This window comes from Ruditapes philippinarum, unplaced genomic scaffold, assembly GCF_026571515.1.
Source record: "Ruditapes philippinarum isolate M1 unplaced genomic scaffold, ASM2657151v2 ctg4923_1_1_1_1, whole genome shotgun sequence".
Classification (NCBI taxonomy): Eukaryota; Metazoa; Mollusca; class Bivalvia; order Venerida; family Veneridae; genus Ruditapes; species Ruditapes philippinarum.
Window position 1 is genome coordinate 5,603 of NW_026856337.1, and position 72,089 is coordinate 77,691.

At 32.3% G+C, this 72,089-nt stretch overlaps 2 protein-coding genes across 2 annotated transcripts in view; both read left to right on the forward strand.

Annotated features, from left to right (window-relative positions):
• Positions 1-9,668: 9,668 nt before the first annotated feature.
• On the forward strand, positions 9,669-43,901 carry LOC132746243 (sodium- and chloride-dependent creatine transporter 1-like). The gene is made up of 15 exons (XM_060735327.1): positions 9,669-10,159; positions 24,439-24,658; positions 28,116-28,274; positions 31,815-31,959; positions 32,947-32,955; positions 33,468-33,480; positions 34,269-34,430; positions 35,220-35,458; positions 36,718-36,842; positions 37,174-37,286; positions 37,657-37,794; positions 38,081-38,183; positions 41,760-41,860; positions 42,467-42,637; positions 42,781-43,901. Exons 2-15 carry the CDS (start codon positions 24,445-24,447, stop codon positions 42,937-42,939), a joined length of 1,851 nt encoding a protein of 616 aa, XP_060591310.1. The 5' UTR covers positions 9,669-10,159; positions 24,439-24,444; the 3' UTR covers positions 42,940-43,901.
• Positions 43,902-56,848: 12,947 nt separating this feature from the next.
• LOC132746240 (sodium- and chloride-dependent GABA transporter 1-like) overlaps positions 56,849-72,089 on the forward strand; it is a 20,574-nt gene continuing 5,333 nt past the window's right edge. The window contains exons 1-8 of the mRNA XM_060735322.1: positions 56,849-57,200; positions 59,590-59,721; positions 60,400-60,544; positions 64,787-64,966; positions 65,536-65,668; positions 66,758-66,996; positions 69,956-70,080; positions 70,485-70,597. Coding sequence (XP_060591305.1) covers positions 57,011-57,200; positions 59,590-59,721; positions 60,400-60,544; positions 64,787-64,966; positions 65,536-65,668; positions 66,758-66,996; positions 69,956-70,080; positions 70,485-70,597 — 1,257 coding nt within the window. The 5' untranslated portion in view covers positions 56,849-57,010. The remainder of the gene's footprint in view (positions 57,201-59,589; positions 59,722-60,399; positions 60,545-64,786; positions 64,967-65,535; positions 65,669-66,757; positions 66,997-69,955; positions 70,081-70,484; positions 70,598-72,089) is intronic.

Genomic DNA, 72,089 nt, shown 5'->3' on the forward strand with positions numbered 1-72,089 from the left:
CAGTGCACAAGAATGATAACTCTACCTTTCATAATTTTTGATTTATTGCCCTTTGCTTATTTTTTTTCATACCTAATTTTTCACCTGAGTGGAGCATAACTCAAAAGTGTTTGAGATAATCAACATGAAATGTCATAGGTGGATAGATCTTATTGAGGAGGAATGTTGTGCGCAAGAATGATAACTCTTCCCTTTACATTTTGAGTTATTGCCCTTTGTTTTTTTCATGCTATTTTGTCCAGAGCTTATCTTCAAAAGTATTTGAGGTATCAATTTGAAATCTTCAAAGGTGGATGGATATCTCATTGAGGAGGAGTGCAGTGCTTAAGATGATAACTCTACCCTGCGTTATTTTTGAGTTATTGCCCTTTGTTATTTTTCAAAATTAATTTTTTGTCCAGATCATATCTCAAAAAGCCTTTGAGATATCAAAGTGAAACTTCATAGGTGCATAGATCTCACTCAGGAGTGTGCACTGCACAAGAATGATAACTCTATCTTTTATAATTTTTGAGTTATTGCCCTTTGTTATTTTTCATTACTTAATTTTTCAATTCAATTTTTTTCTCAAAAAATATTGAGGTATCAACTTGAAACTTCATAGGTGGATAGAATTTTACTGAGGAGGGGATGCAGCACACAAGAATGATAACCTACCCTGCATTATTTTTCAATTTTGCCCTTTGTTATTTTCAGCCATCAGTATTCACATAGGTTTCAAATCTGTAATCACTATAGCCATCAGTTTTCATTACCAAAAGACCTCTTAAAATGGAATTATTCTGCTCTACTACATATACATTCTTCCAATGAGCAAACACATTCGGCGGGGGATGGCCATGTTGACATGGCTCTTGTTATTTAAGTTGTAATAAAAAGCTGTACTGTGCATTTGTTGACTATAGGAAGGCATTTGATTCTGTTAATCGACTTCATTTATGGCACAAACGTTTGTCACATAATATTGATGGTAAGTGTCTTGGTATAATCCACAATATGTACAGTAAGGCTAAATCTTGTGTTAAAGTAAACTGTGAGTTGACTAGTTTCTTTAGTAGTTTTACCGGTGTACGTCAAGGTGAAAATCTTTCACCAAGTCAGAATTTGTATCTTATAAATATACAGGACTTGTAAATATCTCTAACGCAACTCGTGAATGTCTTAGTGACGATGTCATTGATGTTTATATTAAATTGTTTCTTTTGTTATATGCTGATGATACAGTGCTTTTAGCAGAAAACAAAACTGATTTGCAAGATGCCTTAAATGCTATGAGTGAGTACTGTAATATATGGAATCTTGTTGTAAATGAAGCTAAGACTAAAGTAGTGGTTTTTAGTAAGTCAAAACCTAAGGATGACTTTGATTTCATGTACAATGGTAAAAAGCTTGATTTGGTAGACAATTCACTTACCTTGGAGTACTTTTTAATTATAATGGTAAATTTTTGAAAATCAAAGAAAATTCTTGTTGATAATGCTAGAAGAGCAATGTTTTTCTGTGATCCAAAAGTCACGTAAATTATGTTTACCAATTTCTTTGCAACTACATTTATTTAACTCTATGGTTATACCTATCCTTCTTTATGGAAGTGAAGTTTGGGGATTCGAACAAGTTCAAATTCTAGAGAAATTTCAGTTGTATTTTTGTAAATCTATTTTAAATTTAAAAGCTTCTACACCTAATTGTATGGTTTATGGTGAGTTAGGCATATTCCCATTAGCCTTACAAGTGAAAGCAAGAGTTTTGTGTTTATGGAGTAAAATTATAAATGCTAAGGAAAATAAGATATGTAAACTTCTCTATAAAACAATGTTGTCTTTGTCCTCTAGGAATATTGTTAATTCTAAATGGATAAATTTTGTGAAAGAAACACTTAGTAATCTTGGCATGTCAGAATATTTTTATTTACAGAAGGTAGATAATATTAATCACTTTAAAAATATTGTGAAGCTTAGACTACAAGATCAATTTTTACAAGATTGGCATAGTACTATTGATACATCCTCAAAGTGTTTAGTGTATCGTACATATAAAAATACTCATTGTTTTGAAAAATATCTAGATGTACATGTACTTCCTTTTGACATAGGCAAATATTTATGTAAATTTAGAACAATGAATCACCTATTACCAATCGAAAAAGGCAGACATTTGGCAATTGATCATAATAATAGGGTCTGTTCCTTATGTCCGTATCAAGCTATTTTGGTGATGAATTTCACTACTTATTTGAATGTTCGTACTTTAATGACATAAGACGTAAATCTCTTCTTCCCAGGTTTTACATTCATCCCAATCTTTTTAAACTTGACACATTAATGAATAGTTGTGATAAAAATATTCTACTAAAATTATCTTTATTTTGTAAAAACATTATGTTAAAATTTAGATTACTAATACTTCTCATTCTCCGTTCCCATTTGTTACAATATAAAATACATGTTGTATTGAATTCAGTACTTGAAATGAACAATATGATCTCCTTTTTGTTTATTTAGCTAGTCATAGTTGTATTTTTATATTGTGATTTTAGTGATTTTTTACTGTTATTTTTCTGTTTGTTTGTTGTTATAACCAGTTGCATATTATATGCCTTGGTTTAATTAAAAATGAACTGAAAGGATGACGTAATTTTGCAGTTATGAATGAAGTTGTAATTTCATACGCTATTGTAAGAAAACAGTTTCGACTGAAGTGACATAAACTTTTATAGAAAATTGTTTTATTAATTAAAGAGGTTTATTTAAAGTGGAAGATGGCAGAATGTGCAAGACGTGGAATGTGCAAGAAAAAATATCTGACATATTGTTTTTTTCGGGTCAGATCGGAAAATCGTCACTCGGGAACTCGCCCGACAAACCTTGTTACCGCCCAATGGGCGGTCCCCTCGGGACGCATATTCCGATCCGAACATATGACAAATGTTATAAATCATATGAGGACATTTTATCACACACACGTGCCGCTTTTGCGACTCCGTAAAAACGGTATTGCACGGCCGTGCATATATATTGACGTGACGTCATTTGCGTTATGCAAATAAAGTGTAAAGATGTGCTAAATGACCGCTTTCTACCATAGGCGCGTCAGTGAAAAATAATATTCTTTTTTCACTTTAAACAGTATTCATTTTGGGAATGTGATAGATAGAATATCATATTCGCGTAGGTGAACTCGTTGAATAAAATTATAGTATGCTCGCCAGAGACTCGAACAGTATCATTTTATTCAACTCGTTCCATGAATGCAGTATTAAACTTACATTCATTTTATATTCTCTATATAATATTGAAATTCTGATGATAAATATTATGCGGATTAATAATATCTATCATATGTTACAGTTCAGATCTGAATATCCGTCCCTAGGGTACCCCGCCCATCGGGCGGTAACGAGGCTTGCCGACATAAATTTTTCTAGAATATTCTGTCGAATTCTTTCATATTTAAAGCCACTGACCGCCAGATGATAAAATGAAAAACAATGAAATAAAATTTCTAGTAAACAGTTAATACTGATCAAGTTAGGTTTATTGTATAAATCCATCATTACTGACACATTGATTCAATAAAAAATGTTGACAAAAGCGTTAATATATTGGGGTTTTCTTTTCCATAATCTACTACGTTACTAACGCAGTAGACAATATAAATAGAAGAAAATAATTCATGTCACGTGTCACAACAGTGGTCCGGAAAAATCCCTATTTCCGGTATGCCTGGATATCAATTTTCGTCTTTAGTAGGCCCCTAATCACATTTCAAGCTAAAGGTTAAATCGATAAATTGGGCATAATATGTATAAAATAATTAATCAATTATAATTTTAGTGCAATGAGTTAATACAAATATAAAAACAAAAGCAGTTATTTCGTATTCCTATATGTTTGACGGAATCCCGGATTCCGTTCGTTCCGGATAGAAAAAAAACCCGGATGAAAGATTTCCGTGGTATAATATTAAGAGAATATTTTTTCGTTTGAGTTAGATAAAGATAGATATAATAGATTCTTATGATAAGTATACTAGAAAACAAAAAAAACTTGTTGTGTTGTACACAAAGATGGGAGTGACATACCATGAAGTAATCAGGTGTATGATCCTTTAACATATTTTCACGTTATCATTTTATGAAATGTTTTTATAAGAAATAAGAAAATTTTATCATCAAAATACACACCGGCCAGTAAGTCTAATATCTGATTTAATGGTGAGGTTGAAATAAGTCTCTTATATGCAGTTATACCACAATTTGATATAATTGCCTTCCACATACGTACACGGATTTGTTCGTAACATGAACAGGACATTAATAAATGTAGTGTCGAATTTTCAACAACACAATTACACTTTTTGCATGCCTCAATCTTATTGAATGGCTAAAATTGTCAGAGCAGAGAAGCAGTATAGTCTTGCCGCCGGGAAGTTTTTACTGTATATCCAAAATTTACACTGACCACCAATGTTGAAAATTTTTGAGATGTGTTCCAATGACATTTTTTGACACAAGTTTTCATACCGCAGATTAATTTCCCGTTGAAATAAATTACACTGTAAAATACTCTTCCATGCTCCTTTGCTTGGAAATCGTGATGTTTCTAAGAAGATATTCATATAACATGTTAAATTATATTTAGCTTAAAGTTTATATATATCTGGTAAAACCCCTACACACTGCCTTACTATACAATTTACATACCGAACTAACCGATGGACAAAAATTTGTTTTGCTAAATAATGATTTGGAAGTCTACAGAGTTGTCCAAGAAATCGCAACTTGTTATAGTCTATTGTTGTAATTATACAGTTTACTCCTAATGCAAACAAAGCAATATCATTATTTTCAAACAATGGTAACTTTGCACAAATTTGATGCAAAAACGGTGGGCTCTCTCTAAAGTTAGTGTGTTTGAGTGTGTCATATAGTTCCACAATTCACATCCATACAAAGCCTTAGGTAGTACGACTGAGTTATATATCATTAAATAGGTTGAAGGATTGAGATCATTGCCAGAGTATACACCACTATTTGCTATACTCAAAAGTATTCCTCGCAATTTACAGCTTGCATTGTAAATATGATCGTTGGTCAGTGAGTACTTGTTTAAAGTTATTCCAAGATTCACATATTCGATACCCTCGCATATTGTTTTTGTACGTATTGTCCACTTCCTGTGACAAATTTCTTTCTCGTATTCAATCTTTGGCTCATTGTTGACAACCACAGAATATTTAGAAGGAAACTTTTCATCTGGCATGGGGATGACAGATGAGTCGCGTGCTGTACAATGGCACGCTAAGGATGACGTAATTTTACAGTTATGAATGAAGTTGTAATTAATAAATGAAGTTTGAGTGAAATAAGGAATATATTTTCACGAAACATGATGAAATGCCTAATATTTTCACGAGCCGGGACGGCGAGTGAAAATATGTGGCATTTTATCATGTTTCGTGAAAATATAAACAATAATTCACAAAAAAAAAAACGAAAAAAATAACCTTTTTATTTAATTTCATTATAAAAAAATGGTTACGAACCCCCTTGCAGATTTTTCAAAGAAAATGGCGAAAGAAATCCCTTCGAATAAATATGAGTTTTGACTCCGCCCACTTTCATATTTATATATTTCATATTTATTTTTTTAAAATATGAAATATATTTGACTGATATAGCACCATATTTCATGTGTAAAATTAAATAAAAGAAGGTATTTCCCGTTGGTTTAAAAGCGAACTGTTTGTATGTTAAAATATGAACATTTTGAAGTGTCATTTCGATTTCTTTCAACTACTAGTATTTAATGTTTTTGAGGGGGGAGGGGGATTTTGAGGTATAAGCAAGATGGCATTTTTCTATCTTCTGGAGGTCAACGGTTTACACATGGAAGGAGAAGAGACTGTGACGTCACGCAGTTAAAATCAGTATCGGCGGAATTGTGTTCCCGCAAGTTATCATATGTCTCGAGATTTTGCTACGCCTCGGGTAACAGTATTTTTCTCGGGATGATATATTTACTGTTACCCAAAAACCCATGTGTTATGTAATAAAAAGAGCACCGAAACACGAGGCTATCTGATTTATAAATCAGATTGCCGAGTGTTTTGGTGTTCTTTCTCTTTTGTATCATAGTCAAACATAACAGCACGTTCCATGTTATCATAATATGAAACCCCAGAAAAAAATATCCAATAAACGAGCATTTGAATATGATATTTCTGCTCCCTTTCCCTTTCTCTGCCGACACAATAAGTAAACCCCAGCAAAAATGAACCAATCAACGGGCATTATCTGGAGTGCGGGTAACTGATACCTGCACTCCAGTTACCGCACTGTGCATGTATATGTATACGATTTAACTCTGACACTTTTTCAACAGAAAGGTCCCCAAACTATGATACAATTATATACTGGTACACACACATTTGTTTAACCTTCTATATTTTTCTTTACCTTCATACTGGTATGAAGTGACATAATGCTTATTACTTTCGCTTTCAAAAAAGCTGAATTGCTTTTATATTAAAAGATTGACTATTATAAATGCCTGTCATTAACAAATAATTGATAATGAAAGATGTAAAAGAAAATGCCAAATATAAAAAACTGTTCCACTCTTTTTAGGTAATTAAGTAATTTTCCGAAGGATATTTATAAAAATAATTCCATGAGTCACGTTAGTTATTGGATATACTTTGTAGGTACATGTGAAAGAACATATGAAATTAAAAACAATTATGGAAAACTGTACAGTTATTGTGACCTTGACCTCAAATTTTTAACCATTTACACTTGGATAGGTTTCATTTCCTTTATGAAATACTCACAACAAATTACTATTTTCAACGTTAAAATGTGTGTTTTCTTAAAATTATCAAAGGCGATCATCAACTGTCGCCAACTTTCTTTAGTTAAAATCCAACACGTTAAGGCCATTTAAAGATAGACAAAAATGATTAAGATAAATGCTCTTTTTTAACATAATAATTATGTTATATATTAGATCTTATATTATACATCTATATAGATGACTGCCTAACCAGTTGTACCATATCAAAACTGTTCATATTTTATGAACCACAAGACTATTACATGAAATATTAATTGAAAAGTTAGAAAGTGAAAAGTTAAATGTATCGGATGTTTTTGGGCCAGATAAAATAACTAACATATAATTTGTTTATATTTTTGTAAATTTATTATAATAAAACTTTCATAAATTAATCAACAACAAATAATAAAATAATTGTATTTGCATCGCAAGCAAACATATCAATTGGAAGGTTTTGTGATAAATGAACAAACACATATTTGATCTTAATAACTCAATAAAGTGTGTACAGGACAATAATATACGGGCAAATATTCTCCTTATAAAACATTCTCGACGTTCCATTGGCTCTAAGAGCGAAGTAATACCAAATCAACACTCAAATAACTTGGACCTAAATATGAATATACAGAAAACTATATGTTCTAGTAAAAGGATTGTTGTGGTTCAATTTATCGTCATGTAGGGCTGAAAATAACGAATATTACGTTTAATTTCATAGCGTTATACACGACATTATTAATCAAAGACTCTATATTATTCTCTGTATTAATAAATTGATCTAGAATCACGATCGAATTCGGGTACTTTTTAAATTTCCTAGATACCTAATCATCTGGATAAAATAAGAAATTGTAAGTATGTTGAATACTTGAATGCTGAATGTTTTTAAGGTAAAAAAAACTACCAGGTTTTCAAAAAAAAACAAAAAAAAACATGTACAAACCGTTTACCTAGTCTCGCATTGTAGAAAATTAAAAGATTGAAATATTTCCTTTGAGTAGGCGTCAATTTTTCCGCGCACTCGAACTTACAGAATTGGTATATTAATTAAACAGAACGGGCCTCATTATCGAAACAAGCATGCGGAGTAAAATTTCCTTAGTAATCGGCACCTCAAACGGGGTTCATACGAGTGCCTGAAAGGGCGGATGGACGCTCATTAGGCTTAGAATATATGCATACACCTTCTCAATCAAGTAAGTATAAACGATTGTATTTAACCCTTGACCAATCAGATATTGCTCACATGATCGAAAATGAAAACCGAAAACAGCTTGCTAGTAGAGGTCTTTATATTGATTAACTTATCAGATTAAGGCCAAACAATATCAACAAACATGTGTGTATTGATGTTTAATATGTTTATACCTAGTGCTATAAATTAAAAATTCAACGAACTGAAAAGAACATATTTTGCATAATACATTGTTGTATAACGGTTCACTAAACTTCTATATGTGATGCCGTTGTATTGATTTCTCTGCAAATTATTTGTATAAAACATTGAACTATTTCTCATAACAAGAATCAGATAAAAATTGCTAATTATATGCAAGTTTTAATACATTCTTAAAGGTTCATTATTCCTCAAAAATGCTTTATTTTTAGTTCTCAATAGCGTTGTAATTTTTATATACTTTCATAGTATGCAAAAAGTTACTTATTGGCCATCTGTTTCATTTGTTGCTTTTAGGCAAGGATAGTGAATTAGTATTTTGTATGGAAGTCAAAATACTACTTAAATTTTGCTACCTTTATAACAAATTATCGCAATTTTCCTCAGGTAAAAAGTATCTAACATTCTTTAAAATCGTTAATTATAGATAAACATTATAACATTCATGCTTGCCCTTTCGAAAGAGGTAAAGATTTTTTTTTCTGAGGTAGCAATGTGTCTTCAGTTGACGCTTTTCAATTTTGTATAAACTTGTTTACGTATTTGTTGCTCGAAATTTCCATGACTTCAATTTAGATAAAGAATCAACTAAATTCAACTAAAATCTATTTAACATTTCAATTACATTAGCTTTCGAATTAACATAAACTTTCTAAGTAAAGATCTCATAAAGATGTCAAAATTACGTAGGTTGTTTTCTATGATTACAAAAAAAACGTAAACAGAAAACAGTTGAATATTTGTTACATTATTAGTTATAAAGATTGTTGACAGGTTATATGGCCCTATATAAACGGCTATTTGTAAATATAACCCGAGCCGCTAGGCGAGGGTTATATTACAAACAGCCGTTTATATACGGTCATATAAGCTTTCAGCAATCTTTATAACGAATTCATTATACAGCACGCATCATTTTTTTTAGGGAAAAAAGTAAAATTTATTTATGAATCGACAACAGCCGGGTATATAAAACTATATAAGCGTCACGATTATCCAATGAAAAGCGACGTTACAATCGTGCAGTATTATAATAAGTCAGGTAACCTATATTTGAATATCGTTATATCAGTAAATTTATGTTAATTTCGCTATCATACAAAATGCCGGCTTTAAAATAGCACAGCAATCAAATTTTATAAAGATGAAACCAAACAGATTTTAAAAATGCAACAAATAAGTTCAGGAATGGCAGTATTGCGTTATTAATTTCTAAATGCAACAAAATGTTCAGATTTCGGGTTGGAAAGATGTTGAAAACGAGCGAAACACCCGTCAACACCGCTACACAAGTACGACTACAGATATAACCTTCTAACTTGAAATACTTGTTAACTATCAAAAGTTGTTAACTCTGTCAAGATGTATTGTAGAATTATGCTTTACATTTGATATTCATGTCAATAAGTAACGTAGTTTTAGCATACCAATTTCTTATTTGTATCGAGTTTAGTGGAATGAAAGTATGTAATACTTATCGTGTGAATAACCTAGGTTACCTATCTATAGATATTAGCCTGGGTTCCAGTCTGTCGATTTTTTATGTGCTTCTGTTCGGCAAATCGACTTTGATAATAGGAAAACCAGAGATGTTGTGTTAACTCTGACGATTGAATATGAAACAGCGCGTATGTTATGAATAAGCAAAAAAATATCAACGCCTGAATCCCAGGTTATATAGATATCTAAATGACCTATGTTGAAGAAGCAGATCGTTTGTGTGATAAATTGACAAGTTATTAATAGAGAAAATCGATAAGATATTTTGATATTTCGATGATAAAAGTTCAACTTTATTTCAAGTGCCATGATACATACAAACGTATTTATACTGGCGGATAAAGGAAACAGAATCTTATAGTAAATATCGTAAAATCTCAATCAAGTTATGGTTATAAAGTTTGGATATAGTTAGTTAGTTAAGGTTTGTATCATTATAATTTTTTCCATATTTATAGTAAATAATACCCGGCAAATCCATAAAATTTTATTAATTTTGTTTCATATTATTGATTTTGATTGTTGCATTAACTTTTCTATCTGTTCTACTATTTGTAATGTTTTAGTATTATTTTTTTCTGGATGTTCAAGGTATGTAACCACAGATATAAGTAGAAAAGCTCAACATTTATTTATTTATTCATCTAGTCGCCGCGCATTTTGAGTTTTATAGCTTTTTTTTATTTACCTAATAAATAACGTGTCAATGAGCCAGTCTATATTCTAGTATTCCCTTTTTACATTCTATTATTACAATACACTTCGGTCTGCACACTTTAGGCTGTTTAATTCACGCAACACTAATACAAAGTATTATTTATTTCGAAATTCGGCCATTTCATGTTTTATAAATTGAATCCGATCGTCAGAGAACATAAATTCACATAAAATCCAATTTTGGGATTATCAATTCTTTTTCGGAAAAAGAATATCGTGAAACAAATCGGAACATCCTCGGCTATTATTCATAATAACCTCGGAAACAATATGGAGTGAAAGGAGTTCTACCACGTGGTTTCATATGTAAACAGAAACAGAGAGTGTAATCGTCGACAATATAAAACAAATGTATATATTTGACATCTAAAATCAGAACAATTATGATTGAAAATATGTTTGACAATCGTTTTTGATTTAAATATGCCCACTGATGTACAATTATAAACAAATCCGACTTAATTTGCATTTAGTACATTTGGTTTATACAATTTTAGTAATTAGTATCGAAGTAATGTAGTGCTTACTTTTATATCCTTGAATTTGCTTATTTTAGGTGGACATTTACTTGATACATTGGTAAAATACTTGTAAACAACTCACAGCATTAAATTACTATTTGTTTACATATTTATTTTCTAAGCGTAGGTTAGACCGAAATAATAAGCCGGGTCTTTTTTCCACACATTATCCCGCCCTATTGGTTAAACTTTTAACAACATGTGAACAAACATTTGAAGTTAAAAACAATTATGGAAAACTGTACAGGCATTGTGACCTTGACCTCCAATTTTTTACCATTTACACTTGAATAGGTATCATTTCCTTCATGAAATGCTCACAACAAATTACTATTTTCAACGTTAGAATTTGTGTTTTGTTAAAATTATCAAAATCGATCATCAACTGTCGCCACCTCTATTTAGTTAAAAACCAACACGTTTAGGTCATTTAAAGATAGACAAAAAAGATTTAGATGAATGCTCTTTTTTAACATATATCTTATATACACATCTATACAGGCGACTGCCTAACCAGTTGTACCATATCCAAACTGTTTATATTTTATAAACCACAATACTATTACATGAAATATTAATAGAAAAGGTTAGAAAGTGTAAATGTCTTGGATGTTTTTGCAACATCATACTTTGCCGAGAAAATATTTATATCCAGGTAAAATAACTAACATATAATTTGTTTGGATATTTGTAAATTCATTATTGTAAAACTTTCATAAATTAATCCACAACAAATAATAAAATAATTGTATTTGCATTGTATTTGCATCGCTAGCAAACATATCAATTGGAAGTTTTTTGATAAATAAACAAAAATACATTTGATCTTAATAACTCAATAAAGTCTGTACAGGACCCAGAAATGATCAATAATATACGGGCAAATATTCTCCTTATAAAACATGGCTCTAAGAGCGAAGTAATGCCAAATCAACACTCAAATAACTTGGACCTAAATATGAATATACAGAAAACTATATGTTCTAGTAAAAGGATTGTTGTGGTTCAATTTATTGTCATGTAGGGCTGAAAATAACGAATCTTACGTTTAATTTCATAGAGTTATACACAACATTATTAATCAAAGACTCTATATTATTCGAGTATTAATAAATTGATGTAGAAACACGATCGAATTCGGGTACTTTTAAAATTTCCTAAATACCTAATCATCTGGATAAAAATAGAAATTGAAAGTATGTTGAATACTTGAATGCTCAATGATTTTGTGTTAAAAAAACCTGTCAGGTTTTCAAAAAACGTGTACAAACCGTTTGCCTAGTCCTGTCCGGTTAATTATACAAGCATTGTAGAAAATTAAAAGATTGAAATATTTCCTTTGAGTAGGCGTCAATTTTTCCGCGCACTCGAACTTACAGAATTGGTATATTAATTAAACAGAACGGGCCTCATTATCGAAACAAGCATGTACAGTAAAAGTTACCTCAAACGGGGTTCGTACTCTCAGTGCCTGAAAGGGCGGATGGACGCTCATTAAGCTTAGCATATATACATACACCTTCTCAATCAAGCAAGTAAAGAATAAACAAATGATTGTATTTAACCCTTGACCAATCAGATGTTGCTCACATGATCGAAAATGAAAACCGAAAACAGCTTGCTAGTAGAGGTCTTAATATTGATTAACTTATCAGAACAAGGCGAAACAATATCAACAAACATGTATGTATTGAATATTGATGTTTAATATGTTTATACATAGTGCAATAAAGTAGAAATTCAACAAACTGGCAAGAGAAAATTTTGCATAATTCATTGTTGTATAACGGTTCACTAAACTTTTATATGTGATGCCGTTGTATTGATTTCTGTGCACATCATTTGTATAAAACATTGAAATATTTCTCATAACAAGAGCCTGATAAAAATTGCTAATTATATTCAAGGGGTTAATACATTCCTAAAGGTCCATTATTCCTCCGAAATGCTTTTATTTTTAGTTCTCAAAAGCGTTGTTATTTTCATGTACTTTCATAGTATGCAAAAAGTTACTTATTGGTCAATTACCTGAACAATCCTTTTCATCTGCTGCTTTTTGGCAGTTATAGTGAATGAGTATTTTAAATAGAATCAAAATATTACTTTGGTTACATTTTGCTACCTTTATGACAAATAATTTCACATTTATCGCAACTTTCCTAAAAAACAAGTATCTAACATTCTTTAAAATCGTTAACTATAGATAAACATTATAACATTCATGCTTGCCCTTTCGAAAGAGGTTAAGATTTATTTATTTCTGAGGTATCATGTGTCTTCAGTTGACGCTTTTCACCTTTGTATAAACTTGTTACGTATTTGTTGCTCGAAATCTCCATGACTTCAATTTAGATAAAGAATCAACCAAATTCAACTAAATCTATTTAACAAAGATTTTGAATTGCATTAGCTTACGAATTAACCCTTTCGCTGCCAGAGGGTTATTGTTTTATTGTTCACCTATTTGCCAGAGGGTTTTCTAAGAAATTACTATATTATTAATAAATATAATGATTATTATTTGTTATTAGTATTATAATAATTATATATGTTTCCAAATATGTTAGTATAATAATAATTATTGTCGATGGTATAATTTTCTTTACATTTATTATTATTTTTATTATTATTATTATTATTAATTTATTATTATTACTATTATTATTATAGATACGGCTAAAGCCGTCCATATGGCAAATACGCGAATATAACAGGGACGGCTTAAGCCGTCCCTTTCTAAGTAAAGATCTCATAAAGATGTCAAAATTACGTAGGTTTTTTTTTCAATGATTACAAAAAAACGTAAGAAGAAAACAGTTGAATATTTGTTACATTAAGTCAGGTAACCTATATTTGAAAATCGTCATATCAGTAAATTTATGTTAATTTCGCTATCATACAAAATGCCGGTTTTTAAATAGCACAGCAATCAAATTTTATAAAGATGAAACCAAACAGATTTTTTAAAAATGCAACAAATAAGTTCAGGAATGGCAGTATTGCGTTGTTAATTTCTAAATGCAACAAAATGTTCAGATTTCGGGTTGGAAAGATGTTGAAAACGAGCGAAACACCCGTCAACACCGCTACACAAGTACGACTACAGATATAACCTTCTAACTTGAAATACTTGTTAACTATCAAAAGTTGTTAACTCTGTCAAGAAGTATTGTAGAATTATGCTTTACATTTGATATTCATGTCAATAAGTAACGTAGTTTTAGCATACCAATTTCTTATTTGTATCGTAACTTTGAATCGAGTTTGGTGGAATGAAAAAGTATGAAATATTTATCTTGTGAATAACCGAGTTCCGTATCCATAGATATCTACTTGATTTCAGTTAATGAATGATAAATGACCAATGTTGAAGAAGCGGGTCATTTGTGTGATAAATTGTCAATTTATAAATAAATCAGATGTATAACGAGAACATTGATAAGATATTTTGATATGTCGATGATAAAAGTTCAACTTAACAGTTCAAATGCCATGGTACATACAAACGTATTTATACTGGGGGATGAAGGAAACAGAATCTTATAGTAAATATTGTAAAATCTCAATCAAGTTATGGTTATAGAGTTTGGATATAGTTAGTTAGTTAAGGATTGTATCATTATAAATGTTTCCATATTTATAGTAAGTAATACCCGGCAAATCCATAATATTTTATTAAATTTGTTTCATATTATTGATTTTGATTGTTGCATGAACTTTTCTATCTGTTCTACTATTTGTTATGTTTTATTATTATTTTTTTCTGAATGTTCACGGATTGAAACTACAGATATAAGTAGAACAGCTCAACATTTATTTATCTTCCAGCTGCCTCGTGCATGTGGCACGATGCGGTCAGTAGACATGCATTCGCCTATTCAGCAATAAAGAAAAAAATAGTCTTGCTTTTGTTTATCTATTTTTTGTTTAAGTAAAATTACTCTTTTTTAGGTTCTCCAATAAAAATAATTTTCCTGATGTACAACAAGTGCCATATTTGAATATCATATTTATTTTTTGTTTTATATTATTTTTATTTACCTAATAAATAACGTGTCAATGAGCCAGTCTATATTCTAGTATTTCCTTTTTACAACACATTCTATTATTACAATACTCTTCGATCTGCACACTTCAGGCTGTATAATTCACGCAACACTAATACATAGAGGATATTTGTTTGTTTGTGTGTAAGATGAAATTTTATTTCATCGAGTGGGCTTTAAAAACAGTATTCTCACGAGTGGCGTAGCCACGAGTGAGAATACTGTTTTTAAAGTTCACGAGATGAAATAAAATTACATCTTACACAACAAACAAACAAATTTTCTTTTTATTTTAAGCTTAAAAACAAGTTAAAACGAAATTTCCATAATTTTAACGTTAAGATTAAAATCTGTTTCCCCCATTGAGAGCCCCATTTAGTCGGAATTTCTCATCAAAAACAAGAAGTCTTGAGCTGAAAAATAAGTCCGCCAACCAACGTTAAATGACGGGGATATTTATTCATTTTATTAAAAAATATGAATGATCGCTTGTTTTAATAATAAAAACAAACAATTCTTGTAGGAGAAAAAGTTCAGCCATCCATCCATATTTCTGTTACTTACTGCGAATTTATATTAGACCTGGCTTTGTAAAATGTAAGCGCAGCCATTTTTAAAAGTTGTGTATTTCATGGGAGGAAAATAATTGTGTAAGATTCAGAGGGATATAATTTGGATTTGTTAGTCATACACCTTTTTAAAAGAACGAAAACTTATTTGAGGATTGTAACAGACAAAAAATAAGTGTTGACAGATGTGAAAACATTCAAAAAAGGAGCTAGAAAAATGGAAAACTTGGAAGCTTGCTCAGGAACGCTGGGTTGTTTTACTTATTCTTCGAGTGATGGCTGTCATTGCTTTTCAATTTTTCATTAAGCATACGGCAGTTATTGCTCGTAGGATACTTTAATATGCCCAAATGTCATAAAGAGCAGTTTTGTATGGGGAAGGAATGTATTTTACAGACTGTGAAAATGAAACAAAAAAATTTAGAGACGAAATTTTTGGAATTTGAATGAATAGAAATTAGTTTTCTTCTTTTTATTACTTTTGATATTTAAGTTATTTATCAATTTCAGCTTTGCTTTTTCTTTAAACAGCCTGACATTGTCAGAATTGTCAGCAAAAATAAAATTGAGGTACCAAATGGGGAAAATCTTGAAAAAGTAGTTTCGTCATTGAAAAGTGTGAAATTATATTTTGATAATTTTCACTGTGAAATTATCAAATATAATTTTCACTGATAAATCAGTAATCCACTGAAAAGAATAAAATAAAAAGTATTATTTCTTTCGAAATTCGACCATTTCATGTTTTATATTGAATCCACCCGTCAGAGAACATAAATTCACATATAATCCAATTTTGGGATTATTAATTCCTTTTCGGGAAAAGGATATCATAAAACCAATCGCAACATCCACGGCTATTATTCATAATAACCTCGGAAACAATATTGAGTGAAAGGATTTCTACCACGTGGTTTCATTTGTATACAGAAACAGAGAGTGTAATCGTCGAAAATATAGATTTGACATCTAAAGGAAAATATAGTCTCGGAACAATTATGATTGAACTTATGTTTGACAATCGTTTTTAATTTAAATATGCCCACTGATGTACAGTTATAAACAAATCCGACTTGGTATTTTGTACATTTGGTATATACAACCTTAATAATTAGTATTGAAGTAATGTAGTGCTTACTTTTATATCTTTGAATTTGCTTATTTTAGGTGGACTTTTACTTGATACATTGGTAAAATACTTGTAAACAACTCACAGCATTAAATTACTGTTTGTTTACATATTTATTTTCTAAGCGTAAGTTAGACCGAAATATCGTTACCGTTCTATGTAGTCATACTATTCTGTTCGAGGTCCTTATCTGAAGACTGACTGAAAGGCGGGAACGTACCGTAAGTTGATATTGACTCGGCGTCCATTTCTATATTTGTTTTATTTTATGGATAGGTTGCGTATAAAGGCAATTATTTTGACTGTAATTTATCAAAAAATGTACTTTATACTTGGATCAGTAACAATGTTATGATTAATTCATCAAACGATCGTTAACCTAGAAAGAGTTCTATTTCGGGAAGACGTAAGATCGCAAAGCATCGGATTTGGATCAATAGCTATCGGCATGGGATTCCGAATGTCAATTTAGCTACAAATACATTGTATAGTAGTGCAGAGAACCAAAATAAGCTCCGATGAAGAGCAGGCATATTTATTACGCATAATTTTGCTGAACTTCCGGCAAAAGTTTTCAAACCATCACTTGAAGATACATGCGTTACCGTAATGCTCGCTTTGCGGGCCTCCTCTTCGAGCTCGCTATAATAAAAGGAAAATTACGTTGTAGCAGTTTTTGAGGCCATGTACAATCATAATAATAGGTATGAAAATCATGTACTGATTACAGTTATATTTATATATTAACTTAATTTAGTAGGACTTTTACACGAAACTGAGTTAACAATTAACAACTCCCAGCATTCACAATTTGTAAACTTGTTTAGTTTCTTTGCGTATTTTAGTTCTTACTTTTGCGTTTCAAGGTCCTCATCCTAATATTGACGGAGAGGGCACAAAAGTTGCGATTGAAAAACAACGTCAGGGATCATTTCTTAAGTCAGCTCAAATTCTAATATTGAATATACATGTACTCAGCAAAAATAGAAACCTGACAGTGTATATTTTATTATTAATGACGGATATGTAAAATCGAATGTTGGGCATGAAAAAGAGATGGATGCACAACATTGATATGCATTTTGTTGTTTATTTATTATGTTTAAGTTTGTAAAATTACGCTTGTTCTAATGAAATGGTCAAATTCAATGTATCAGTTTTGTGACTATAACGTTTTGACTACGTGCAGATAGGTTTAAATCATTTCATTGACAATTTTAGAATGCATGCAATTTTTTCATTTAATTCAATATCGGTTGTGGCCAGCTCTGGCTCTAAGTAGTGCGTCAACGCGTCGACGCATGGAATTGACGAAACGTTGAACAAGGTTATTTGGAAGATTGTTCTATTCCGCTATCAAGGCATTTATCAGTTGGAGGATATTCTGTTGGGCGTAATGTCGTCGGACATTTCTGTCAAGCACATCCAAGATATGATTCATATCTGGAGACATTGCTGGCCATTGCATGGTATCGACATTGGCTGCAGCTAAACGAGTGCGAGTTATCCTCGCCGTGTGAGGACGGGTGTTGTCTTGTTGAAACACAACGGGACCGTTTCTTTGCATAAACGGAATAGTCTCGTCATTCAAGACTTCGTTGATGTATCTCTAAGCGTTAAAATTCCATGTATAACAATAAGCCGGGTCTTTTGTCCACACATTATCCCGCCCCATACCATGACACTTCCACCACCGAAACGATCATGCTGTCTAACACAGACAGGTCAAACATTTCGCCCTTTCGACAGTAAATTCTTACACAGCCGTCGGTATGACTGAGATTGTAACAAGACTCGTCTGAAAACAGGGCAGTATTCCAGTCACGTCGCCACCAGTGAAGGTGCGCACGTGCCCACCTAATACGGGCCTGACGATGGCGAATAGTGAGAATACCGCCTGTATATAGGCGTCGCGCTCTAATCGGGCGTTGTAGTGCGCGCAACGGATTGCGAATGGGTTGGGCAGTTACGTTAAACGCGGGCGCGGTGAAGGTCGCCGGTCTGAACCTGTCACTTAAGTGAGTTAAATCAATTGCACGGTCGTCCCTTTAGGTAGTTGCCCTTGGCCTACTTGGCCTTGGTCGATCGTGCACGTCACTTGTAAGTCTATAGCGTCTTACAAGTTCATGAACTGTGTTGCAACTGCAGTTAAATATTCTACTCAGGTCAACAACAGATGCCCAGCCCAGCAGCATTCCTATTGCTTGATTTCTCTCTGTATCATCTTTAGGTGTGAATGACCCTAAATTGTTACTGAACACATGTATAGTGCCTTACATAACTGTCTATCTGACATCGTGAAGTATGCGCGGGATTCACGTGCAAAAACTAAAATTTTACGCTTAGCTGCATTCTACTGACAAACAAAAACATGTATAGTGTATCTATAGTACATGAATACTCACTACACATGTTTTGATTAAAATCACTAATTAGAAAATATTTATAAGAAATAAAGTGTCAGGTTTCTATTTTTGTTGAGTACAGATGGCAATATAGATAGATTTGTTGCGTCTTACATAGATATAAAATTATAACTTTACGAATAGCAATAATTACTGAATTATAAGGTTTTAAAACATTTAAACTTACATTAAATAAAAATGTAAAAATATTTTGCCGTCGGCCTAATAACCAAGAATTCTACTGTATTATTAACCCTTTTAACAGTATTGTTGTAAATCTCGTCAAATATTGTTCATAAATTACGATTTTAAACGGAAAACCCCACGGTAACACTAAAGTTCGTATACGAATTTTAACATGCAAATGAAGACTTTAATCAGTTCATGTATGTGCTACGTCACAGTGTTATAGTTGCTATACAGAACACAGCAATTTATACGAGATTTTCATGTGCATACACACTTTAACCGTTTTAGCTTCACGGTGCACTTGGCATGGCGTTCAGGAAAGAGTAATCATCTCATAAAAATATTGAATTTGTATGAAAACAACCGTTACAATGCGTAAATATACCGTTATATTAGGACTGCTACTTATAGCCATGTTTGTTGATTTAATATCGACGTACGGATGATCCGAAGGCGGAGTTTCTCATGCAAATTCCGATTTCGCCACAATGAGGTCGCAGATGTTTATGCTTATAAGACTCATTTTGGTTGCCTTGACACCATAATAAGATCTGGAGTCGATATGAAACCAAATTTACTAATGAAATGTCGCTATTTCTGTTTTTAAGAAATTCATTTAATGTAGCTTTAAAATGAGACAACTACTTATCAAGTTTCAAATTTGTTAAAACATTTATGTAAATTAAGTGTAACTTGATTATACCATAGGTCTTTCATAAAGTTACATTAAATAAATATGTAAAAATATTTTTCCGTCGGCCTAAAAATCATACATTCTACAGTTTCATTAACCTGTTTAAAAGTTTTGTTGTAAATCTCATCAAATATTATTCATAAATTAGGATTTTAAACGGGAAACCCCACGGTAACACTAAAGTTCGTATGCGAATTTTAACATGCAAATGAAGACTATAATGAGCTCGTGTATGCGCTACGTCACAGTTTTATAGTTGCTATCCGGAACACAGCAAATGTGATATTTTCTTGTGCAAACACACTTTAACCGTTTAAGCTTCACGGTGCACTGAACCTGGGGTTCAGTAAAAGTAATCATCTCATAAAAAGATTAAATTTGTATGAAAACATCCGTTACAATGCGGAAATATACCGTTAAAATAGCACAGCCACTTATAATCATGTTTGTTGATTTAATATTGATGTACGGATGATTCGAAGGCGGAGTTTCTCATGCAAACAGAAATTGTACTTCCCATTTCGCCACAATGAGGTTACCTAATTTTATGCTTATAAAACTCATTTTGGTTGTTTGGACACCAAAATAAGACCTGGAGTCGATATAAAACCCAATTTATTAATGAAATGTCGCTATTTAGTTTTTTATGAAATTTATTAAATGTAACTATTAAACGTTGTATTATACATCGGCCTCCTATATCATACAATATGATATTTTAGGACCACAGTAGAAATAACAGATTAAAGGCCCATTATGTCCCGGATTTGTTGTAAATTTCTACTTCTTATAAGAGTTTCTTTTCTTTTTGCTTTTTTTTTATTCCTTTTTGTTGTTCTGTTATGATTTCTAACAAGTTATTCATTGGCCTATTACCTGATTTTTTTTTCATTTGCATTTTTGATAATTAGTAAATTAATAGTGATTGAGTATTTTGAATGGAAGTAAAATACAACTTGTATATATTTTTCTACTTTACCCATCTGGAACAGTTATTCAGACATTATAAAACTCGCGTTTGCCCTTTCTAAATCAAGAAAAGAATGTACCTTTCTGTGTGCCTTTAACTTTAAAATTCTTAATTGGATAATATTTAAGAAAATGTAATGGTAATAAATATAGCTTTGTTTGTACATGCATACTTGTTATTTATTGTTTGTACATGCAAATTTATACATTTTTGAAGTTGAATTGTATCATAGTTTGGAGAGTGTGCGCACAGTGAGTGACCTGGAGTGCAGGTATAAGTTACCAGCATTGTATGTCGCGGATAAAGATAGAGTCTATGCTCCTTGATTTGTTTCATTTTCTTCTGGGGTTTCATATTGTGATGACAGGGAAAAGAATAACGATAGAAAAGTCATATTAAGCTGCTCGTACATTGGTTACTTTTTTCTAGGGTTTCATACTGTGACGGCAGAGAACGTGTTTTTTTTATTTTTGCATATGATAAAAAAGAGAAAGACCATCAAAACACTCGGGTTTCTTATTCCTACTATGGAGCTACACCCCCTCATATAAATCAGATATCCTCCTGATTTGATGCTCTTTCCATTACAAAAATATATTTATTTTAATCCACTACGATAGTATCAGTTTATTTTATAAGGAAATTGTAAACAAGTCAAACTTTACATTACGTTATTTTAATACTAAACATAAATCAAGCGATCACCCACTCATATATTAGTGGCTTTTTTGTTTTAACGTCACGTAGAATATTTGAGCCGCGTCACGACAAAACCAACATAATGCGTTTGCGACCAGCATAGATCAAGACCAGCCTGCGCATCCGCGCAGTCTGATCAGGATCCATGCTTTTCGCTATCAGTTTCTCTACTTGTAATAGGGTTTGTAAGCGAACAGCATGAATCCTTATAAGACTGCGCGAATGCACAGGCTGGTCTGGATCCATGCTGGTCGCAAACGCATTACGTTGGTTTTTTTGTGACGCGGCTCATTTCTCTGTTTTCAAAGCATGCATCGTTTATATACTTTAAGAAGATTTATACAGATCAAGAACCTGACTGAAACTCTTAAAAGTGCACATTTTATCAAATTGATAAGATAAGTTTGTGATGTCAATATAATATATTCAAGTTACTGAGCAAACAAAAATTTGACACGAAGTGATATTGTGACCTTGACCTTCGACATTATGACCTAGCTATTGGGCAATTTCCGTACAAAAATTCGGAAATTTGCGCTTATTCGGTTTCGGTTTTTACTTTTTATAAACTATTGATACAGTAATCAAAAAGACATATAAAAAGATATATTCTTAAAAGTTCAAAGCATGTCTAAAAGTAGATACAGAATCGACATTACTCTCTATAAAACAACGAAAGTAAGACTGCAAATAGTCCCCTTGTAGCTATATAATACTGTATCTTATTTAGATTGATGTCATTTTATAAATAACGTACTTTGTAAACTATTTACAGTCGCTGAAAAGTCTTGTACTTGTGATACAGGTAATATCGGGATGTAAGTAGTTTAACATTATTGTTCACCCGATACCCGCTTTCGGCATTTAGTCAAGCGTTAAACATATATTTCTTCATACATTCCTTCATTATTTTATTTTACAATCCCATAGGTGGAGTTAGTCACAGTCATGGCGACCTGAAGACACCATATTTGTTATGAATAACTGCCCAGTGACCTTCTAAACAAGCTATAGAAACCATGTATCTGTTTTTGAACACTTTTTAATGTATTTATGTCGAAATTATCTACATAAAAACAAATTGATTGTCTCGTCGACAAAAATATAAAGATGTAAGGCATATTGCATATAACAACGGTATATGGGTAGAAATGGCTAAATCTCGTGTTCTTTTTTTACAGTCACACAGGTGAGCAATCCAGGACTGCTTTTGCTTTTTTCATGAACTAGTATAAAGTTGTCAGTAACTCGTTTTATATATGGATTTTAATACAATTTATTTTGTTCAGTTAATAACCAGTTTAAAAATATTTCAGACATATACCTATGACATATTTGTGGATATTGTAATATAGGCTTATTTATAGAGGTATGTGTTCATAATATTTCTACCCCAACAATTAAACGAATAAATGCATCTTGTTCATTTTGAGAAAATATACCCGTTATATATTTGTTTCTTTTCATTTATAGTCACATAATAAATTGAGAAGTTAAGTGATTGAATTAAGTAGTATGATTGAAAGTATCAAATTGTGCTCGTTTTTCTCTGCATAATTATGATGCACCCAATAACATCTCCACCATTTCTACCATTTCTGCACAGATGCAAACCTTTCGCAGCTGTTCGTGTTTATTGCTCATATATACGCATAGCATTTAAAAATGTCTATTGTCTAGCCTTTCAAGCTTTATTCAAAAGCTTATCTTCTTTTCTTTCAATTTCATGCTCAATCATTAACAAAAAATCTCAAACAATGTACTTATCAATTAAAAATAAAATATAAATATCACTCTATTTTTGCCTATCGGCCAAACTGGTTAAGTCAAATGCTTTACAGATTGATTCCAATTTTTTGAACGAAAAAATATATTCGAACACCCTGACGGTGCATGGGCAATTATTTCGTTAAAAAATATTCCGTTAGAAACTTCTGACTCAATTAAGCGCTTGCATTTGAATTAGCCAATCAGAATTCGCGCACTGTATGCCAGTCATTTGTTTATCGGCTGTACAAGATATTTAATTAAATGAGAGGATTTAATCATGATTTTTCGGATGTGACAGTTTAATTATTTTATTAAAAGGTATTGATTTTTTAGTTTTGTAAATACACACAAATTGTTTAAATGCATTAGATCTAAATCGAAGTCTAATGTAAATATTGTTTGCTACACGTTTTTGCAGTGATCTGTTAAGACCTAATCGTAACATGGAAAATGAAAAATGTAAAATATCAGATTAATGAATGATAATACGAAATAGGTTACGTATAGGTCTTATAATTAGGACTACTTGTTGCCATGATTTAATCAGATATTTTATTATACGACTGTAGTCTATATATAATTGTATCATAGTTTTGGGACCTTTCTGTTGAAAAAGTGTCAGAGTTAAATCGTATACATATAGATGCACAGTGCGTTAACCGTTAACTGGAGTGCAGCACTCCAGAGCAGCCAATTGATTGGCTCATTTTTGCTGGGGTTTACAAATTATGACGGCAGAGGAAGGGAAAGCGAAAGAAATATTGTATTCAGATGCTCGTTCATTGGTTCCTTCTTTCTGGGGTTTCATATTGTGACAACAGGGAACGTGTTTTTATGTTTGACTATGATACAAAAGAGAAAGAACATCAAAACACTCGGCAATCTGATTTATACTCGGGGGGGGGGGGGGGGGGGCTACGCCCCCCCTCGTACAAATCAGAAAGCCTCGTGTTTCGATGCTTTTTCTATTACGTATACAATTAACGCCTTACAGAATAAAATGGAAGTAACAGAATCTGAAATTTCAAACTTTACTGTTGATGAAACATCCAAACAAGGGAAGGAAACCGGCCGGGGAAAGTCAACACATGGGATACCAACATTACGTCAGACATGGGGTTCGCAACTCGACTTTATTATGACGTCAGTCGGCTGTGCTGTGGGTCTAGGCAATATTTGGCGTTTTCCATATTTGTGTTATAAGAATGGGGGTGGTAAGTATATATACATGTTTTGCTTTAATCTAACCGACATAGCTCATTAAATGTAAGTAGTAATTAAAGTTAGTAAGTGTTTGAATTACTTTTGTCCAATAGAATCATAAAATGCTCAAAGAAAACAAATCAAATGTGAAATAAACACTTTTCTGCGGTAACGGCGATTTCGTGATGAGGCAGCGAAGTTACGCTGATTACCTACCTAATAAAATGTGCATTAATCACACTTTCTCAATACCTAATATTGAAAGCAATTAATTTTTATATGCATTATTGTACTTTCAAGAAAACGCCTTATGACCTCATTCTCGCCAATGATCTTGAAAAACAGACTTTTATCGATTACGATCAAGTTTACTGGTCCGTTTAATTACACCTTGCATCTTTTAGAATAGAAATTGATAGATTTAGTAAAGATTGTGTATCTATAAAATTATTTATCAAATATTATAATCTTCAACTTGATGATCAAAATTTCATATTTGCTCCAGAATCCAGTCTGAAAGCAGCAACGACTCCTCATACAATCGCTTATCATGCATGATAATCTAATATACTAACAACGATTTATATGCAAAGTTCTTGTCGGAGAATGTAATTTGATTTAACAAGGACAATGTTAAATAATATAACCTACGATAACCCTGAAATAATAATAGTATATATCGTCATGGTCATGGTGTCGTAACTTCGTGTATTTATTTTGTTATAACGAGATCGCTTTACCGCCAGTACTGGATCTCCCTTCTCAACATCGTCGTAACAAGTATTGTGTTTCAGATAAGTTTATACAAAACCTATGGTTGTATAACAATTCTGTCGTTATATTATATATTATGGTTGCGTTGTAATATATTTCATGGTTGCGTTATAATATCTTATGGTTGCGCTATAATATATTTTATGGTTCTTTTATGATATATTTTATGGTTGCGTTATAATATATTTTATGGTTGTGTTATAATATATTTTATGGTTACGTTATAATATATTTAATGTTGTGTTATAATATATTTTATGTTGTGCTATAATATATTTAATGTTGTGCTATAATATATTTTCATGGTTGCGTTATAATATATTTTATGGTTGTGTTATAACATATTTTATGGCTGTGTTATAATATATTTTATGGTTGTGTTATAATATATTTTATGGTTGTGTTATAACATATTTTATGGCTGTGTTATAATATATTTTATGGTTGTGTTTTAATTTTTTATGGTTGTGTTATAGTATATTTTATGGTTGCGTTATAATATATTGCATGGCTGTGTTATAATATATTTCATGGTTGCGTTATAATATATTTTATGGTTGTGTTATAACATATTTTATGGTTGTGTTATAGTATATTTTATGGTTGCGTTATAATATATTTTATGGCTGTGTTATAATATATTTCATGGTTGCGCTATAATATATTTCATGGTTGTGTTATAGTATATTTTATGTTTGCGTTATAATATATTTTATGGTTGCGTTATAATATATTTAATGGTTGCGTTATAATATATTTTATGGTTGAGTTATAATATATTTCATGGATGTGTTATAATATATTTTATGTTTGCGTTATAATATATTTTATGGTTGCGTTATAATATATGTCATGGCTGTGTTATAATATATTTTATGTTGTGCTATAATATATTTCATGGTTGAGTTATACTATATTTTATGGTTGTGTTATACTATATTTAATGGTAGCGTTATAATATATTTTATAGTTGCGTTATAATATATTTTATGGTTGAGTTATAATATATTTCATGGATGTGTTATAATATATTTTATGTTGTGCTATAATATATTTCATGGTTGTGTTATACTATATTTTATGGTTGTGTTATAGTATATTTTATGGTTGCGTTATAATATATTTTATGGTTGCGTTATAATATATTTTATGGTTGAGTTATAATATATTTTATGGTTGAGTTATAATATGTTATAATATATTTTATGGTTGTGTTATTATATATTTTATGATTGTGTTATAACATATTTTATGGCTGTGTTATAATATATTTTATGGTTGTGTTATACTATATTTTATGGTTGTGTTATAGTATATTTTATGGTTGTGTTATAATATATTTTATGTCTGTGTTATAATATATTTCATGGTTGCGTTATAATATATTTTATGTTTGCGTTATAATATATTTTATGGTTGCGTTATAATATATTTAATGTTGTGTTATAATATATTTTATGGTTGTGTTATAATATATTTCATGGTTGTGTTATAATATATTTTATGGTTGCGTTATAATATATTTTATGGTTGCGTTATAATATATTTAATGTTGTGTTATAATATATTTTATGGTTGTGCTATAATATATTTAATGGTTGTGTTATATATATCACTATTATTTTATGGTTGCGTTTATAATATATTTTATGGTTGCGTTATCCATAATATATTTTATGGTTGAGGCGTATATAATATATTTTTATGGTTGCGCTTTATAATATATTTCATTGGTTGTGTTATGGTATATTTTATGTTGTGCTTTTAATATATTTAATTGGTTTGTTGTTAATACCTATATTTTATGGGTTGGTTTTTGTATAAAAACATAAATTTTATGGTGTGTTTTTTTTTTTGCGTTATAAATATATTTAATGGTTGCGTTATAATATATTTAATGTTGCTGTTATAATTATATTTTATGGTTGTCTCTGCATATAATATATTAGATGGTTGTGTTATACTATATTTTATGGTTGTGTTATTATATATTTTATGGTTGCGTTATAATATATTTTATGGTTGCGTTATAATATATTTTATCGGTTATGCGTCTATAATATTTTATGGATTGCGTTATAATATATTTTATGGTTGAGTTATTAATATATTTTAGGTTGTTGAGTTATTATATGTTATAATATATTTTATGGTCTGATGTTCATTAATATTAATTTTATAGTGGTGTGTTTATAATATTATTGTTTATGGCTATGAATCATATATAAATCATTAATCTTTGAAGAGCTTGAGGACTAAAATAAAAAAAGATAAAACATACCTTTTATAAAAATGGCCAGAATAAAAAGGTATAAATACTGTGTTCTTTTGAGATTCAAGTAATATTTAAAACAATTTAAATGTTTATATACTCTTGATAGTACGTTACCGACCACATAATTTTATTTCATTTATTTCAGGGCGCAGTTTCCTGAAATTCTCCTATATAACAAATTATCATTCTCTTCTAGGTAGCAGCGACGTCCGTATCACATATATAGCGCTGAAATATCAGCCTTTGGGTCAGTATCATGACCTCTGGTGTAGTACTATATACAGCATGGAGAAGACTGAATCCCTTGATATTCAAGGTGTAAAAACATTGTATATATTTAGATTTCGGATGTAGTACAAGCCATGGAAAATAATCCCTGTATTTCAAAGTAAAAAACATTTATATATTATTTGGTGTAGTACAAGCATGGAAAATGATCCCTGTATTTCAAGGTAAAAACATTTATATATTATCTGGTGTAGTACAAGCATGGAAAATGATCCCTGTATTTCAAGGTAAAAACATTTATATATTATCTGGTGTAGTACAAGCATGGAAAATGATCCCTGTATTTCAAGGTAAAATCATTTATATTTATTTAGTGTTATTCTAACAAGCATGGTGACAAATAGATTCTCTGTGAGTATTCAAGGAGTATATAAAAAAACAGTTTATATAATTATTTGGTTTCTGCTCTATCTACTAATGCGGCATCGGAAAATAATCCCTGTATTTCAAGGTAAAAACATATTATATATTAATTTGGTATTTCTGCTAGCTACAAGCATGCGAAAATGATTCCCTGTATTTATCAAAGCGGTAACATAAACACTTTATATATAACTATCTGGTTGTTGAGTACAAGCATGGAAAATGATCCCTGTCATTTCCAAGGGTAAAAACATTTATGTAAATCATCAATATCTGGTGTAGTACAAGCAAATGAGAAATGATCCCTGTAACTCGTTTCAATGTGGTATATATAAAACATTAATATTTAATATAACTATATTCTGATGTACTTCAGTTACAAAGCATGGAAAATATCCCTGTGATTTCAATGTGGTAAAAACATTTATTATATTATCTGGTGTAGTACAAGTCATGGAAAAAGATCCTTGTATATTCAATAGTAAACATTTATGATATTATCTGTGTAGTACAAGCATGGAAGAGATGAATCCCTGATATTTCAAGGGGTCAACTTTATATATTATCTAGTTGTAGTACAAGCCATGAAAATGAATCCACCTGTATTCAAGGTAAAAACATTTATAATATTATCTGGTAGTAGTACACATGGTGAAGGAAAGATCCCTAGTAGATTATCAATGTAATAAAACATTTATTATAATTAATCTGAGTGTAGTACAAGAAATGGGAATTAATGATCCCTGTATTTTCAAGGTTAAAAAAAACAGTTTACTAATATTATCTGGTTGTTAGTACAAGCATGGAAAAATGATCCCTGTATTATTCAAAAATAGGTGTAATAATCTATTTATATGCTACATACTTGGTGTGTATCACCTAGCATGGGAAATGATATCCTGTATTTTCAAGGTAACACAGTGTTTTATATATTAAACTGTATAAGTACAAATCATATTGAGAATTAATAATGAATCCTACTTACTGAATATATACAAAATCATATATATTATAACAACGTGTATTGGATTTTCCCTTTAATATCATATAATTAATCTCGGGTGTGATAATGTACTAAGCATGTCCAATATTTAAAATTGAGAGCTATATATGATCCTTGAATTATAATTCTCAGGGAGTTATAAAAGAAAACACTAAGCATTTTATATATGATTTAAACAAATGCGATACGTAGCTTCTGCTAGTAATCACACACGACACGAGAACCAATGGAAATACAAAGATCCTCTAACACCTATTTGCAATAAGTGTAAACTAATTTTTGTTTATTTCTCATTTAATTCTATCTATGTGGAAAGGTTAGTACAAGCTACTGAAATATTTAACACGCCGAGTAATATTACGAGACGTTGATAAACAATTATGGACTTTAACAAATATTTGAATCGTATGTATAGTTACAAGGCATGGGAAAATTATTCCCCCTTGATATATATGCTTCATAAGGTTAATATATCAGTTAGATATTTTAACTGCGATTTTAATCTGAGGTACATTAGCATGCGTGTGATATATAATTGATCCCTGTATATTTCTATCAGAGGTATCATATATGATGATCATCAATTTGTGACTTCCTACTTCTATAATGAATAATGGATAAAACAAATGGGTATGAGAGAGGTATAACCTAACACCCTCAGAGATTCAACGCCTTTCTACCACCAATAATAGTATGCCATACTGCACAGGACAATGATGATCTGCAAGATGCAAGTGTTTTGTAGTTGTCGTAATAAAAAAGCATACCAACGTCACAACCCAATTTGCACAACGCGAAAGTGTCATCGTGACAAACGCGACGGTGCACCACCGACAATATTGATGCCTAAGCTCGATAATATGCGAAAATAGACGCTGACAATTTGGGTATTAATTTTTGTAATAATTCAAAGTGTTGGTCTTTTGATCGCGACATTTTCCAAACGACAATTCAATATTTCGTTTAGTATTGGCGAGCGTTGCTTCACAATGTAGAGAGTCGTTTTACGTTTTTGCGATATTACTTTAGCGTATACACATGTGAGTTGTTTATCTTGCTACAAACACGACAAAACCACATTTTTAGATGTACCACGAAAAGTTGCGACCTCCGTTAGTTATGATTTGCACATGGCTTATTTCTCAACGTTAAATAAAAAGTAGCAGCTTACTAAATTCGAATTAAGACGATTGTTGTGTGATATAAAGTTATGTTATGATTTTTGCATGAGAAGTATTCAGTGTACCACATTTGAACGTTTTTTTTTTACGGTGGCACAAAGATGGCATGTGTGTGTTTTTATTTTTTCTCCCCCTGCACTCGAGGCCCCGGAACCTAAGTCGTCGGCCCCCCCCAGATCCCCCTGTCGTGGCCCAAAGTTTTTTAGCCCCCAAACAGATAACACCCCCCCTTTATAAAAATTTTCCTCATTAAAAAATGACATGTGGGTATAGTAATAAGGAAGGCCCCCCCCCAAATTCCCCCAAACCTTTTAAAATCCCCCCTTTTACCCCCTTTAAATTTCCGGTCAATAAAATTTTTCCCTTTAGCCCCCCCTCCCAAAAAAATAAGTTCATCCCACTGGTAAGGTGCAATTTATCTTTCTTGGTTTATAAAACCCACTTTTCCCCCTTTTAAAATTTTTTCATCAGACATTGGGTTTTACCTTTTTAGGGGTATCTTTCTTTTCCTTTGGGGAATGTCCCTTCCCAAATTTAAAAAAAACCCAGGGGCTTTATTCCCCTTTGAACGTTTTTCGTAAAAACAAGGTTAACAGGCCGTAGTTTGTACAAAATGACCCCTTTCGGTCACAAATAGTCCCAACAAAGGGGTTTAGTCAAAATTATTGGCTTTATGGGGGCCCTTTGGGGGGGGGGACTTTCTAATATGAAACCTAAAAGACAAAAATCCCCCTGAATATCTTTTAGTATTTAAAAATTAAAGTTGCATGTAAAAATAAATTGTTATAAATATTTGTTTCTGGGTTTGGGTTTAATTTTTCTCGGGGCCGATGACTTTTTACTCGTTAGGTACCACCCACTTTGTAACTCTTCGGGCCCCCCGACATAGTTCTCGTGGCCCCCGACTAAAATCACTCGTTTCCCCCGGGCATAGTAATTTCGTGGCCCCCGGAAATTAGCTACTCGCGGAACGACTTATTAAAATCTGGACGACATGTATCTCGGCGCACGAGATAAAAAAAAAACACACACACATGTCACATTTGTGCCACCGTAGATTGTATCCTCTAGTGTAAAATGTATTCATTTAGACAACAAAATGTATACAATTATATAAGTAAAATGTATAATGCATAAACTTACCAAATTAAATGCATACAAATTGAATAAATGCATTTAATAGGTGTTAACATGAAAGCATATAAAGTGTCTACACAAAGTTATTAATTCATTAAAAACCCGTAAATTGAGATTTCATTTTATTTAACTTGTTTATTTTACAGGTCTTGGTTTCGCAGCACAGATTATATTGTTGTATACGACCATTTATTACATTGTCGTCGTTGCCTGGGCTTTATATTATATAGCAGTGTCCTTCACCTCACAGTTGCCATGGGCTACGTGTGGAAATTATTGGAACACAGAAAGGTAGTATCAAAATCCTATTGTGTCTATCTCATATAAATATTAAAGCCGTAATTATACTTGGTTGGTGCTTACCATCATCCCTCGGGTTAATAAGGTCTTCCTGTCTTGAACCCTTTTTTACAATTTAAATATTAAAAGTGGTTCTTCTGAAACAACTAATAATGGGGAAATAGCCAAACAAATTTTCCCAAGAGTTATTGCATACAATGTAACAAAATTTTTTATGGTTTTCCTTGTATTTTTCAAGGATTTAAAAAGGAAAATTTCAGCACTGGACATTTTAATAAGGAAGGGGATTTGTTGATATATGTCTTGAAATACATGATAAAATTTTTTAAGCAAATTTTTCCCCCAAAATCGAAATTTTTTTTTTAAACGTTTTTTTGATAAATGGTTTTTTTGTTTTCCCCGTACTAAAAAATGTAATGAAAAATGTTTCAAAGTATACTCCTATGTTTAAAACTATCTTTAAATGTTCTGAAGCTTAGTGAAATAACGAATAGTAGAGAGACGAATATTCTCACTTACTTTTTGTTTTCATTGACATAAGATACGATATTGTATGTTACAGTTGTTATGTGTCACATTTTTATTGCCATAAGATACGATATTGTATGTTACAGTTGTTATGTGTCACATTTTTATTGACATAAGGTACGATATTGTATGTTACAGATGTTATGTGTCACATTTTTATTGACATAAGATACGACATTGTATGTAACAGATGTTATGTTTCAGGTTTATATTGACATAAGATACGATATTGTATCTTACAGATGTTATGTTTCAGGTTTATATTGACATAAGATACGATATTGTATGTAACAGATGTTATGTTTCAGGTTTATATTGACATAAGATACGATGTTGTATATTACGGATGTTATGTTTCAGGTTTATATTGACCTAAGGTACGATATTGTATGTAACATATGTTATGTTTCAGGTTTATTTTGACATAAGATACGATATTGTATGTTACAGATGTTATGTGTCAGGTTTTTATTGACATAAGATACGATGTTGTATATTACAGATGTTATGTGTCAGGTTTTTATTGACATAAGATACGATGTTGTATATTACGGATGTTATGTTTCAGGTTTTTATTGACATAAGGTACGATATTGTATGTTACATATGTTATGTGTCAGGTTTTTATTGACATAAGATACGATATTGTGTTTTATAGATGTTATTTGTCTGGTTTTTATTGACATAATATATTATATTGTATGTAACTGATGTTATGTGCCAGGTTTTTATTGGCATAAGATACGATATTATATTTTAAAGGTGTTATATGTTCGGTTTTAATTGAATAAGATACGATATTACATATGTTACAGATGTTGTGCGTCAGGTTTTTATTGACATAATATACAATATTTATGTAACCGTTGTTATGTGTCAGGTTTTTTTGACAAAAAAATTATATTTGTAAAATTACAATTTTTAAAGTGTTCAAAAGTTTTTTTTGAATTAATACGATATTGTAATTTCAGATTTAGTTTTCAGGTATGTCTCTAGAGAGGAACTAAATTATGGCCCAATTTTGACCCTCAAAGCTTACAAAAAGTGACGGAAACTTTCACCAAAAAAATAAAACATCAGCACATCGGGAAAGTTTTTAGTGTGAATATATTAAATTAAAAGTAACCTCCAGTAAAAGCCCTTTGTAGATTATTGGGAAATACGTTTTCTTATAAAATAACAACTTTTTGAAAAAACGAATTTTAAAAAATGCCCTTTTAAGAATAATTTATAAAATGCCTTTAATATTTTAAAAAAAGGAAAAAATGGTTCCCTTACATTAATAATAAAATTTTAAAAATTTCCCGTAACAAAAATTTTTTTTTGGTTTTTGATCATAAATATGGGGCTCAAATGAAGATTTATCAATATTGTATGATCCAAAAAGCATTATATTTAAAGATATTGCCGAATTTAACATTTCATGTTAATGAAGGGAGGTAATAAAAATATTTTCTATAAAGTTTAAGTCAAGTTTTACTATAAGAAATGAATGAATATATTTTGATGAATACATATAATATGCACAAATATTTGCAATACAATGTACATATTTTACATAGTCTTCGATGTTTGAAAATTGTTTTATTTGCATAATTATGTACATACATTGTATATATAATTTCACTTAGTTTGGTTTACCACTTTGATCACAACAAACAGAATCTTTAAGGCGTAAAATTTACGTACTTTTTACGTTTAAATAACTTTGATTAAAGTAGTGATTGGAAAGGAAAATGTTATTTCTGTAAACTCGTTTATTAAGTGATTAGATATGTGTATTTTCTTGGCATGTTTTCAGGAGAAAAGTACTGAACATGTCAAGTGGAATACAAGAACCAGGTTCATTAGTTCCAGGACTAGCTGTTGCCCTCCTCGTTGCTTGGATTTTGGTTTATATCTGTATATGTCGAGGTGTAAGGTGGACTGGAAAGGTTTTATTCATTTACTATCATTGTTAATGTATTTTTTCACCTTACTTTTATGTAAGAATGTAATTGTTATACTAAATTCCTCTTTGCGAAAGTGAAGGCTTCTAGAACTGGTAAACAGGCATGACAGCCTGGCAAGAAACGATGTGGTGACTGAACTGTGCTCTGGTGAATTCATGAATTCAAAATGCTTAACTGCCGTGATCACGAGAGTAAACCACAAAAACATCAACACTTTCCGCAGTGAATAAAAATAATGTTTTCGATTAGCTTATAATGATAAAATGCTCTTGATGCCCATTTCTACTTTATCTTACAACCATCTGTTGTCTGATTATATTTATCATATAAACTAATACAGGTATCGGACAAATACATTAAACAATACATGATTTCCTTAGAATTACAAAATGTTAATGTACTTCAATTCTATCTCTCTAACTATTTAAATGCTAGTCTTTTTTCAACAATCATATAAAGTTTTGATAATACTATTACTAGTATCCAAATGATACGTTTCTATTATTTTAACACCTATTGAAAATATGCCCATTGTAGACCATTCCACTTTGCCTTCCTTGAATGTGAACATCGACCTCATGATGATATAACAGAGAACATCGAGAACATATTTGTTGTATTTCACTGCCTGGCGTGAATGCATATACATTTTGTTTATTAGTTACCTACAATATAGACGCCATTTAATTTTTAGTTTTATCAATATGTTTTCATTGTATGTTTTTCTATAAGTTACAGGATTATATATCGAGAACCATTTAATTGTTATAGATTGTGTATATCACCGCCATTGCCCCATACATTCTGCTTACGATTATCTTCATCCGGGGAGTTACATTAAAGGGAGCAGGGACTGGTCTAATATATTACCTTAAACCAGATTTTAGTCGTCTCGCTGATGGTCAGGTATGGATGGATGGAGGAACACAGGTCATTTACTCGATTGGTGTTGGTCAAGGTTTTATGATAACGCTCGGAAGTTACAATAACTTCAAGACAAATTGCGCGAGGTATTAAATATTTTTTGCAATGATTTAAGGAAAATTTACACAGCATTGCATATACATAATTATTGCTTTTAAAATAATCGAATAAAGAAATAATTAAATATTATAAAATGCACTGAACCGTTTTTTCTGTAACATTCATACCAAACAATTATCAGCGTTAAATTCTTATTGTGTTATAGTGTATGCAACAGTTAGTGACTTGAGCAAAAAAGCCAGGTGCAGCACCTGACTGCCCTTTTCAAATAGCTATCTTATCAACAAATGCCCCTCTGAAAAAGAGGGAAAATGTCGTTTTGCAGCATAATGTATGTCAGTCGGTCTGTCTGTCCATCCATCTCTCATTGTTCAAGATCGGGAACTTAATTTAGAAAACTTGAGCCCATTACCCTAAAACTTGGTTTGGGAAGTAGATGACCCATATTGATTATTCGTGTAATGATATCATTTTAACCTTGACCTTTATAATTATGTTAGTACAGTATTATTCTTTAAATGCTCATATATTAGACAGGCGAATCCCGCCATTTACCAGTTCTTAAATTAAACTAGATTAATCTGTGTTCTTCTTATAAATTTACTTTATTTCAAACTGTATATATACGTATAAAAATAGAGCATGTTACAATTGGGTCAAGGGGTCAAAGTCACAATGACCTTGTATTTCAACACCGTTCACGACCAATATCCTGACAACAAATGGGCCGTTTGCCCTCGTAGTTAACGGAAGGATTGATCTTGGACAGTAGATGACCCCTTTCTGACTTTTGGGTCAAAGGCTCAAAGGTGAAGGTCATATGCCCAAAGTTTTCTTGCAACATGTCATGCAAAATTTCCGGAATGCTGACGAGGGGGATACTCCATGCATGTTTCACAAACATCTTTTGTTTAATTTTGAATTGACTACGTAGTATTCTTTGCTGCCTTATGCCATTGAAAGTATAAACATTTTATGGTCGAGGGATTGCATATCTGTTAGGCAACTGTTGGTGACAATTTGTTTAAAACGTTTTCATTTTATGCTCTTTTAAACAACGAAATATGTTATAGCCTTCTTACGCTTACTTACAAAAACTACAATTAAATTATATATATAGTTGATGTTCATGTATTAAACATAGATGGCTATGAAAACATGTGACGTATTTAAATGATGTGTATAAAACGCATTCTTATTTTTTTATGTTACGTGTTAACGTTTATATTCAACATGTGATCATTAATGGTATTTGAAATAATATATTTGTTTTACTTTTTTTTAGGAATGGACTTGTTATCATATTTATAAATTGTCTAACAAGTCTTTTTGGAGGTCTAGCTGTCTTTTCCATTTTGGGATTTATGTCATATGAAATGGAAATTCCAATCGAAAAAGCTGTTTCACAAGGTATAAAGTATCTTAAACTATAATAAATTACTGTTTATGACATGACTTTTTATAAAGATGATACATGAATACAAGTTAATGTGCAGGGGGAATCAGAATAAGTATTTGGCGATGTACGATTCGCAAACAATCTTTGAACATTTGCAGTTAAAACAAAAATATATAATAATAGATAAATAAATAACATTTGTAAAGAAACCAGGTTATAGAATCTATCCTATCATAACGTTACATTTATTTATCAAAAAACAGTCAAGAAATTTACAATTGATATATTAATCGGCCTGTTTATCTATCTATTTCTGAAGTACAGCATTGATAATATTTTCAGGCCCAGGTTTAGTGTTTCTGGCGTATCCAAAGGCTGTTACACAGATGCCAATGTCTCCTCTATGGTCAGTCTTGTTCTTCCTTACAATACTGTTTGTAGGACTGGACAGTGAGGTAATATACACAATTGATATAAAATTTTAAACGAAGCGGGATAAGAAATATGAAGTGTAGTGTTTTTTATATTTGTAAATAATCTTCTCTTTACTGATATCTTTAATTTTCAAAGTTCTTTTTTATTAAGAAATAGGTTCCACATTTTGATTTAATCTACACCTTTTGTAATTAAGAATGTTCGGAGCTTAGATTTTGAAAATGGTGAATATACAGGTTAACATTTTGCACATAACATCATGTAAAATTATATGTAATTCATCGTAGGTCTACATTAACAAATAAAAACTTTGATTCTATTATTCATTCATATACATGTTTCTGAAGCTAGGATTACATTTATTATATCATAACATATTGTATCTAACAGTTTGCTGGAGTAGAAGCCTTCTTGACACCGATTATGGACAAGTTTCCTAAACTTCTTTATAAACCTAGAAATCGTATGATATTTGTGGGGATATATTGCTTCATATGTTTCCTGCTAGGATTATCTATGGTCACGCAAGTAAGTCATTGTGGTTGTCTTCTATTATTGATACACATGTTGATATCTGTACATATACATATCTGACACGTATTCACTAGGAAAGATCTACAATGTACCATTTACTGAGAAATACAGTAACACTAAAATATCTTGTATGATATAAACATGTCTTGGAGTAATATACAAATGCATTTACAAAACTTGCGAAAAGGAACAACAATTACAACAGAAAAAAATAATATTATGGTTTGGTAGAGATATACATGTGTTTTGATGATAATTTGATGCTATTATTTTTCTTCAGGGCGGGGTTTACCTGTTCCGCCTGATAGATTTCTACTGTGTTAGCGGTCTTGTTCTTCTTGCTATGGTGTTCTTCGAGACTGTTGCAATAGGCTGGGTTTTTGGTATGCCAGTTTTACATATATAGTCTAAATTTTTTTTTGAACCTTTATTTCCTTTTTGCACTATAGTCCAGACCATATTCAACGATAAATATGTCTTTGTATGTTTTATGAATAATTGATGTATACTAAAATATTCAAATCCTCATTAATTGTTTAAAGATAATGCATGTGGTTTTGCTTTTTTTTTTAAAATACTACTTTTAGACATAGCTTTGGGCATGTACTTTAAGTCAAGAGAAAAAGATAGAGTAATCAGATCAAACTAATATGTATATTACGTTGATAATTTTAGCTTTTGTAATATATCAGCTTTTGTAATATATCATCGTGATTTTATACTAAGGAATAAAACGTAAGTCGTCTAGCACGTACAAAACTTATACTGTTTTTTTTCCTTGTATCATAGTTTGGGGACCTTTCCTTGTAAATGTGTCAGATTTAAATCGTATACATATACATGCACAGTGCGTTAACTGGAGTGCAGGTATTAGTTACCCGCACTCCAGAGCAGGCCCATTGATTGGCTCATTTTTGCTGGGGTTTACTTATTGTGACGACATAGAAAGGGAAAGCGACAGAAATATCATATTCAAATGCTCGTTCATTGGTTTCTTTTTTCTGGGGTTTCATTTTGTGACAACAGGGAACGTGTTTTTATGTTTGACTATGATACAAAAGAGAAAGAACATCAAAACACCCGGCAATCTGATTAATACTCGGGGGCTACGCCCCCTCGTACAAATCAGATAGCCTCCTGTGTTGATGCTCTTTCTATTACATATAAAATCATTTTTAGTTACGAATAACTTGAATGTATTCTTATCTTTACACAATCCCATTGCTAGAACGTTTGTACAAGTTACTGAGTCTGTGTCCTTGAATAATTTTATTAATGAATGGCAAACTAGCTTATACAATAATACTGTGCCATCTGGGTGCAGTCGTAATAAGTTACGATCATATAAAACTAATAAGTTAGAATATAAAAGCTAACAATACTGTAAAATGATATTGCCACCTGCTCATTGGTCAGCTTTTTATAATTTAGATTAGGAGTTGCGCCAATTCGTATTGAGACCGGCTGTTATGAGGGTCTGAGCATAGAAAATGAATTACATATTTGTTCAATTGTAGTGTTTATGATGATTTATGAGTACATTTGTACTGTAGAGCAAAAGCATGATTATTTGTTCTCTGATAAATATACTTACATGTTTTCCAATAAAGATATAAAATACTGTGTCAAAACCTGTAAAAAATATTTTAGATAGACGTCGTTTTAAACTTTGTAAATAAAATATTGCAATAGATGTGGAAAGTTTTAGTACATCCTTTTATCACCTTATAAATTTATCATTTTATGCTCCCCGAAAAATTTCGGGGGAGCATATAGTCGTCGGGTTGTCCGTCCGTCCGTCAGTCCGTCCGTACGTACGTCCCGAATTCGTGTCCGGCCCATAACTTTGTTATTTGAAGTCGGATTTTAAAACTATTTCACAGAAATGATCACCATATTTAGACGACGTGTCGCGCGCAACATTTGGGTCGCTACCTTGAAGGTCAAGGTCACAGCATGACCTTGCAGCAAAATCGTGTCCGGCCCATTACTTTGTTATTTGAAGTCGGATTTTAAAACTTTTTCACAGAAATGATCACCATATTGAGACGACGTGTCGCGCGCAACATTTGGTTCGCTCCCGTGAAGGTCAAGGTGACAGCATGACCTTGCAGCAAAATCGTGTCCGGGTTATAACTTTGTTATTTGAAGTCGGATTTTAAAAATATTTCACAGAAATGATCACCATATTGAGACAACGTGTCGCGCACAACATTTGGGTCGCTACCTTGAAGGTCAAGGTCACAGCATGACCTTGCAGCAAAATTGTGTCCGGCACATAACTTCATTATTTGAAGTCGGATTTTACAACTATTTCACAGAAATGATCACCACAATGAGACATTGTGTCGCGCGCAACATTTGGGTCGCTACCTTGAAGGTCAAGGTCACGGCATGACCTTGCAGCAAAATCGTGTCCGGCCCATAACTTCGTTACTGGAAGTCGGATTTAACAACTATTTCACAGAGATGATCACCATATTGAATCGACGTGTCGCATGCAACATTTGGGTCGCTACCTTGAAGGTCAAGGTCACAGCATGACCTTGCAGCAAAATTGTGTCCGGCACATAACTTCATTATTTGAAGTCGGATTTTACAACTATTTCACAGAAATGATCACCACAATGAGACATTGTGTCGCGCGCAACATTTGGGTCGCTACCTTGAAGGTCAAGGTCACAGCATGACATTGCAGCAAAATCGTGTCCGGCCCATTACTTTGTTATTTGAAGTCGGATTTTAAAACTTTTTCACAGAAATGATCACCATATTGAGACAACGTGTCGCGCGCAACATTTGGTTCGCTCCCGTGAAGGTCAAGGTCACAGCATGACCTTGCAGCAAAATCGTGTCCGGTCCATAACTTTGTTATTTGAAGTCTGATTTTAAAAATATTTCACAGAAATGATCACCATATTGAGACGACGTGTCGCGCGCAACATTTGGGTCGCTACCTTGAAGGTCAAGGTCACAGCATGACCTTGCAGCAAAAGTGTGTCCGGCACATAACATCATTATTTGAAGTCGGATTTTACAACTATTTCACAGAAATGATCACCACAATGAGACATTGTGTCGCGCGCAACATTTGGGTCGCTACCTTGAAGGTCAAGGTCACGGCATGACCTTGCAGCAAAATCGTGTCCGGCCCATAACTTCGTTACTGGAAGTCGGATTTAACAACTATTTCACAGAGATGATCACCATATTGAATCGACGTGTCGCATGCAACATTTGGGTCGCTACCTTGAAGCAAAATCATGTCTGGCGCATAACTTCGTTATCTGAAGTCGGATTTTACAACTATTTCACAAAAATGATCAACATATTGAGACAATGTGTCGTGTACAATATTTGGGTTGTTTTTACACTTTGAACTTTGTCTGTGACATGACTCTGACACAACAAGAGGTATACCTTCCTGTGTCCAAAACCTATTCGGGGAGCATCACCCGGTTCAACCGGCTCTTGTTTTATTATATATGTCAAAAATTTCTTAAATACATGTAATCCGATGTCGTTATTCGTGCTTTTTTTATATACAATTTAACTAAAAATAATTGTTTTATGTCATTCTTGTACAGTATTTTAACACCATGTTTAGTTTAGATAAACTGTTCTGTTAAAATGTAATTTCTCATGGCCATCTCTTAAAATTCCATATGGAATGGCATCGCATCTATTTATTTTGTTGTCAAAGATATATGTATGTTTTTATCATTTATATTCAATGATGAGATGTAAATAAAAATACTACTACTACTTTAAAAATTTATATACTTATCATACTGGAACGGTTAGAATAAAAACGACGATGATATAAAAATTAAAGAATTCTGTCCACGCCGCCCACTATTTCAAGTTTTTAGAAAGAATTAAATTGTTTGATAGATTAATTTTCATGCTTTTTTAATTTGGCATCATACAAAATTAATAGAACATTTCATACCTTTCAGGGGCAGATCGATTTTATGACGCTCTAGAAATGATGATTGGCTATCGATGTGGACCGTGGCTAAAAATATCTTGGAAATTCTTGGCTCCATTAGTAATTAATGTAAGCAACAGGTTTATGATGTTCTCACATGACGTTATCAGCACACATGCATACAAACAAAGATCAATTAACCTTTATAGGCGTTTGTAAGATAAGACCAACGATCATGATCTAAACTAAACTAAACATTGAATGTTCTATGACAAACTGTCGTATGAACACATCTGCGGATGTTTCTTAATTCAAATTTTTACTGTTTCATGTTCTGCTTAAATCGGTGCTGGGGGGGGGGCATGGACGGTAGTTTTCACTTGACAGTGGCTCAGTCAAACCGAGCCTGCAACATTTTCAGTTTTGCTTTGGGCTTTATTTAGAGATACTAATTTTCCCTGTCTTACCAACATTATCAGTTATCGTCGTCACTTCTTCATGACACTATGCTCGGTATCTTAAAAAATATAATTACATTTTATAGAAGACAAAAAAAACCCTGAAATTACAGATCATGAAATGAAGAAACATGTTGTTGAGAGGTTGTTGGTGTTATTTTAAGACATTGCGTATCTTTCTTATGAGTAAAATTCTTAACAGTTGTCTTAGAGTCATATGTAAATTGTACATGTAAATATTGGTATTGTTACATTCACCATTAGTTGTACATTTCAGGGTATATTCTGGTCCCAGTTGGTGCAGTTCAGACCTCTAACATTTGATGATACCTATGAATATCCGACTGGTGCAACAGTTCTTGGTTTTATTTTCACCTTATCATCAATCTCGTGTGTTCCTATAGCAGCAGTTTATTATATCGCTACAGCAAAAGGTTCACTGAAACAGGTTAGTTTTAATGCACTCACAGATAAATAAAAACAAATGTTTGGCAATACTTCTAAACTAAATGAACCATTTTGATTTGAAAATAAACTTGCACGCTAGGTGCAATATCTAAATATTCAAACACATTTTACTTTAAATTTTAGAGACTTCAAAAAGTGACAACTCCATTGCTTAAGAAACACCAGGTAGACCCGAGATGGAAGGAGTCAGATTACAAATGGAAACTGGAAGAATATAAAATGCACGATGTAAATAATCCATTTACTATAGATGATGAGATCAGCAGTACAAGTATGGACTAAGCATTGAGGACTTGGACATATTTTGTTAATAGTGCCTGTCTAAATGACTTGTTTATTCAATGCTGATATTAAGTGTTTCTTCGATAATAAAGGGATGTCGTGGAGATTAACGGATAACACAATTATACCTCACTGCCTGAAGGCATGTCGCACCCATAAATTGGTTGTATATTTGAAAAAAATTGATTATCCTTTTGGCGATTAGACAATAATTGATAATTGCAAAGGTTTAGGATAAAATATAAAAAAAACTGCCTAAAATATAAAAAGATTGCCCTACTCTTTTTGTAATTGAACATTACCGATAATTTCCAAAGGATATTATTAAATATTGATGTGAACCATGGGGTATTAATAACTTAGGCGACGTTTATTATAAACTTGTAAACAAATATGACCAAATGTAATTTCAGTTTTATTTAAACACTCACCGTAAACTGTTGGATGGGCATACTGTCACTTTAAGTAAAGAACTTAGTTAGTAAATATATTAACACAAACACCCCGCGTTTTTTTTATTGCACATCATACTCATAAATGTTATTAAGTCGTGGTTGATATGAAATGTGTCCTATGGACACATTATCTAGTTAACTATATGTGTATATGTCAAGTATATCAATTTTTATAGACTTTTTTCTGTTTTCTATTCTTCTCTGATTTTTCAATATGTAATGATTAAAGCACCTATGCATAGATCCCTGACATGTTCGATTAGATGATACAATAAGATTTTCACCACAACATATTTGTTAACAAAAGAGCACAGGTTAAATCTATTGTTATTCAAATAAAAGGTCAGAGTTGGGATCCATCACTTGAATGTATTTGTCAAATAATCACTCAGCAGAAGAATTTTATGACACATTTTGTTATAATCCTATTTTGTAAGAATACTTGTTTGTGTATATTGTAAACTGTATCATATTTATATAATCCGAGAAATAAAATATAAACTACTATTTGTTATATGACATATATAACGCTACTTCTGTTGTGCAGTTCATTCGACATCTAAATATATAACAACATATACAAATCTGGAAAAAAGTGATCCCTCGGGAGCATTAATCACAACAAAATTACAAGAGAATTGCAGACTCGGTTTGATTGAGCCTGTACACGAGGGATACTGAATAAAAGCAACATCCCTCACGCCCCCTAGCACCGGCTTGAGCGGTAGTCATATCTCAACACTTAATAGTGCTGGCATCAATGATCCCGAAGGACCAGAAAAATATAACAACACTGAAGCGAAGTACGGGGCAACTTTTTACAGCTGCCGCACAGCAATTGACACCTGCTATTGTGAAGTATAAAAATATAAGCATAATTCTAAACATTGTGCAAACCTCACCTGTTTCTAAAAATGTTTCACGCTAGATTCTATTGTTATCTGTACGAAATCTGCTGTGGGCATAGTATTATTTTTACAATAGCTTTAGCTCTTACATTTGGTTTGCTATTGCTGAACATGGTCATGCAACTACATAGTTAGATAAAGAAGCAGACGCTTGTTTTGGTTGAGTCTATTATGTTTTGTTTAGGGGGTGAGTTGTCATACACAAATTTACAATTTATATGCATTTATTTTTTTTCCAATGATGGTTATTATCTTAAATGCTTCTGGGATTGTTGTTTTATCAATTTATTTGTAAATAAGATTGTTATATGTCTATTAACGGAATAATTTTAATGAACACGAAATTAGTTCACACCTTTATGTGTATTGATAACGTGATGGTTTAAGCCAATGAAAACACATCAATATTATTACAATCAGGCAGAGTAAAAGTTTGCAAAGAGTAAATCGATAATCTTTATGTAGCAAACAAACTTTGAATTGCAAGGATTTTTTCAGACTCCTCCTTCATACATAATGCCTCCTATGTTCCAATATCCACCCTTTGTGCAAGGGGTAAATAACATGGCAACCCCAGGGGCACCTGTATCGACCCAGCAAAACAGCATAAATATTGACCCCTTACAAACTATTATACAAAAATTGGAGCATATTGACATGAAGTTAGGTCAGCTTGATAAAATTCAATTATTGGTTAGTGATTTAACGGTGAGAATCGACGAAATGGACAAGAAAGTGTGCGAAATAGAGCGTAGCCAAAAGTTTATCGGTGATCAGTACGAGACAGTGTCAAAGTGTACAAACAGTAATAAAATTAGTATTCAGTCAGTCAAACGAGAAGTCAAAGAGCTACAATATGTGAATGCGGAACTGAAAACAAATAGTGAATCTATGGCCGAATCTATTGTTGATTTAAAATGTAGGTCTATGAGAGACAATCTATTATTTTTTGGCATCCCAGAGGGAACTGTGTCGGGTTTCAATCATGTACCTAGGGCTTACTCATATAAAAGAGGAGATGCAAACGAAAACCCACCACCCGCACAAAACTCCACCGAGGATACCCTTACATATTCCGATTGCACCAGTAAAACCATTGTCACGTATGACTGCGTCGCTAAAGTCAATTTGTTTTGTAAGCAGATATTGAATATTGAAAATCCAGAAACAACCCTAAATATTGACAGGGCACATAGGGTAGGTGCCCATAACCCGGATAAAACTCGTCCGATAGTAGTAAAATTTAGTACGGACTCAAAAATGACTGTGAAAAACGCATTAAAGAGCATCAACTTATATCAGACGCCATACAATGTTAGCGATCAGTTTCCGCCCGAGGTACAACAACGAAGACGTGAATCGATTCCCAAGATGTTGGAGGAACGCCGTGCAGGAAAGAGGGCCGTTCTAGTCAGGGACAAACTGTTCATAAATAATGTACTATATAAACCTGAAACAACAACACATAATGACAGCTAGGAATGCGCAGAAAAGTTTGACTTAAGTTTATTATCTTGGAACATTGAAGGGTTTATCCACCTGTCTCGATGATGAAGACTTTCTAAATTTCATTTATAATTATGACATAATTTTTTTCAGTGAAACTTCGGAACGTAGCAATGATAATTTTACACTAGATGAATACGAATGCTTATCAATACCTAGAACAGAATCGCTTTCAAACCGAAGTAGAAGAGGTCATGGTGGAGTGTGCCTGTATTACAGGAATTTTCTGAAGGATGGAATCGAAATTGTTGAGACTGACAGTAACGGCATAATATGGGTTAAATTAATAAAAGACTTTTTTCCAAAATGATTTTTATGTATTTCTCTGCTTTATGTATATACCACCTAGTAATTATGTTTATTTTAATATACACGATATTGGTTTTTTTGAAGCACTTGAAATAGGTGTCCGAAAGTATTCTCAATGCGGTAAAATAGCGGTTTTAGGTGACCTGAATTCAAGATGCGGTAATAGGTCAGACATTTTAGAAGAAATTGATCATTTTAACCGTTATATTTATTCGATGGAAAATTGTGATATGAATAACAGTAATATTGGTATACCCGATAGAAAATCAATGGATAGTACTGTCAATTCTTCGGGAAATAAACTTCTTGATTTATGCTTGAGTACTGATCTTAAAATTATAAATGGCAGATTAGGGAATGATGCAGGTATAGGCAATTTTACCTTTATGTCTAATACAGGTAAAGTCTAATTGATTATGTGCTTATGCAGTGTGAGTTATTTCCCTTTGTACATGAATTTAAAATACATGATTTGTTTACCTTTTCACATCATAAACCTGTTCAACTTGATCTGAGTTTTGCATGTATATCGAAAATCATTGATAATGAAAGTGTTAGTATTAATGTATTAAAATGGAATAACGAAGATAGAGACAAGATTGATAATTACAAAGAATTGATTGAGATTGAAATTACGAACATTGACATGATTGTGAATAGTGTTATTAAAAATGATGTTGAATTAGATATAGGTATAAAGAAAATATCAGATGTTTTGTATGAAAAATCATTTAGTATATTTGGAGAGTCAAAAGAAATAAGAAAGAATACAAATAATAGAAATAAAGAAAATTTAAAAGTTCATGGTTTAATCAAGACTGTGAGAACGCTAGAAAAGAGTTTAAACGTGCAAATAAAAATTATTGTAAGAACAGGTCGAATCAAAATAAAGAGTTACTTGTTGATAACAGACGTCTTTATAGAATAGCTAAGAGGCGAGCACGAACTAAATTTCATTTAAATCAGAGAAAGAAAATGTCATTTTTAGCTGGCACGCATCCACAAAAGTTTTGGAAGGAAATAAAAAAAATGAGAAAGAAATCAAGCAAAAATGAACTGTCATCGGAAGAATTTTTTGAGCATTTAAAAAACTTATTTTCAAACGAAGAGACATTCAAAAATAATTTTGTTGAGGAACATTTAGATAATAATGATACATTTTACAATAATGTTGAAGAACTTGACATGGATTTTACGATCGATGATGTGATAAAGTCTATTTCTTCCCTTAAGAGTGGTAAAAGTGCTGGTATAGATAAACTTATTCCGGAGATATTTATAGAATGCAAAACAATTTTAGCCCCAATATTATGTAAATTGTTTAATCATATTTTCAATTCAAATGAATATCCTGAATCGTGGTGTAGTGGTATTATTGTACCAGTGCCCAAGAAGGGTAACCTAAATGATGTGAATAATTACTAGTATATTTTCTAAACTTTTCTCAATATTGTTAGACATGAGATTACGTAAATGAGCCGAAAGTAATGAAATATTGAATGATTTCCAGTATGGTTATAGGAAAGATAAAAGTACTACTGATTGCATTTTTGTTTTATGTTCAATTATTAATAAGATAATACGTCATGAAAAAAAAGGTGTATGCATCATTTATTGATTTCAAAAGATGTTTTGATATGTTATACAGAAATGGAATATGGTTTAAATTGATTGAATCTGGTGTATCATATAAAGTTGTAACAATGTTACGAAGTATGTATAATTGTGTGAAATCTTGTGTAAGAGCAAATGGTTGCCTGGCAGATCATTTTGAGAGTTATATGGGCTTAAAACAAGGGGAACCACTCTCACCATTGTTATTTATTTTCTTCGTAAATGATATGCACGAAAATTTACAAACAGATATTGTTGATACATTTTCATTAGATAATATACAAATATTTTTACTATAATTTGCGGACGATACAGTTTTATTCTCTTATTCTAAGGAAGGATTGCAATGCCTCCTCAATAAACTTCATACATATTGTACTAAGTGGGGTATTGTGGTGAATGTAGATAAAACGGTTGCTATGGTTTTTAAATCTGGAAATAGAAATGAAAATGTAGAGGTATATTACAGTAATGAGCAACTAAGCGTTGTTAAGTCATTCACATATCTTGGTGTTACATTATCGTCTAATGGGAATTTTTATCAAGCCCAAAAGGCGTTATCTAATCAAGCGCTTAAAGCACTATACTCTGTTAATTCTCTATTTGAATCAAATTCCCTTAATGTCACAGAAAAAAATCAAAATTTTTGATAGCATGGTTTTACCTATTCTTACATATAGTTCAGAGGTATGGGGTTTTCATAAGGCACCAGACATCGAAAAGGTACATTTGAAATTTTTAAAACAAGTTCTTGGTGTACGTCAGCAAACTACAACATCAGCGGTTCTTGGTGAATTTGGACGATTTCCATTATTAGTTCTGCGAAAAGTCAGAATTGTTAAGTACTTGTACAGAATTATGAAATCCCCAAACTCTCTTTTATACAAGTTGGTATTTTTAAAAGATGCAAATGGTAATTTGTTAAATAGCTGGTCAAAAAATGTTTAAAATATGTTGTCAGACTTAGGTTTTTCATATCTATGGAACAATGATAATATTTCACTTGTGCATGTTAATACTATTATACAAAGAATTTATGATCAGCAGCTACAGCAATGGTGTGCCGAACTTAATACTTTCTCAAAGTTAGAAAGTTATAATTTGTTTAAAATTGAATTTACCCAAGATAAATATTTAAGTTGTATTAATAATGTAAAACATCGTAAAATGCTATCAAGGTTTAGGTGCTCTTCGCACAAATTAGCTATTGAAGAGGGTAGACATAGAAATATTGAAAGAAACCAACGCCTCTGTACAAAATGCAATATGAAACAAATTGAAACTGAATATCACTTCTTGTTAGTATGCCCATATTATAACAACTTAAGGAAAACATGTTTACCTAGATATTATTGCTCATGGCCTAATCTAAATAAATTCATATAAATAATGAAATGTACGAACAAAAATGTAATTGTTAACTTAGCAAAATTTATTTATTCAGCAATGCAACTGAGAAATGAATCTACTTAATACATTTGTTTGAAATAATGTACGCTGATAAATAATTATGTATATGTATAATTTATCATGTATGTATCTTACTTTTCTGTGCTTTGTACCGCCAAAATGTTACTTGGCGATGAACATGTATATGTTTTTGCCAATAAATTATTTGACTTGACTTGACTTGACATATCTTTCCGGCAGGATAAACTGTCCGAGGAGGGCCAGGCATCTTCGTATCGTAAAATGGCAGCCATTTACAGTATCAAGTGATTATCCCAAGCACCACCGCGACTTAGCGCGGGAATTATAAATATAGCTTACCTCGGCGCGTCGCATAGGATGGAAAATACCTTTTTCGTATTTTATTGTAATAAATATTTAGAAACTGTGTCTTTCCGGGTTTTTTTATCAATATATAACCAATAATGATGTTAATATGAATAAATAATCATATCTCAAATCTGTGACTATGACTTACAATGAAATTCTACCTTAAGTGTATTAAAAAGGTTTTTAATTTCCGGTAATTTTATTCTGTGATTATGCTTCAATACAGTCAATTTACGTGAATTTTCTTTCCAAATTTTGATTCCCTTGAAATCATTTTTCTCATCTGAAGGCATTCAACTTTAATATGATGATAACTTATTACATTCCATGAAAATGTTTAAAGATATAAAATATCTCATGACATGTTTGTTCATTTTACATAACACCTTTAATGCAGCAAACATAAAAAGTCTTCACAAAAAGTAGTATGCAATCGTACCTATATAACATACGAATGTATGTAATATTTTTCTTGTTTTTATAGATATTTCACGCTAGATTCTATTGTTATTTTTTAACAGTCTCAGGATCGCAGACATATAAATGGAAACTAACAGAAAATAACTGATGTGTATTAATCAAAACAAAACTGTAAACATTGACAAAAGTGGGGTGACATGAATTCTCAACAAGTAAGAAGTGTATAAAAATGTTGGCTTTTTTGCGTATCATATATGTGCATCTCAACGTTCAGACGGAAAATGAAGAGCATCTCAACAGATTTCGGTATATTCTGAAACCGTTTATGAAAATGATTTTGTTCTCCTCATGTTTACTCAATTTTAAACAAACAACCTACATCTTTATTTTATACAGTATAACAATACCATGTGACCATGATGTCATAATTTCCAAGACGAATTTTGTTCGATTCGAGAAAAGACAATAGCCGTAAGTACCTTAATTCTGTACAAATTTCTTTTGGTTATGCACCAGTCTACGCGGACAATTATAAGCTTGTCACAGAATATTGGATGTCCTTCAGTAAATATGACAGAATTGACAATTGAAGAAAATTATAAGATTTACGCCATTAATTAATAACAATATAAACATATTTAGGTAAATTTTTGCCTCCCATATTTCTGGTTGATGTAAACCGGACTTTTAATCCTGGCGACGATCAGATAATGCAAGATAACGAAATAGCTTTCAACTAAAGTCCACTCTAATACAAACAACTTCCAAGGTTATACAAGGTGATTGACAAAACGGCTCATATACTGAAGGAGCTTATGAGTCTAATTTTGTAATGACTTGTCCTTTGTACACAGATATTCGCATTAAGTATTTTCCTGCCAAGTATTTTAAAGTTCCTACTTTGCAGTCTTTTTACAGGTTAATGTCATGCTCTGATATAAACACTATCCAAAACTTAGCAATGTATATTTATCATGCTTTCAAAAAAAAGAAACATGCATTAATCTGTGTATATTTAACTTTATATGCAATTATATACAGTGCTTGAATGTGATTGTATGTTTAATGTTGTTATACATTACTGTGTAAAATGTCACAAATTAGATCTAGTATGATGATTGCAATGTATTGTTTTTAAAAGTTCATTACTCTGCACTCTACATTGATATTTTGTACTGTATTCTGTTTGTGTATGGGCCGGTGGCCGTAAATAACACAATATAAAATTGAATTAAATAATTGAGTTTATACCAAAGAAATTGGTACTTCCGGCTATTTTCCTTTTCGAATCGAGCAATATTTATCTGGGAAATGTTGTCAAAAATGACATCAAGGTCACTTGGTATTGCTACGAAAGTGTGAACGTTTTCTGTTAGAACACCTTGTATCTTTATCACTCTAGTGCTATATAAAAACATAATTTTATATGATCATTATGTTTCCATTAAATTTATCAAGATATTCTACTTTTCGTTTGCCTTTTGACTATTGATTTAAAACTAAATACCTGCTGAAGAAAATATAAAGGGGCTTGATTAACGGTCTCATGGTCCAATTGACGGTCAATCAATCGATAAGCTATTTATTGATGCCGTTATCAAAAATATTGCAAGTTATGTTATTTAAATTTAAATAAGATTCCGTGAAATGAACATTTTATAATCATAAATAGTAATCACTTAATTTCTTTTGATTTGTATCAGTAAGAGATCAAGTGCTAGTAAACAATGTGTGAGAATCAGATGCACTGTTTGTGTAGCTCAAAGTAAAACAATACGCATCTGGTGACATACGAAATAAACAATTTTACTTTTGTTTTGGATTTGACACTTTTTACTGTATACCAGAAGCTGTTATTCATAACGTGACAACGTCCTTCCGTTGCAATCTTCACGTTGAAAGTAATCGAGTTCAAATTTATCGTTTCTTTCCGTTGAATTTGAACATCAAGTGAGAAAAAATATTTAGTGTAAGTATTTTTTTACAGGTTTACTTGTGATGACAGGTTTTGCAACTTACCCAAGCATCTTCACTTTATTTATTTGTTAACCCCACTGTAAATTATACGATATATTTTGAATGATGTTTTTCATTATTGAACAGAGAAGCATGCATTTAAAAGAAATAATTATACATGCGCATTATGGTTATGAAACTAGGAACATGTAGGAAGAAAGAACGACAAGACAGTGCGACGTTCTGAGAATGCAGTCCTAGACAAAATACATTTACACTGGATCGGGGATCGATACTCACATGATTGTGTGCGGCGCTGTCATTCTGACAGATATCGAATGTAAAATCAACAAACTAGATTTGATACAATACAAACACGTCATTATTTTTGTCGGGGAAATGACGTCAGTATGGTCACTAAACGTATTGAAATAATGTATTTTTAAAATCATTGATTATGTTGAAGTTAATTTACTTTAACAGTTAATTATCGATAATACTGGAAGAATTTCGACTGTAACATATGAATGCGCCTTTACCACAGCCGTTTCCAATTCTGAATGATGTTCCCTTGCATAAATCAAGTACCTTATTTCCCTGTACATTACTTACACTTGAAAATCTCTGTATCAGTGTATCTGTTCATCTATTTCTACTACAAGCCTGTAATACAATATATAGACCGATTTGCATGCCGCCCGAGCATTGCAGTCTTCTGTTACTAGTACTGTCCCTTTAAATTCAAATAAATATATAACATTTTGTAAACAATCAAATAAATCATCATCGATAATGTTTGTAATAGGAGATAAATCACTGCACACATAAACCCCTGCAATGTATATATCATATACGGTTCCAAAGAAGTCCCTGTCCAGTGTCATCCAAACGATTGTTTCATGCCTGTTGAAAGCATTACTTAAATTTCATTTCTCACATAAATGACTATTCCACCACTGTTTCTCTTATAAATTTTCGATAGAAATTATAGCAAAAGTATCCGTCCAGCTCAATATTTGATGTTTTACCAATCCATGTTTCAGTCAGAATAACGATATCATGTTTAGTAATTATGTTATCGAATTGACTCTTTCTTACGCGCACTCAGTCCATTACAATGCCAACCCATCTTCACCCCCGAATCATCTTTCACGACTTTTCCGTCGATATATATTTATAAGGTATCATACGCTATCCACGCTTTGTGTCTTGCTGTTATCGCGTCTTTCATCTTAGACACTAACTTCTGCCTTTTTTTCTGCTACTGTCGTAGGGTATTGCTCCGTAATGTATTAACTGATATTGTTTAGTTTGTTGCTTAACAGTTTTAACATTTCTTTGTCTTATTAGAATGTAAATTTACATACGATTTTTCTACGTGGAGTGTTCAAATACAATTTGTGAATACAAATATTACAGAAGTGCTAAACAAATAGTGCAGAAATAATTGTCTCAATCCTTCAAAATACTCTCCACCATGTGATATACAAAGTTTTAGTCTTTTAATCCAATTTTTTTAATTCGTTTTCATAATCTAATCTTTTCGAGGTATACTATTCAGTCACTGGAAAATAGCCGAACCGAGATTTTTTCACGTTTGATATTCCAGAAAGGTGCTTGTTTAGCCTCGGAAATAGGAAAAAGTTACAAGAGGCAAGATCTGTCGAATAAGGAGGATAAGGAAGCTCGACAACCTTTTCCTGTTTCAGATATTCTCGTACAATGACCGTTTTGTGTGACAAAGCATTGTCATGCAAGGTCCTTGACTTCCTTTGGTTGGCCATATTTTATTTAACTAAAGTATCTTTTGCTCATTAAAGTCATCGTCGGATACCCACGGCCGAACCATTAACATTGATCAGATTATGATTTGATAACATGTTATGTTACATGTTAATCAACCGTGGGTGTCCGACGATGATAAAAGTGATTCCATGTCTCATCGCCAGTGATGATATTTGAGAAAAATCAATTGTTGTATTAAGGGAACTGTTTCAATCGTTTGGAGATTCTTACCCGAACAAGTTTTTGCTCTTTTGTAAGGAGATTGGGTATCCTTAAACTTCTCATTTCTTAATCACGTCTGAGAATTGTACGAGTGGCTCCTACAGATATACTCACGCATTTAGCTACATGTATATACCTAGCTGTAAATCTTGCATCAGTAGCAGTCAAATTCTTTACATTTTCAACCATTTTTGGCGAAGTTGCAGTTTTCGGACGGCGTGCATGAAGTGCATCTGTTACTGAATCCACTCCACTTTTAAATTAATTTCTTACACCACTGTGTGACAGATGAAAAAGAAAATTCATTGTTCCAATAAACACGACATATTTCATTAAATATGTCTTTCGCCTGTATACTAGCGGTTCTTGATATAGGACCGTATTTTGTAAGTGACAAGAGACCTTTTCCCAAACATTTTTGTACATAGTTCGTGCAAAACGCGGTATAAAGCGAAATATTGGCCTAGTTGCATTCATATTTGAACATCTCTCGTATTTTTCTTATCATTGCCCCGACCAATTATCCCTTCTTCGCCTCGTACAGTCGCTGTGACTCCTATGCGGTGCACCTGGGCAAGCTTTAGATTAAGTGCGGTTTCGTCATCAATTTGTAACTTATTTATTAGAAGTCTTTGACAATCTTCTCAGTTTAAGCCAGGGTTTCGTTCATATTTTCCTCTAGAATGCTAATAATAAGATTGTTTTCAGACTTTGGGCTTAAATGTAATTCCATTCACTTTTCTCTCCCTAAGTCACACAAATTTGCTTCTATGTTCTCTTAGTCTCTTTCGGCTAACGAAATTCAATCATCAACCCTGTCTACCCTTTATTGTGTAACTTTGTCTGTGTCGTTGATATGCAATTATATTTTCTTCAATTAGAAGTCAAATTTTCCACTTTCTTTTAAAGGTTATCCAATTTATCAAGGTGTCTGCTCATACCAACAATTGTTAAATTCATTTTGCTAAGCATAGCTACAATATCCTCATTTGTCGCTCTGATCTGCGCAGTTGTACTCGAAGACTTAGTCGATCCCGATGGCACCATTTCCTATCTAGCTCTTCGTAGTTTTACCATTCGTGTTTAAAACTGATACGACATTATTCCCAACAGTTATGCCTTTAGGCGGGATTACTGGTGAGAAGGTGTCACTATTATACAAGATCGAATTTGTTTCGTCTTATTCGACACTTAGAGATCTATTTGCCGGTGGCGAAGTCGTGGATTTAAATACATGGATGGATTTAAATATCTTACTAAGAGCATACAATTCTTCATCACTTGTACAACTTCTGTTCCTGTTTCCTTTTCTTTACTAGGTATTTTACAGTTTTATTATGTCCACTTTAATTCATTCACAAAATACTTTATACTGATATAAAAATATTTAGCATAACACTGATAACTTTTAGTAAATCCAATAGTTTTTATCAACAACGAAAACACACGTCTGCACTCTATTACACCTTGAACTATGATACCTATAAATTAGATGTGCATAAATCAACTTGTTTGGAAGGCATTGGTTGAAATACTTTACGTAACTGTATTGACCAAATCACTACACGATTAACAGTTCTATTAATTCAGGCTTATTCCTTGCCTCTCTCAAAGAACCTTATGTTCTACCGATATTCAAGGGTAACGATAAAGAAAATGAAAGCAACTGCAGGCCTTTATCCAATCTGTCTAAAATTCTCAAAATATTTGAAAGACACATAACAAATCAAGTACATCAAAAACAAACAACCTTCATAAAACTGAATCAGGGTTTAGACAGTATCATGCATGTCACACATCACTTGTTCATAGCTAACAGATATAGATTCTGGTAAGTATGTTGGAACTGTATTTTTAGATCTAAGGAAAGCTTTTGATCTTGTCGAGATGAAATTTTATTGCATAAGTTAAAACTTTAGCATTTTTTAAAATAAAGGTGTCCAACTTTTCCGATGTACCAAGTACAATAGCAGGCTGGAGCAATATTTTTATTTGTAAAATTATTTTTTGAGCATACAAATTAAATCATTTATAAAGTATTGACAGAGACATATTTTGTCTTGTTTGACAAACTTATTACCTTACGGATTGAATGAATGAGAACTTGAACATGAGTAAAACAAACTGACGCTATTACTACTGCTACCACCACCCCACCCCCTTCTTGTTATACACTCACATATTAAGATTTCATCTTAATAGATAAATGTTTATAAAAAAACACCTCTTCATTTTTTGACAATGAATATGTGTCGGTTTTACTGCTTTACTGATATTTTGACTTTTTCTTTGAGTTTATTGAGATGCCATTTATAATTTCTAATTTATAAAGACCATTTACAGTTGTTGTAAATGATAATTTATTTTACATGTAATACATATTAGATATGAATATATGCATGCTCACAGTGTTTTTCTTTTTCATTATTTCAATATTATCTGAGAACAAAGGTCACACATTGTTTAACCTTTTTGTTCTCATGGTACCTACTGTCCGGCATCTCGGTCATCATTATACACTGAACTCTTCATACAACTTTTATAAACTTTAATAAATACATGACTGTGACCATCGAGGCTGCAAGGCATACACATACTTGCATACTCTAAATACTATATAGTGACCACAATAAAAAGGATGAACTAAACATATTCACAGGCAGGTTATAATGGACTGCCTTGACATTCTCCGTGAAATTGTAAAAGGTTGTAGTTTGCGTCACTAGGTTTAATGATATGGAAATTCGAAAAAATGTTTTAATTTATTTCTAGTTTAAAAGTTAATATTGTACATATGTGTATACCTATTTATAAATTCAAGAGTTAATATTTCTTCACAAACTTATTGTCGATTAATCACATAGGTTTAGCACGTTAATTTTGATGACATTATTTTAGTTCATGTGCATTCATAGTCATGCAATGCATTTTAATTTAAAACTCCACAATAGTTCATTCTGAATGAAGATATCAAATCTATCAATCTTTAAAGCTTGCACATATACATATTTTGCAGTTGTTTGCGTGTATAAGTTACGTTTGTTTAATCAGCTGTATTGCTGTACTAGTATAATATTTCTAAAAGTGAACAATTAATGCTTTATTTTTCAGAATAAAATGGAAGTAACAGAATCGGAAATATTTCAACAAGGAAAGGAAACCAGCCGTGGAAAGTCAACACGTGGGATACCAACATTACGTCAGACATGGGATAAACAACTCGACTTTATTATGACGTCAGTCGGCTGTGCTGTGGGTCTAGGCAATATTTGGCGTTTTCCATATTTGTGTTACAAGAATGGAGGTGGTAAGTATATATACATGTTTTGCTTTAAACTTTAGCTTAACGTCTTTATCTTATTGACAACAAAGTCTTTTAAACCAGACTGAAATAATTGATTTCGCGGATCATACTTGTCATACAAGAAAATCGAGTTTATAGTTTTTGCATTGAGTGAATGTGTCCAATTGAAGTTATAATTCGTTTTATTTTACCCATTATTGTTCGTCCGAATAGATGTAGGCCATTCGAAATATTAATTTCTTTTTATAACATTAAACAAATGTCTAGAAATCGGCATTCCGGTAAGAGTGCTTTAGCGCCAAATTAACGTTCAACTCAACTATTCATTGTATATACACTGAATATTGCGTTTTAGATTGATTTCTACAAATGTGATTGCCGTATCACGATTCTGTTATTTTAACATCATATATCTTTTATAATAATACCTGTACGTATTTTTTCTTTTAATACATGTACCTTATCTACAAAAAATGGCTGATAGAAAAAAGAGCCATCAGTGGTCACGTGTGTCGCCTGATGATAGCCAATAAAGCAGTTGTATTAAGGGGCGACACCGATATAGTCCGGCTTCTTTGTAGCATGTATCAGCTACTGTTTATGCTCCAGATCAGATCAACTCGATCGTCCCGATCACATAATTTCCCCGATGAAGCCCGACCAAGCTGGATTAAATGCACATTCACGACTTCTACACGACCTCAAGTCGACCCTACACGATGTTTTACGACTTCTTCTCGACGAAAACCCGACCAACATCCGGATTTCTTCTCGATCAACCAGACCTATTCGCGAGTCATACACGATCTCAACTAGACTAACTGGACCTCTGCTCGATCGTTGCCAGATTTCCACCCGACCAGATCGTAATGAGCGTAATCGAGTCGTGGATAATGCTCAAGTAGAAATCGAGATGATCGTGTACAGATCGGGTAAGACCACAGTAGATCGTTACACGATTTATTCTCGATCAACTAGATCTTCTACTCGATCACTATACGATTGCTTCCCGACCGCTTATCTACTCGATCGCTACTCGAATTTTTTTGACATATCAAAAAATTCGGGTAGGAAGCCCGAGCCATGCCGACCAAGGTTGACCGCTCCGACCACCCCTGATCACGCATGCAGACCGAGCTAGACCGGTACCCGATCGCTTGATCGTGCTTGATCGAGTTGATCTGATCGGCGGTGAGAACACAAATAAACATAAGCAGGCCAAAAACATCTTTTTCAAGTAAGGGAAATTATTTACCAATAATTATTCAACCGGAAAACACCTGTGATATGCGCGAGTATTCAAAAGTACGAAAATCATTGAACTAAAAAATGCCGACAATATTCACAACTAGACCTGATACTGATGATTCCTGTTAAGTCTGGATGAAATTGCACCAGTTGTTTTTTTAGGAGTAGTCCAGATGAATTTCGTGACGGACGGTCGGACAGACTAAGGAGAGGACATTTATTGAGAACTTCTTTTGTTTAAAGGTAACCAATAAGTTCATAAAATACCCAACAAAACTGACAGATAAAATTTACTGTTTTCTGTACCCAACAGTGTCTTCTCGTTGGCCCGGATAGACGGACGGACACGACAGAAAAGTGATCAATATATGTCGCCGCTACTCTGTATCAGGCAACACAAAATGAAAAATCTGTGTTGCACTTGAGTGTGATCTAAAATGACGTTGCTTGCGTTATGCCAGTTACGGTATAGTTTTCATTTTATAAGCGTTATTTAAAGGCTCATTATTCCTCATTAACGCAATTATTTTCATTTCTCAAAGGCTTTTTACTTTTGATTTTATGTTAAATTTTCCACACAAGAAAGTAACTCATCGGCTACTTTCCTGAACCATCTTCTTCTCCTATTGCTTTCTGGCAATTAATACAGTGATTTACTATTTTATATGGAAGCCAAAATACTACTTTATTTAAAGTTTTCTTCCTTTATGACCAATACTTTCACAACCAACACTATTATTTTTAGGCGATAGCATCTGAAATCCTATAAAACCATTATTTTAACGTTTTATAACTCATGTTTCCGCTTCTTAAAGAAAGAAAAAAATCGTTTGTGAGGCATAATGTGCCTTTAAGGAGTACCTATATTTTAAACATAATTCTATTGAGCTTTCGTGGATTTCAGTAGAACGGATCATACTCGACGTGTGTGAGACTCGAGTCAAATTAAAGTTCAAGATCAATATAACCCTATAATAGCCCAATGTATTATTCTCGTTATATCTGAAATCAAATACAAACAAAGACATTCCTTTATAGAAAAAATAACTTCATCGTAAAATATAGTGTCCGTTTTGGTTCGTATTCAACGGTATTAAAACACTCTTTATTTTGAAATTTACCAACTCATAATTTATTATTTCAGGCGCTTTCCTGATTCCCTATACAATATCATTCTTTCTGGTAGCAGCGCCTACATATATAGCTGAAATCAGCCTGGGTCAGTATATGACCTCTGGTGTAGTACAAGCATGGAACATGATCCCTGTATTTCAAGGTAAAAACATTTATATATTATAATCACAGCATAAATTTTATATTATCAAAGTACATTGTCTGAACCTTTTATTAACATCTTTGAAATTATAGAATGTACCATCGTCGGTTACACACGGTATATATTCCGTACATACTACAATATCTAATGTTGTATGTACGGGATATATACCGTGGGTAACCGACGATGAGTTTGTTTGTTTGTTTCATTTTACGCCTTTCCCAAGAGTATTCCAGTCATATAGGCGGGTAGTTTCCTAACCATCGTTCCTGGAGAGTTACACCAGTACTAGACAACCTTCCTCCGAGCTAAACTACCAGAGCATCTCCCGGGGATCGAACCCACGCCAGAGTGGTACCTGGATTAGAAGTCATCGACCCTAACCCCTCGACCACGGAGGCGGTATCCGACGATGAGAATGTACATGAACAATGATAATGATATATATTATGCTTGTTATCTTAATTGATTTTCTTTTGTATTAACAATGATGAATAATTGACCATTTCATCAATTGTCCAATTGTTCCATGTCAGAAATTCAATTTAATGTTTTTTTTTACACTTTTGAAGCTCGATGGAGTTTCTTTATTCTACACTAAGTTACATTAATTTATTTACTACTGAAAAATAAAAAAAATTAGTTTATATTACACATGTCCTTTGTTTTATTTAACAGGTCTTGGTTTCGCAGCACAGATTATATTGTTGTATTCGAACATTTATTACATTGTCGTCGTTGCCTGGGCTTTATATTATATAGCAGTGTCCTTTACCTCACAGTTGCCATGGGCTACGTGTGGAAATTATTGGAACACAGAAAGGTAGTATCAAAATATAAAGTTTGTTTTCTATTTATTTATTTATTCCATTCGAATAAATATCATAATTTGATAAACTAAAATGACTGGATGTTAAAACTTTTTTCTGTATGCATATGAACCTTGAATATTTGCTGTACGTATTTAAAAAAAAGAAATTGTTATTCTTATACAACAAAATGATTGTGCCTACAACTTATTAACTTTATATAATAATTTTGAACTCCACATAGATTTATTTCAATATGCAATGGCATAACCTGGCACATCATAAAACAGATTTAAGACGTACGAGTATTAATACAAAGCAATATAAAAACGACGTTATATATCAAGCATAACACAAAAAGAATGATAATATTATCTCTGTGTTAATTTAAGAAGCGTAACCACATAAAAAAAATATAACCAATCGTAGAAAAACAAAAATAAATAATCTAATTTTAAAATGTGCTATTCTAATAACAATGGTTATTAGAAAACACAAAAACTATCCATTTAAACAATAAACAACAGTTATCTATGCCATAAAGATTTTGTCCTATGGTAAAATATCCTTCTAGATATTAAATATCATTTATACAATTTTCATTAAAAAATAATATATTAACAAAATATACATGCATAATAATTATTATAACATAATGACACATGAATATATTTATTTGATCTGCAAGATATGATTTTAATACTTATTAAAATTATATTTATAATGAAAGAATTTCTTACTTATAGAACTTTTTAATGTATCTATTAATAATGAAGCATATTATACGATAAATTGAGAAGTACCCGTAGAGAAGTGATTCAAGACCGCGGCATTCAGCTTTTCTAAAGCTTAAATATGTTATCTTTAGATAAACCGTTTCATATAATTGTGAAAACAATTAGAACAAGTACAAATGTTGCTGCAATATGCAGCAAATGAGAAGCTCCGCGCAAAAAAAAAAAATGCGCTCATAACAGATACTTTACCAAATTATTCCTATGCGCAGGTCATTTTCAATTTAGATTATTGTACATTATTCTGGATGTTTTGTAAATCATTTAAATCTGCACAATTATACTTATCGTATGCAGTGTCCATGAGAGAGGGGCCAGATATTAAATAAAGAAATGCTTTCACTGATGCCAACCTGGTAAAGAAAGTAATTCCAATACAAACAAAACTTACAAGACTTGTAATGTGACATGACAGTAGTGCAACATTGTTCTGTTTGTGTCACTACTGTACTCAGTAATGTTAGATTATAATAAAATATCAGAACATGTACATTTTCTTTTCACCTATAATGTAACTCATTTTCTACAAATATCAACAACTAACCATGGTTAGAAATATCCATGTGAAACAAAAACTTTCATCGACTTTATTTTTCAAAATGTCCGTTACATGTAAATCAACATTCCACTCATGCCAATCGATTGTCTTAAAACAAAATATAGACTAGGAAACATTCGGGAAATCAGGGCCGATTTTAGCTAAAGAGGCTTAAACAGTGAATAGGTTTTATAGTATACTACTGCTAGACCTGCTTACTGTCGCACAACGTCAAAATAAAAGCGACATATCAAGTTATGGAAGCCAGAAATAGGTCGATTTAAAATGCATTAACATACGGAATCCCCTTGATACCTCTAATCTGCCGCTCCGCTCTCTATATTTGTAAATTGGTAAAATCTGCTATCTTTAGAAACGAATGCCGACGACACTGAGAAAGTCTAGGAGTGACATGATGCACTTTTCTGAAATAGAATAACTGAAATAATAAGTTTGAAACAACACAGAATTATTTTTTCAACAAAAAATGAAAACTGAAAAGACACGTTTGAACGATCATTTGAGACTGAAGACTTAACACACTAATAATGCTCTAATCATGAACAGAAGTTGTTGGAATGAACTGTACACGTATGTTTTGATGAATTTGAAGATATGACATAAAATTTTAATGTCAACTATATTTACAACCGGTAGCCATTTAACAATGAAAATTGATATATACCAAGTATGAGCCCCATCATCAAGATCCATCACATATTGTATTGCTTTTCCTTAGGTTATCTGTTATTTATTTTTAAGAGACTACGATGCAGAATGAAGCCACAAAGTAATATTCAGACATGAAAAAAGTTTTTATATAAATGAATTTGAGTTTAAAATTTACCCTTTGAATGAGTTACATATAATTGAAACTAAAGTAAAGTTCATGTCAATGATTGCTCGTGAATCCTAAGATTATACAAGTTGACCAATACATAATATATTTAGAGCTGACTGAGATTTAATCTTATATAGTCTATCTTAAGTCAATAAAATTAAGAATAATGAATATAAAAAGAAAATAAAGCATATCGGAATAAAAGAACGGTACTGTACTTGGATGTTGTTCAACAGCATAGCCCGGATATGGCGTATAAATCTGGGACCTTCTTACCATTATGTAGATCTAAGTAACAATGTAATATTGAGAAATGGACAGAAGCCCTCCAGGACAAAAGCCTTCCCGTCCAAAAATGACATAGATTTGCTATAACGTAGTTATATGATATAAAATATCGTAGAATTACCAGGCGTGTTATAATTGCCTATAATATCCTTATGAAATGATTTGCTGTGATTGTATATACGTGTATTAATGTATTTCAAAAGCAATAAACATTTTACCACAAACAGAATGACGGTTACAAATAGTATATAAGAAATGTATGTAGTAACTGAATGTAAATTATTTTTACAATAACATCTTTATATTGTTAAGAACACATATACATTGTATTTCAATATATGTTTGTAAATAATAGTATGCTATGTATAACAAAATCAGTATATGAAAACAATCAATTATTCGTTCTATCACGTAATACATTTGCGAAGTAGATATACTTTGATAATCTGTTAACAATTCCATGCTTAGAATTTTTCATTAAAAATATATATTTATTTAAAGTAGGCCAAGAGCAATAGTTCTTTCCCTATAAAATGGACAAACCGGTAAAAATGATATTCTGTTTCAATTTCATTTATGTTACATTTTAAACAAATTCTCTGATCTCTGTCAATATTCATACAAAACTCGTACGTGTACAAATGTTTGCATTTTTTCCTTTAATTCATTTATCAATTTGCTTAATTTTTTGGTAAATGGTACTTATTTAACTTTCTATCTTATGTTTCCAGGCAAAGTAAAAAAATGAACATATTAATGTAGAAAAACTATTATTATTAGTTATAAATATTTTTGACAGGTTATATGGCCCTATATAAACGGTTGTTTGTAAATATAACCTGAGCCGCCAGGCGAGGGTTATATTCCAAACAACCGTTTATATACGGCCATTTAACCTGTCAAAAATATTTATAACGAATTTATAATACAGTAAGCATCATTTTTAGAGGATTAAAGCGCGATTTCTTCATAAATCGATAGCAGCCGTGTATATAAAACTATAAATACGTCACGATTATCCAATGAAAAGCGATGTTACAAACGTGCAGTATTATTATAAATACTGTTATAAAGTAGAATTACGTGGAAGATGGTACAGGTGTTATCTGTCAGGTTTTTATTGACATAAGATATGATATTGTATATTACAGATGTTATGTGTCAGGTTTTAATGGACATAAGATACGATATATTATATTACAGGTGTTATGTACCAGGTTTTTATTGACATAATAGACGATATTGTATATTACAGATGTTATGTGTCAGGTTTTAATGACCATTAGACACGATATTGTATATTACAGATGTTATGTGTCAGGTTTTGTGCCCTGTCCTGATTTTGTTTGGGGTCCTCCTGGGCTCCTTGCCACTGACTTTTGTTGCTAGGTCGGGTGGGGGCTGTGTTCATTGAACGCCGCCTTTCCTTGATGATCTTGTTTATCATATTTAATGGACATAATAGACGATATTGTATATTACAGGTGTTATGCGTCAGGTTTTTATTGACATAAGATAGGATAATGTATATAACAGGTGTTATGTGTCAGGTTTTATTGACATAAGATAAGATATTGTATGTTACAAACGTTATGTGTCACATTTTTATTGAGATAAGATACGATATTGTATGTTACAGATGTTATGTGTCAGGTTTTTATTGGCATAAGATACGATATTGTATATTACAGATGTTATGTGTCAGGTTTTTATTGACATAAGATACGATATTGTATATTACAGATGTTATGCGCCAGGTTTTTATTGACATAAGATACGATATTGTATATTACAGATGTTATGTGTCAGGTATGTCTCTAGAGAGAACTGTAACTATGGTAACCTGTACATCAACGCTTACAAACGTGACGGAAACTTTCACATATAATTCATCAACACATGCGAACGTGACAGGTTGTGATATATATAATGTTACAGTAGGACCTCCAGTAGACGCTGTAGTAGAATATTGGGAGTACGTTTACTTATAAACTAAGATCCAACAAGAAGTATTCAATTTGCTCGTACAGTGTAAAATAAAAAAAAATGTTTGACCCTTTTAATAGAACTTGCAAAGTAGATTTTTTATTACATGTAAAATTTTATTTTATTTGTCGTGTTTGTTGTTAGTTATTTCCTTGTGTCAGATCTTTCGTTTGATGTTACATTTTTGTATGTAACATATATTTACATTCATGGCATATGTTTGTACGTACGTTTGTTGTGTATGGCTATGTATTTCTCTGTATTTATGTTATGTATGTAATAGAGATGGACGACCTTACAGTTAAAGCAGTTTACGAAGGTTATACTCGGGTAGTCGTTCGAGCCTGTCACCTAAGGTCTTCCACCAGCAGTCAAACAATAAACCTGGAGAATTTTTTGGCAACGTAATCCACCAAACACCCCTCTATTTCTCCGCACTAAAAAAAAAAGAATCGTGCACGTTTGAATGATGAAATGTTGTATCATTACTAACAAATGAATTGTACATGTAAACTCGTTGGCAAAGTAAGTTTGTGTCTTTTCCTGGCATATTTTCAGGAGAAAAGTACTGAACATGTCAAGTGGAATACAAGAACCAGGTTCATTAGTTCCAGGACTAGCTGTTGCCCTCCTCGTTGCTTGGATTTTGGTTTATATCTGTATATGTCGAGGTGTAAGGTGGACTGGAAAGGTTCATTTATTATCATTTTAAATGTCTCCCCATACATTTAATAAAAGATGTTAAATTTTCGACCCTTGAAAATCGTTCAGCATGACATAACTGTTGTGTATACATGTTATGTGGTATTTTTTGGCCTTTTTCAACTTGGGTGGTTCCAGTAATCCTACTTGAGTACTGTATAATCACCCTTAGGGTAAGTTGCCTGCTTTTTAAATGTGCCTTTTGACGTTTTATCTATGATATGCAGGCTTCATAACCTCTGATCCCCTTTCAAAATTCCATTTTATTTAGTTCCGCCCTTTGTTTTCTCGTTTAAGGCACACGCATTGTTTTACTTGGGGACCATACGCCGCTTGTCATGGAATGGCACGGAAGTGTCACATTGAAGGTTCCATGATAACTGCCGTATGAACACATCTGCGGATGTTTCTAAATTCAAAATTTCACCATTACCATGATTAAATGTTGAATTATGCTTAAGCTGGTGCTAGGGGCGTGGACGGTAACTTGCACTTACCAGTACCGTCCATGAACAGGTTTAATCAAACTGAGCCTGCAACATTTTCAATTTTGCCGTGCGATCCAGGCAAAGCCTCGGCAAAACCAAGGACGATCCCGGCAGAGCCCCGGTAGAACACTGGTGGATTGAAAACGCGCGGAAATGATGACGTTGATACGTAATTTTCATTTAATATATTTGTGTCAATTTTAAATGATATTTCTCCTATCTCAAATGTTATTCATGATGATTTTCTGAATATGTCTTATGCAAGACTGGACAGAAGGGAAATGTGGAAGGGTTTTAAAACAAACAAGTGCAATCATCGCAAATTGCCATGATTCTTTTGAAATTAACCGGGCTTTGTCGGGGCTTTACCTGGATCAAACGTAGCTCTATCGTCATCCTCCGGGGCTCTGTCGGCATTCACCGGGGCTCAACCGTAGCTTTACAGGCTTATTTATACCCCGGATCATCCCCGATTTGTAACCTATCTAAAATATGAAACCGTTTTAGAATTATTTCTTTATATGTTTCTATTGTACTATTGTTTCTATATGTTACAGGATTATATATCGAGAACCATTTGATTGTTATAGATTGTGTATATCACCGCCATTGCTCCGTACATCCTGCTTACGATTATCTTTATCCGGGGAGTTACATTAAAGGGATCAGGGACTGGTCTAATATATTATCTTAAACCAAACTTTAGTCGTCTCGCTGACGGTCAGGTATGGATGGATGGAGGAACTCAGGTCATTTACTCGATTGGTGTTGGACAAGGTTTTATGATAACGCTTGGAAGTTACAATAACTTCAAGACAAATTGCGTGAGGTATTAGTTATTCTTCGTTTATATTTTGCAATGATTTAAGCAAAATATACTGTATACAACACTTACGCTTCCAAAATCTAAACAAATGACAATGACATAAACATGATGAATCAATCAGAAACAGAATTAAACAATAATGAAATTATAGATAAAAGAAAATTTCAGTAATTTATAGAAAAAAAATATATAATTTAACATGCATGTGAATCATGTATCATTGTCCAATGCTTACTCTGCTATCTAAAGGTAGTTATTTAATAGTATGTAACAGCAAGCGACTTGAGCAAAATGTGATTGCACTATTTGCTGAAGTCTGTCATCAAGTCAACAATTGTACTGAATGTAAGTAAAAGGTCTAAAAGTGATTAACTTATAAATCTTGACAAAACAAAAACAAGATAGAACAAGAGCACTGCTAGGCGGAGCATTATATGCCCGAAAGTGTTTTGTTTTTTTAGTAAAAATGAAATTTGTAAGACATGGGAATAAAATAAAGTATTACCTCCTTCAAACAGCAATCCTCCTATGAAGTTTGAATATTGTGGGCCAAATGTAACTTAAGTTATGCTCCGGAAACTGTTTTCAGTTTTAAGGTAATAGTGACCTTTAACTTTGACGTTGTGACCCCAAAATCAATAGGGGTGTTCTACTCAATATAGACAATCATCCTATGTATGAAGTTTGAACACTGTGGGCCAAATGGAACATAAGTTAGAGTATGGAAACTGTTTTCAGTTTTAAAGTAATAATGACCTTGACGTTTGACCTTGTGGCCCCAAAATCAATAGGGGTGTTCTACACAATATGGACAATCATCCTATGAAGTTTGAACACTGTGGGTCAAATGGAACTTAAGTTATGTTCTGGAAACTGTTTTAAGTTTTAAGGTAATAGTGACATTGACCTTTGACCTTGTGACACCAAAATCATTAGGGGTCTTCTACACAATATGGACAATCATCCTATGAAGTTTGAATATTGTGGGCCAAATGGAACTTAAGTTATGCTCCGGAAACTGTTTTCAGTTTAAAGGTGATAGTAGCCTTGACCTTTGAAGATCGTTCAGCACGACATTATTGTTGTGTATACATGTTATGTGGTACTTTTAATTTCTTCTATTGGGCCATTTTCAACTTGGGTGGTTCCAGTATTCCTACTTGAATACTGTATAATCACCCTTAGGATATGTTGCCTGCTTTTTAAATTTGTCTTTTGACGTCTTATCTGTGATATGCAGGCTTCATAACCTCAGATCCCCTTTCAAAATTCCATTTTATTTAGTTCCGCCCATTGTTTTCTCGTTTAGGGCAAAAGCATTCTTTTACTTGGGGACCATACGCCGCTTTTCATGGAATGGCACTACTGTGTCACATTGAAGGTTCCATGATAACCGCCGTATGAACACATCTGCGGATGTTTCTAAATTCAAAATTTCACCATTTTCGTGTTAAATGTTGAATTCTGCTTAAGCCGGTGCTAGGGGGCGTGGACGGTAACTTGCACTTTACAGTACCGTCCATGAACAGGCTCAATCAAACCGAGCCTGCAACATTTTCAATTTTGTTGTGTTGGACTTTCTTTAGGGATTCTGTTTTTCTCTATTTTATTGTCACATCCGTGTTATTTGTGCCGTGTGGCGGCTGTAAAAAGTCTCCCCGTACATTTAATCAATGATGTTTATTTCGATCCTTGAAGATCGTTCAGCACGACATTATTGTTGTGTATACATGTAATGTGGTACTTTTAGTTTCTTCTATTGGGCCATTTTCAACTTGGGTGGTTCCAGTATTCCTACTTGAATACTGTATAATCACCCTTAGGATATGTTGCCTGCTTTTTATATTTGTCTTTTGACGTCCTATCTATGATATGCAGGCTTCATAACCTCAGATCCCCTTTCAAAATTCCATTTTATTTAGTTTCACCCATTGTTTTCTTGTTTAGGGCAAAAGCTTTCTTTTACTTTGGGACCATACGCCGCTTTTCATGGAATGGCACTACTGTGTCACATTGAAGGTTCCATGATAACCGCCGTATGAACACATCTGCGGATGTTTCTAAATTCAAAATTTCACCATTTTCGTGTTAAATGTTGAATTCTGCTTAAGCCGGTGCTAGGGGGTGTGGACGGTAACTTGCACTTTACAATACCGTCCATGAACACGCTCAATCAAACCGAGCCTGCAACATTTTCAATTTTGTTGTGTTGGACTTTCTTTAGGGATTCTGTTTTTCTCTATTTTGACATTGTGACTCCAAAATCAATAGGGGTCTTCTTCTTAATATGGACAATCATATTATGAAGTTTGAACACTGTTGGCCAAATGGAACTTAAGTTATGCTCCGGAAACTGTTTTAAGTTTTAAGGTAATAGTGACCTTGACCTTTGATCTTGTGATCCCAAAATCAATAGGGGTTTGAATATTGTTGGCCAAATGGAACTTAAGTACTGCTCAAAAAAACCATTTTGCTAACGGACGGACGGACGTACGTCCGGACAGACAGACGGACAGACGCCAGGGGGTATAACACAATATGCTCGAAATTCTTTCGGGCATATAAAAAGGATATTTCAAGTATCAAACAGGAAGGTAAAAGTCTTCGATCTACCACAACTGATTTATTGTAAGAATGGAGTTGCTTGCCAATCGTTATTTACCACTAAGAAAACACTTTACATTTGATGTTATCCGGAACTCGGCAAATGTAGGTTTTTCCATGCTAATCCCCCGGTACAAACAAGCTTTTATCGTTATAGCTTCATTGTGCATTATCGGTTACAATAGTCAACCTGTTGGGCTTAATATCGAATATAAGAATAAGCTGGGGGAAAAACAAACATTCTTAATTCCAGAGTCGGAGTAAATCTATTTTATAACATTTTTATGCTACTAACATACATGTACATATTTGTATGTTTATAATAATAATTTATATAATATCATTTTTGTTATTTTAGGAATGGACTTGTTATCATATTTATAAATTGTCTTACAAGTCTTTTTGGAGGTCTAGCTGTCTTTTCCATTTTGGGATTTATGTCATATGAAATGAAAATTCCGATTGAGAAAGCTGTTTCACAAGGTATGTAATTGTACGTGTTTTTTTTTTCATGACTTCCTAAACAATGTAACAAGTGTGTTTAGTAATAATGAATTTAAGTTTCTAATATGGAATTTTATTTAGATGACAATTGAATATAAATTGGTGTCCAATGGAAAGCTAAATAAGTATTTGGCGAACACAATAATATGAAAATAAATTATGAGTCGTCATTGCACATTACAAGCTTAAAGCATTCATATACAATTAAAATAAGTAACATTTGTAAATGTATCAGGATAAACAAACTTTACAATAACCTTTAATTTTCACTTAATATGTAATTAGAAAATGTCAGTAAAGTAGAAATGCAAATAAGTAGAAATGATTTGTTTGACCATTTGGAACACAAATTTTCAAAGGAAATGTATTAACGATATTTTCAGGCCCAGGTTTAGTGTTTTTGGCGTATCCAAAGGCTGTTACACAGATGCCAATATCTCCTCTATGGTCAGTCTTGTTCTTCCTTACAATACTGTTTGTAGGACTGGACAGTGCGGTAATATAAAAACACATTTTATATTTATTTTTAAGCATACATTTTGACTACACATGTTAGGAAATGTAAAAAACATGAAGTGCATTTAATCTATTCGTAATGAATTTTCTTCTTGCTGAGAGACTTAATTTTCATTTTTTTTAAATGTATAGCAACTATTTTGATTTCGAAATGTTAAACCTTCTGATGTACCATTTTAGAATATGAAGAATAATTAAACTTAAATTGATATTTTGTGTATGTCAAATCGTATATATTTTCAACAAGATTTATATAAACCCTTATCTCGTTAAATATCTTAAATGACTTTGTCCATCTTTCATTCTTGTCAAAACCATACATTCTTTTATAGGAAAATTTTCTTAATAAAAACTGACCCAACAGGGAACAGAAAACAATACCAGCCATTATCAGACAACACTTATGTGCCGGCTGATCATGGTCCGCTTTATAAATTATGCTTTGCTTTGAGTATTGTTAGCTCAGATTTACTCATTTACTCACACACAAACACACACAAGCACACGCACACACACACACACTCTCACACACACAATTAAAAAAATAATTTGAAAGTGTACACTATGCCGCGGAAACAACTCAAAATTGTATACATGTTTCTTGGACGCAAACAGGCATTTGATCATACGTGGACAACGCTTCTACTTGTAAAATTATACAAAACTGGGATAGACATAACACTTTCCAAAACTATCCGAACATTTTTCGAAGATTGTTTCAGCTGCGTTAAAACTAACGACATTACATCACAATGGTTCAAAATACAACAGAGCACTCGTCAAGGCCATTGCAGCAGTCCTCATCTTTATATAGTTTTCATTAATGACTTAATTAATCAATTAGACGCTTGTAACTACAGCTTTAAACTAAACAATATTATATGTAGTTGTCCGACGTCAGCAGACGACAGGGTGATACTTTCTTTCAAATGTTAAAAGTGGTCTAGATAAACTATTAAATCTGTGTCATGAAAATTCAACAAAAGAACCTTATTTTTACAATTCCTCTATATGTAAAGTAGTAGTTTTTAATGAATATAGTTCATGCAGCAGAAAATTGTCAATGGCCGGAGAGGAAATCACAGAAGCAGACGAGTATTTACTACATCTAAAAAGACCTTTTTTGTATCTTTCACAACAGTCTAAACCCATTAACATCAAAGAAAGTGTACAAACTTGTTGTCCTCCCAAAAGCCCTATACGGCTGTGAGTTATGGAGCGGCGTTACAGAAAACCAGCTTCTACCGCTAGAGCGAGCACATAGACAATGTATCAAAACAATGCAATCTGCACCTATATATACACGTACAGATAAAGACTTAAGCTCTTTGGGAATCTATCCGGTGATGAATATAATAGATCAGAGAAAACTGATATTTTTGTGTCAACTATGTCACGCCCATGCAAGATTCAAGGTGAAACAGGCGTTTATAAATAGACAATTAGTATGTATTTGGCATAGCACCTCAAAT

Bases quoted from the DNA above. Each gene is read 5' to 3' on its own strand.
- LOC132746243 (XM_060735327.1), top strand. From the start codon at position 24,445: ATGGAAGTAACAGAATCTGAAATTTCAAACTTTACTGTTGATGAAACA. The intron at 35,459-36,717 runs GTATTAAATATT...ACTTTTTTTTAG, and splicing joins TTCAAGACAAATTGCGCGAG to GAATGGACTTGTTATCATAT. The intron at 37,795-38,080 runs GTAAGTCATTGT...ATTTTTCTTCAG, and splicing joins GATTATCTATGGTCACGCAA to GGCGGGGTTTACCTGTTCCG.